Source organism: Equus caballus, chromosome 7 (genome assembly GCF_041296265.1).
Source record: "Equus caballus isolate H_3958 breed thoroughbred chromosome 7, TB-T2T, whole genome shotgun sequence".
Taxonomy (NCBI): domain Eukaryota; kingdom Metazoa; phylum Chordata; class Mammalia; order Perissodactyla; family Equidae; genus Equus; species Equus caballus.
In genome coordinates, this window is record NC_091690.1 from 78,896,412 (window position 1) to 78,947,223 (window position 50,812).

Below are 50,812 nucleotides of genomic sequence, written 5' to 3' on the forward strand. Positions count from 1 at the left end.
CCAGAGAGGGAGGCGGGAGCAAGACTTCGGATGTTTTGTTCGCTGCTGGAGTGGGCCCGAAAAACTGGCAGGCACGAAGTAGGTGCTCAATAATTACATGGATTATTGGATGGAGGAATAAAGGGCTGCTGCTAATTGGGAGTCAGCCAGTATGCGAAAGGTCACCTGGAGCCAGGTTCCAACTCCCAGACCCCCGCTTCCCCCAGGTTGAGTTCTCAGGAAAGGAAGGAGGCTGTGTCCCCGAGGTGCGCCGCACGCAGAGGATCTTATATTGCACCAGGTTATCTTCTCCTAGGAGCAGCGCTCGGTAGAGCGGGTCTAAGGCTCAGGCACCCAGCGCCAGCGTGGGAGCAGCGCCCCTTGCCCTGCCAGCCAATGGGAAGAGAGACTCGCTGGGCCGGGCCGAGAGGGTCCAACCGCACCCGGCGGCCCACGCAGCTCTCTTCGCGCGCGTTTGCTGGGCTCGCAGCGGAGGAGGAAGATTAGTCGTGAAAGGAAAAAGGGTAAGTTCCCCTTTCACATCAAACAGCAGGTACCTGTTGAGCTGTTCCTTTCACCTTTTCCTTTCCCTCTTCGTTTCCTCGCTTTCGGCGCTGGGATTTAACCTTCGCAACCGACGTCCGCTGTGACTCAAGGTATGGAATGATCCTCCTCTTCTCTGGGGGTGTTTTGCCCCCGCTAAAATAGGATTAGATACCCTGAGAGTCTTTCCAGCGCCCACATTCTTAGTGGAAGACAAAAAAGGGGATGCAGACCCCGGGCCGAGGCCCAAGAGGAGGAGCTGCCAGGACTCCCAGGGAGAAGAACTTGGTCCGCTAGCGGGCGCGGGCGAAGATCCGCGGGAGCGGTCACTCCCGGTGCGAGGCGAGTCCGCGGTCTCTTGGGGAGGCGGGGAGCCCAGGCTGCGGTGCGCACGTGGGTAAGTAGTCCACTTTCGGTGGAGACCTAGTGTGGCTTTTAGCTCGAGTGCAGTGCCTGCTTCCTAACTCGCTTGAGGTCAAGTGGTATGATTATCCCCACTTTCACCAATCCTAGGGAATTCCAGCACGCCTCTCTCCTCCCTGCCCGAGAGCAGGTGTTCGTCCTTCAGTCCGAGAATATTCCCTTCCTGTGCTCCATTTATTTAAGGAATGTGTTTTGATTAAAGAAAGTTGTCACAAATTGTCGTAAACCCAAAACACGACGAAGGTCAATATTTTGGTATATTTTCTTTGTCTTTTTTATGTAGAGGTTTTGTTTTAATTCTTTAGTACCAATCCTCATATTCTTACTCTACTTTTAACCCTGCACGTGTTGCATATTGCTGCGTGAAGAGGTCATTTTAAAGACTGTGCCATATTTTTATGCGTTTATTTCATTAATCATAATTGAGTTTTAGTTTGGCAATTATTTACTACTTGAAATAAACACCTGTGTGCACAAAACTTTCTTTTCTGTGCTTGGGATTCTTTCCATTGAGTAATTTCCCAGAGAGAGGTTACTGGTTGAAAAGTCATGCATGGTTTTCAAGTTCTTCATAGTTGTGGACATGCAGCTTTCCAAGAGTGTAGCAATTAACATTTATACTAACAATAGCTACTCCATTATGTGCTCATCGTCATGTGATATTGTTTTTTAAAGCTTATTTTTGCCATTTTGATAATTGTGAAGTGATATCACCTGGTTTGTGTTAGTTTATCTATATGCTTAAGTTTGAACATTTTCTGAAATACTTGTTAGCCGTTTACCTTTTTTTCCCTCTATGGATAGATTATTAGCAATAATTTGCTTTTAGTGCTTTTCTAATTTGTATTATGTCTTTCTGGTGATATGAACCTTTTAAAAACTATATTTTAGTGTGAACTATAATTCATATAGGAGAGTGCATTAAACATAACTGTGCAGCTTAGTGAATGATAACCAAGTGATCGTCCATGTAAACCATCACCAGGTCAAGGAATAGAACATTACCAGTGCCCAAGAGCCCCAGGGGCACCTCCCTGATCATAAATCCTCCCTGCCTGCAGAGGTAACACGAACTCACTTTTATGGTAGTTACTTCCTTACCCCTACCCCATTTTTTATACATGCATCCATAAACAATATATGGTTTATTTTTTTATTTTTGATCTTTTTATGAATGGAATTATACGATACATAATCTTTTGAGGTTTGGCTTCTTTCACTGATTATGTTTGTGAGATTCACCCTAGTAGCGTATAGTTGCAGATCATGTATTTTCATTACTGTATAGGATTTCATTGTATGAATTTACCACAATTTATTTGTTGGTTCTACTGTAGGTGGACTCTTGGATCTTTTCCAGTGCTTAGGAATTACAAGATTGCTGCTGTGGCTATTCTTGTGTGTCTCTTGGTATACCTGCACACACATCCCTGTTGGGTTGATTCTGAAGAATATGATTGTTAGGCCGTAGGGTATGCATATCTCCAATTAAAAAATAACTATTTTATTTTAGAATAGTTTTAGATTTACAGAAAAAGAATTGTCTTATACCCCTTACCCAATTTCCCCTATTTTTAACGTCTTGAGTTACCTTAGTATACTTGTCACGACTAAGGCAATTAAGACTGTTAATTAAGTGACACTTAGCTTAGGTTTCAGTAGTTTTTTCCTAGTTCTTTTCTATTCTTGGACCCTTTTCAGAATACCATATTACACTTAGTCATCTTGACTCCTTAGTCTCCTCTGGTCTGTGAAAGTTTCTCAGTCTTTCTTTGTTTTTGATGACTTTGACAGTTTTGAGAAGTACTGGTCAGGTATTTTGTAGCCTATCATTTTGGGTTTGTCTGATGTTTTCCTCTTGGTTAAACTGGAATTATGGGTGTTGGGGAGGAATATCACGGTGGTCATATGCCACTCTCATCACATGCTATCAAAGGTACATCCTATCAACAATGACATGACTGATGATGATAACCTTGAACACCAGGCTGAGGCAGTGTTTGTCAGGTTCTCCACTTAACAGATCACTAAGCCCCAATCACTAACAAATGGGTGGGGGTGGGTTGGGGCTAAGACCCACCTCCTGGAGAAGGGAATATCTACGTAAAGTATTTGGAGTTATTCTACGATAAAGATTTGTCTCTTTCCCCTCATTTATTAATTTATTCATTCATTTATCTATATCAGTATAGACTCATGGATATTTGCTTTATACTTTGGGTTGTAATCCAATACTGCATTATTTATTTTGGCCATTTGGGAGCTCTTTCAGGTTGGCTTTTGTGTCTTTTTGAAGTACTCTTTCCTTTTCTTTTCCTTACTTTCTAGCACTGCAAGAAGCTTAGGCTCATCTTGTATATTCCCAGCCCTAGTCCTAGAATCAGCCACTTCACCATAGAGCCCTGACTCCTCTTATGGGAGAATGGTATTAGAAACCAAATGTGGATCTGGGTGCGTATCTCCAATTTTAGTAGTTAAGGCCGACAGTTCTAAAGTGATTTTACTAATTTACACTTCAACTATTTATTTGTCAAGTTTCCTATAAACATTTTTGCTGTTTTTGGTTTCGTTTTGTGTTTGAATTCTTATGGAGAAGAGGTTTTAATTTCAACATAGTTAACAATATATCTCCTAATATTCATCCTGATTTTTGGTCATTTCCCTTAATGTGCCCAAACTGGTAAGTCCCTCCTCTCCTAAAGTGTGATAAATAGTCTCTGCTGTTTCTCCCCTCTGGTTTGAAGTATTAACGATTTACTGATTTACTGTATCTGAGATTTATTCTGTGAGAATACTAATTACTTTTTGTCTGAATGGTTTACAAGTTGTCCTAATACTCTGCACTGAGTGCTTCCCTTCCCAATTACAGTATTTCTTCTATTATATATTTGAATCTCATGGGAATGTCTTTCTCTGAGTTATGTAGTCTGTTTCTTTGATTTCTTCGTTATGGTCATATCATAGAGAAGGACTGATGAGTTGTACACTCAGCAGTAGAGGGTATGGCTTTGGAAGTGGTTTCAACTGCAGGCAATTTGCTGCCCTGGGACATTTGACAAAGTCTGGAGACATTTTGTTTGTCACAACTGTGGGAGATGGAGGAGGGTTCCAATGGCATCTAGTGGGTAGAGGCCAGGAAAGCTACTAAACATCATACACTGCCCATACAATGTGCCCCAAATAAAGAATTATCTGGCAAATAACTGCTATAGGAGGTTCCATTAGACCCATCAAGAAAGGAAATCAGGCAGGAGTATCGGAAAAGGGTGGGAATATCTTGTTTCCTAGATACAATGTCACTTCCCCAAGACTTTCTCATCTCTACCCTCTATAGAAAAGAATCCCTCCTTCCTTTGTGTTCTCCTAGAACTGCCATAGCTCAGAAGATTGCCATTATATATTTAGAGGTCTTCCTCTTCCCATAGCCCAGTGTTCAGCACAGGATCAGGTATCGTGGAACGTGGCCACACAGGTTTCATTTAACTGTGACTCGAAAAATGGAGTGAAATTGAAAGGCAGTGGTACCTAGTAGGAAGAGAATCAGCTTTGTAGTCTGATAGGCTACTTATCAACTGTGTAACCCCGGCAAGTTTCTTAATTTCCAAGTCCTCATATCTATAAAATGTGGATAAGACTAAATTTTCAGGAGTATTTTTAAGACTAGAGAAAATTTTCATAAAGAACCTATACACCGTAGATCCTCAACAAATATGGCTATTATTAACATGTGCTGAATGAAAAATTTATTTTGAACACGTGTGCTCTAATTATTATAAGTGGCAAAAGTTCACATAAATAAATTTGAAAATTGAAATGAATCTTCTCCAACCACAGGTTCCCATTTTAGTTTAGAACATTTTGGAATTTATGAATGCCTTCACGTAAGAGGAGCAACAACAGACGTCTGTTTTTTCCTTCCCAAAAATGTGAACAAAGGAAGACCACAAAACAAAGAACAGTTTCTTCAAAGAACAGCATAAAACTTTTGGGAAGGATACCAGAGTCTTTCTGTCAGAACTATAGCCCTCATGTAGTAGAGACCCAATAGGATTGAGAACCATATAGGTCTTGGCTCAAAGGGACACCCAGAAAGGCAAGAGGAAAATGAAGAAAGTATAGGATTATGAGAGCCAAGAAGAGAGAGAATATCAAGAATTAAGTTATTGTTACAATAGCAATTATACATATGGCACTCTGTAAGTTAGGTGCATGCATTAGCTTCTGATCTTCGCAGAGGTAGATACTGTTATTTTCCTGCTTACTGATAGAAAATTGAATCCAAAAATACCTATTGGGTTTTGCAACAGGGTGGTAATTGGTATGAGTTATCTCAGCAGAAGTGTGGTGGCAAAAGTTAGATTGCAGAGGATTGAGGAGGTATAGCATGTAAAGGAGAGAAGACTCTGAAGAGGTTTGACTGTGAAGATGAAGGGGACGTGGAGTTAAGGGAACATTTGTAAAAGACTATAGTAGATTTGGGTGTGTTTAAGTGTTAAAGAGGGACTTAGAGAACAGGGAGGGGTTGAAGATAGAGAAGAGAGATCACTAATGGATTAAGTCCTTTAACAACTGGGTACTCATGTGATTCAGATCACAGGTGGAGGGATGAACAATAGAGAAGGGGAGAGAGCCCCCTTTCTTTGTTACAGGAAAGAGGAGAAAAAAGATTGGCCCCCACAGAGTGATATCTGTACATTTCTAGGTGAAAAGTTGAGGGTGTTGTGTCCTACACCTCATTTTCCCTCACCTACCATAGTCTGGATGTCCTGGGGAAATTTCACTGTTCCTTTGAAGTTTCCTCAAATTTACTCCTTTTTGCTTCTTTTTAAAAAATTACTATGGAATCTGTTTTGGTCACATTCTAATCTGTAGTCTAGAATAATTCTGCAGTGCAGTTAAAACAAAAAACCCTAAAACAGCTGATAGCTCACCAATTGCTGTAGGATAAAAAGTCCTGATTTACTATGTAATTTTGAGATAATTCACTTTCTGTTTGAGAAGTGAAATCTCCCTTTGGTACATTTTTATTTCCCCCATCTATCTTTTCCAATCCCATTGGCAGGAATGGGGGGAGGCATTATGGGAGATTAGAAGGGGGAGGGTTTAGAGAAAGATCTAGGTCGAGTTTCAGCTGTACCACTTACTAGCTCTGTCTCTTGAAGCAAATCACTGAAGAGGAAATGAGGAACTTGAAGAAACGGTTTAAGTGATTAACTGGAGTACCCATGCTGAATAATAAATTAAATAAGGCTGTTAAGATGGCTGATAAATAAGAGGAAAACACAAGGCTCAAAGACTGGGATTTGATAAAACTTGAAGAACTGTCACAAAGGGATTGAGGGCACGAAACTGCTCAATTAGCTGGAAGGTATTAGTAGAGAATGGGTTATGGGACTTTGCAGTTTAAGAGTTTGGGTAGTCGTTGCTGATGAAGTCTGGATTGAGGACATCAGAGTGAAACATGGGAGTGAAATAAGGTCATGGGAGTTAAGGTCAAAGATGTGAGAGAATGCTGTTTTGGATGGGCTTTAATTTTAAACTCATCTAGAATAATGTGTGTTGGGGAGTGGATGCGAAAGGAGCTTGTGAGTTAGGAATGCAGACTTTCAGTGACTGCATATGGATTTGTGACAGAGATGACATGACAAGAAGAGGTAAATGGAGGCATATGCCAATTGCATGTGCTTCAAGAGTAATGGTTATTGGTGAGGGTACAATAATAACATTTTATAGGCTGAGATATATGTTGAGTGTTGGTGGGAGAGAGAAGGGATGAGGAAAGTTGCCAACACTTAGTAGGAACCTGTTCTGTCCCAGGTGATCTATGAACTCTACCTCATTCAATCCTTACCACCATCCTCGGAGGTTGGTTCTGATATCTTCACTTTGCAGAAGAGCAAACTGAGGTTCAGAAAGATGAATTGCCTTTCTTTATTTCTTACAGCTCATAAGTGGTGGGACTAGGAGTAACTCTTGGGAGGGTGGAAGAAATACACAGTGGTCTTTATTAGAGGAATGCTTTTATGATAGAAAAAGATAGAAAAGATAGATTACAGAGGACACTAGGTCAGTACTGAGCCTAATAAATTGGGCTTCAACACACGTTTGTTGAATTAATCTATATTTTTTATAGCTATTTCATTTTCTAATCTTACTTTTCCATAGGTCCCATTTATTCAACATTCTTTTGATTATTTTCCCCCACTGAAGCCTGACTATTGATCTGTGGACAAGATGACAGATTCATTGTCTTCTTCCTTCTTTCCTGATTTTGGCCTGCTATTGTATTTGGAGGAGCTAAACAAAGAGGAATTAAATAAATTCAAGTTACTCCTGAGGAATGCGACCATGGAACCCGAGCACTGCCAGATACCCTGGGCTGAAGTGAAGAAGGCCAAGCGGGAGGATCTGGCTAACTTGATGAACAGATATTATCCAGGAGAGCAGGCCTGGGATGTGGCTCTCAAAATCTTTGGCAAGATGAACCTGAAGGATCTGTGTGAGAGAGCAAAAGCAGAGATCAACTGTGAGTGATGCTAGGGACATATCTGGGGATAGGGAGAAGAAGGTGCTTCCTGGAGCCCATTGGAATGATTCTAAGAAAGGGATTTGGGGATTAAACCATTCTGTGGGACACAAGCTCCGTGGTGGTCAAGTACATTGGGAGCTTGTTGGATCATTTGAGGAACAGTGAAGAGGTAGGAGGGTTCTGAGTACTATTACTCAGCCTCGCTCCTTAATTGGGGGTAATTCACCCATCTTGTACTAATTAGAATGATAAAAGGAATTGAGCGATACAAATTGTCCCATCTAGTGTTCCTTTGCCTAAACTACAAACAAAGTCATAGGCCAGGCTAAATTTTAAGGACTCTCCAATATCATTTAAAATCTTTGCTGAAATATGAGGAATGGACAAAAAATTATTAAGGGATATAAGCCAGCATTTTTAGTCATTCCCAGTTATGGAATATTTATTATAGGCATCTTAAGTTCCTTATTCATATACAAGGCTTTACAGCTACTAAGTGTATATCCATTATTTCCTTTCAGCCTCACCATATCCCCATTAGGTCAGTACAGACAAGGAAACTTAGGCTTAGACTAGACCCCTTGCCCAAGAGTTACAGGGTTGGGGGCATGGCCAGAGGCCTCCTACTTCAGTGTTGTTCACACCACATCACTTCTTCCTCAGCTAAGTTGGTGGATTCTGAGGCTCTGTTGGCTCTTTTCTTAAACCGAGATGGTCATAGAATTGGACCTCTGAGAATAGTTCTGGCCATCACCAAAGCTCTCCTTGTTTTTGGTAAATCTCATGATCCTGTGGGAACCTCTTGCAGGGACCACCCAGAGTATGGGGCCAGAAGATGCCAGGGCCGGAGAGGCACAAGGTGATCAGGAGGCAGTGTTGGGTGAGTAGATGGACTTTTTGTCAGATTTGGGAAGAGTTTGAGCTTTTGAAGCATGATGGAGTTTTATCTCCCAGGGGACCTTTGTTCAATTCTTGATAACTTCTTCTAATATCCTACCTATTCCCTGTCTTTCATTCAAAAAGAATCAACAACACTGGCTCTCTGGCCAAAGTCAGAATCAAGGCCATGTTAATTCAGGGCCTCAAGAGAGCAATCTTTGGAAATGCCCAGTCAAAAGTTGACAGTCTAATGAACAAAGGTATATTCATGTCTGTGTTTTATGGACTAAAGAGTCCTTGACTTGGCAGGGACTATTTGGTTTCTCACATCCATTCCCATCCTTTAGAAACGATGCTGTAATTGAGTTCTAGGGGTAGTGACCAGCTAGTTCGTATAAAATGTAATTTCCAGAACCAGGGCTTTCAGTCTTAGTTCAATACCATTTCTATTCCCTTATTTTCTTTCAAATTCAACGTACTTGAATTCCAGTTTATATAAATGGAATTACGGTAGAAAGAAAACTGGACCAGGTGAGAAACCTTTATTCCTAACTCAGCTATGCTGCTTTCTAAGATGTTACATTATTTCATTCAAGAAATAATTGAGAACCCACTTCATTCCAAGCACTAATAAATAAATATTGTTTATTGTATGAAATGATCTGAAGCTAACTTCCCACTTTGACCTTAATTTCTGATTCAATATAAGGGAGTTTATTCTTGTGGTATAATGGGCCATAAATTTAGGAGACCAGGGTTCTACATCCATAGAAATTTACTGTTAGAAAATTTGGAAGATAGACAAAAGTATAATGAAGAAAGTAGAAATCATCCTTATAATCTCAATTTTCTTTTAAGTGCTGCCCTGTGCTATATATTATACCATAAAGAGAAAGAGTACCTGCCTTTAATACCATACCGTCTCCTGGGGGAGAACTAAGCTTAAGTTAGTGGGATATGAACTATGTTAGATGTTTGTACTGAATGCCCTAGTAGAACAAAGAAAAGAATTATTTGCTTTAAAAATTAAAGTAATTACAACTTGTGATACGTGTTGTGAATGAAAAATATACTGTTTTGAGAATATTTGGGAGAACTATTCTAGTGTTGGGGTTCAGAGAAGGCTTCTCTCAGATAAGGATGTTTAAATTGAGATCTAAAGAAGAAATCAGACTGAACTAGGTAAAGATGAAACTGTATTTTCATTATACTTGGACATGGGAATTTTTTTCTTTAAAATAGTCTTCAGGCTATGCTTCAATGTTCATTTCTATTAATGTTTTACCTGTATAAAGTGGATTAATTTGATCTGTAGATTCAGATCTGTCTTCAGATCTTCTCTGGCTCTTATTATTAATTGTTACCTGTGTTCTTTTTGTTTTTATCTAAATGATGACTCTATTCTCCACATATATCATCTTTTTTCTCTGTAGAGAAAAAGTACACAGAAGAGAAAATATTTCTAGAACAAATCAAATTTTTCTTTTATAAATTCATTTTTCTGCATTGTCAGTTCTGTTTTTCCACAGTTTCTAATGTAGGTTTTAAATCTACAGGAATATTTTTGCTTTATTTACATTCTTTTCTTACCCCTAAACCAACTGCACTTTGATTTTGGCCTGTATCACTTATTGTTCCTAACTCCAAGTCCAGTATTCTTAACATTGCAAATCATAGAATTTGTTTTGATCATGTGTCTCTTTGTGTTTTTCCTGCTCCATTCCAACTGACTTAGGTGATGGAACAGAATACAGAAGTCGAATAAAGGAAAAATTCTGCATCATGTGGGATAAGGAGTGTTTGCTTGGAGAACCTAAAGATTTCTGTCATGAAATTGCTCAGAAAGGTCAAGAACTGTTGGAACATTTGTTTGATGTGGATGTCAAAACCGGGGAACAGCCACAGACGGTGGTGCTTCAGGGGGCTGCTGGCGTTGGGAAAACAACCTTGGTGAGAAAGGCAATGTTAGATTGGGCACAGGGCAACCTCTATCAGCAGAGATTTGCCTATGTTTTTTATCTCAATGCCAGAGAAATTAACCAGTTGAGAGAGAGAAGCTTTGTTCAAATGATATCAAAGGACTGGCCCAGCACAGAAGGCCCCATTGAAAGAATTATGTCCCAGCCCAGTAGTCTCCTTTTTATCATTGATAGTTTTGATGAACTGAACTTCGCCTTTGAGGAACCTGAGTTTGCGTTGTGTGAAGACTGGACCCAGGTACACCCAGTGTCCTTCCTCATGAGTAGTTTGCTGAGGAAAGTGATGCTCCCTGAGTCATCCTTACTGGTGACAACGAGACTCACAGCATGTAAGAAACTAGAGCCTTTGTTGAAGAGTCAGCGTTCTGTAGAGCTACTGGGTATGTCTGAGGATGCAAGAGAGGAGTATATTTACCAGTTTTTTGAAGACAAGAAGTGGGCTTTGCAAGTATTTGGTTCACTAAGAAATAGTGAGATGCTTTTTAGCCTGTGCAAAGTCCCCCTAGTGTGCCGAGTCATTTGTACTTGTCTGGAGCAGCAAATGGAGAAGGGTGTCACATTGACCTGCAAAACCACCACGGCTCTGTTTACCTGCTATATCTCTAGCTTGTTCACACCAGCAGATGGAAGCTGTCCTAGTCTACCCAACCAAACCCAACTGAGGAGCCTGTGCCACTTAGCTGCCAAAGGAGTATGGACTATGACATATGTGTTTTACAGGGAAAATCTCAGAAAGCATGGATTAACTAAATGTGATGTCACAATTTTCCTGGACGTGAATATTCTTCAAAAGGACACAGAGTATGAAAACTGCTATGTGTTCACCCACCTACATATTCAGGAGTTTTTTGCAGCTATGTTCTATATATTGAAAGACAGTATGGAAACCAGGAACCTTTTTTTTCAGTCTTTTGAAGATGTGAAGCTGTTATTTGAAAGCAACAGTTATAAAGACCCCCATCTGATGCAGATGAAATGCTTTTTGTTTGGCCTTTTGAATGAAGGTCTAGTAAAACAACTCGAGGACACTTTTAACTGTAAAATGTCACTGGGGGTAAAATGGAAGATACTTCAGTGGATGGAAATATTAGGAAACAGTGACTGTTTTCCATCACAGCTAGGATTTCTGGAGTTGTTTCACTATCTGTATGAGACTCAAGATGAAGGATTTATAAGCCAGGCAATGAGATATTTCCGAAAGGTTGTCATTAATATTCATGGGAAAATCCATTTGCTTGTGTCTTCATTCTGCCTCAAGCATTGCCAAAGTTTACAGACCATTAAACTGTCTGTGACTGTGGAATCTGAGAGGAAGATGTTAAACTCAAGCCACTCAGCTGAAACTTGGTAAGTGTGCTAGGTCATTCCCTGAAAGTGCCCTGTGAAGGAGTGAAGGAAGCAGATTTTCTCAGAGGGAGGGAAGATGTTGTTTAGGTGAGGTCCTAGAGCCAGGATTACCTTTCAGAGTTGTCCCACCCTGAAGCAAGGAGGCCAGGCACAGAAACATCTTACTGACCAGTCACGGCTACTGGTGAGGAATGGGCAAAAACTTGCCTGAAGTGGCTCTCTTAGCCTGAGGGCAATCCCAAGAGAGGGACTTGGCTGAAAGCTCTCAGCTGTCAACTCTTCCAACAACTAGGGATGAGTGTTTCAGTCTTCAAGGAGGGATGTGGCATGGCACAAACTTACATCCGCTATAGTACGTATATTTAACTTTTAAAAGGCCCTCCGGGAGATTAGGGACCAGAAATTTCTTGCTGAATTTAGGTACATAGGTCATCTCTCTGGACTCTGTTCCACTGTACTCTGTTGACCTAGCTCAGCTTCTCTGTTGCCTAGACACAGGTCAGCATTTGCCTAAAAGTTCTCAGCCCTTTAACACCTAGCTAGAGAGAGTCAGATGTGAGTAAGAAATAGTAGGTGCTGAATGAATGTTTTGAAAGAATAAATGGACCTTCAGTATTTTATGCATATTATTTTTACCCTCTCCCCTTCCTCAAGTTGCCTTTTCTGAATACCCATCTAAGTCTGGGGGAAGAAATGAACTATGGAATTAGTTCCAGATTTAACTAAAATTGAGGGCTTACTATGTGGGATACAGCTGTATAGTACATGGGATATTTAACATGTTATCCAGTTTAACGCTCGTCAAAACCATATCTCAATTTATTTTTAAGATTAACAAAACTAAGATTCAGAGAAGTCCTCTTAGAAAGTAAGTTTACAATTATTGATTCAAGCACACGTCAAATAATAGCTAATATTTGCTTGACATACACCTGACAGTCTTCTAAGTCCCAACTCATGTAGTCTCCCAAGAATCCTAGGTGGATGCTATTATTTTCATTTTACTTATAAAAAAACTGAGATACCAGGAAAGTATATAACTTGGCTGAGGTCACACATCTGATTATATAAGTCCTTGGTTTTCCAACTTTACCCAAGCTGTCTCATTGCTATTACATAAACTGTAGAAGCATTCCTCTTAAGAACATATATTTCATTTCTCTCTGAACTGTGGGAATAGGAATTGTAGGCTGGGGTGCCATGACCTTTACTCACAAATCCCCAAGGACAGTAATCTCCTTCAGTCAGTGTTCTTAACTCTGACTCCATAGTTCTATTTATAGAAGACATGATTGAAATAGGGCATTAGAATGTATTTTTTTATTTTTATTTTTTTGAGGAAGATTAGCCCTGAACTAACATCTGCTGCAAATCCTCCTTTTTTTTATTCCTGAGAAAGATTGGCCCTGCGCTACCATCCATGCCCATCTTCCTCTACTTTATATGTGGGACACCTGCCACAGCATGGCTTGATAAGCAGTACATAGGTCTGCACCTGGGATCTGAACCGGCGAACCCCAGGCCACCAAAGTGTAACATATGAACTTAACTGCTTTGCCACCAGGCTGACCCCAGCATTAGAATGTATTTTATGCCTAATGGTAAATGTGAGGAAGGCATTCTAGGTACTACATTGCCAGTCTTCATGCTACCTTCCCCTTACTTTTAGTGTTATCTAACAGTAAAGTTGGCATTGTTGCTAAAATAAAAAAAGAATCTGAGGGGCCAGCCCCATGGCCAAGTGGTTAAGTTCGTGTGCTCCGCTTTGGTGGCCCAGGGCTTCTCTGGTTCAGATCCTGGGCATGGACATGGCACCGCTCATCAAGCCATGTTGAGGCAGCGTCCCACATGCCACAACTAGAAGGACCCACAACTAAAAGTATACAACTATCTACTGGGGGCATTTGGGGAGAAAAAAGAAAAAGAAAGATTGGCAAGTTGTTAGTTCAGGTGCCAATCTTTAAAACAAAATAAAAAGGATCTGAGAACCCAGTATTTTAAGAGAGACAGTATAGGTGATCTCAGTCTCTTCTACAACATAACTATACGTTGTAAACTTTACAAGTGCAGGATCTCTATCTGTCTTGTTCACTTTTTTTTTGGTGAGGAAGATTGGCCCTGAGCTAAAATCTATTGCCAATCTTCCTCTATTTTGTAGATGGTACACTGCCACAGCATGGCTTGATGAGTGGTGTGTAGATCTGCACCCAGGATCCAAACTCGCAAACCCTGGGCTGCTGAAGCAGAGCATGGGAACTCAACCACTACATCACTGGGCCAGCCCCTTGTTCTCTGTCTTATCAATTGTATTTGTATATAGTAATGTTTGAATGATTTATGACCTAGCTTTCTCAAATTTAAGACCACAAGTGATGTAGACCATCACTCTGCAATGTTACTAATTCCAATTTAAGTGTAAGGTATGGGGAAACTAATATTTGAGTAGTGAAGGGGATCAGGATATGCCACTCCAAAATATGCAGCTTTTATATAAAAACTACTTTTAGCTGAAGGCATTTGAGTTCCTGAAACCTCTTATCTGCCTGAAAGCAGAGCCTCCCAAAAGAACTCAACTCTCATAAATCCCCTCCCTGGGAGCAACTCTAATCTTCTCTTCTTGGAGACAGAAATTAGCACCACACCCAGACAGACATTGTCACAAACTCTCATATCTCTCATCTGTTCTTGTAGGGGCCCATTTATCTTTCCAAAAAGTCACTTGTTTTTCCCTAAGTGCCCTTTCTTCTCTTGCCTTTCCCCTACTAATTTAGGTATATAGACCCCAAATTCTAACCACTCCTTTGAGTTACTCATAACTGAGTTTCTCCCATATGTAGCCATCATGCACATGCTAATAAAATTTGTATCCTTTTCTCTTGTTAATCTGCCTTTTGTCAGTCTAATTTATAGGGTCACAGCCAGAGAAACTAGGAGAGCAGACAGAAAAAGATATTTTTTTCTCACCTATAGTAGCTATTATGTATAAGGCAACAAGCTAGACTTTTATATATTTTAATATAGATAATATCAGCTACCAATTGCTAGGAGCATTTACAATGTGAAACATTTGCTGAGCATTTTCTATAGATTGTCCTACTGAATCTTCATAGTAATCCTAAGAAATAGTTACTCATATCTCAATTTTTTAAGATGAAGAAGCTGAGACTCACATAGGTTAGTAACAGTGCCAGAATCACCCAGTTTAGCGAATGGCAGAGTTGGGACTCAGGACCGTTCCATTCTAGAATTTATGCTAATAATCACTAGGCTAACCTCTGTTTCATTCATTATTACCTTTTATTTGTTTATAATGAGTCCATTGATAATATGCCTGATAATTAAAATATACAGCATTTTAAAATTTACAAAGTGCTTTTGTATACCCACCAAAATTGACTATTAAATCCTCCCAACCCTGTGAAGGGAGACAGCGTTTCCACTTTATACATAAAGAAAACATGGCGCATGGAACTGATGTGACTTGCTTAAAGTAACATAGCAGGTAAGTGATAGACCTGGGGCTCAGGGCCTATGGTTCTCAATCTACACCACAGTTCCCTAATGTCTACCCACTATTCCTAATCTTACTCCTTGTGGTCATATATTATTTTTCTTCTTGATATTGGCTCTTTAGGTATTTGAAGACTCGTCTCTTGTCCTTCCTGAGTCTCTTCCTCCAAAGTGAATTCTTTCTAGCTTTTATTGTTTTTGTGTGATTTATTTTGTGTGTATTGAGGGGGCGGGGGAGCTACAGGGCAAATGAAACCTCTGGAGTGCCAAGAGAAAGGCTTCCCGGTGGACTGTGCCCAGCCAAGCCAGAGCTGCACTGGATGTTCTCGCCATTTCCAAAGTACACTTATTTTCAGCCTGTACCATCTTCTGAGAGTTGCCTGGGCTGAAATACATTGACTGGTCTTTTCTTTTTCCAATTATTTAGGCAAAGGGATTTTGGTCGCATTACTCATTATTGGCAAGATCTCTGTTCTGTGCTTCATACAAATGAACAGTTGAGAGAATTGGACCTGTGTCATAGCAACCTTGATAAGTTAGCAATGAAGACTTTTTATCAAGAACTAAGGCACCCAAACTGTAAACTACAAAAACTACGGTAAGTCTGGCATAAGAAAATTTAATGGAGTTATTCCAATTTCTTTCCTGATCCCACCTCCTACTCCTACTTATTGGGGGTAACCAATAGTAAACAAATACTTAAAATCCACTGTGTGAAATACTCTAAGAACACGCACTGTGGAAACCTGGGTACGTGGGAGGATAGCTAACTTGTTCTGGGAGAGGTTGCACAGAGCATAGAAGCTGTTGACATGGGTTTTTGAGGCTTGATTAGGAATTTTCCAAATGAAGAACACAGAACTAAGGCATTCTAGGAAGGTCAGCAAAGCATTTTCAAAGACATGTTCTGGAACATACTATTTTTTCTTCTCCTTGAGGAATAATTTACATTAAGTAAAATGCACACATACTAATATTCAGTTTGTTGAGTTTTGACAATTGCCAATACCCAAAACAAGATAGAAAATAACTCCATCACCTCAGAAAGTTTCCTCGTACCCCTTTATATTCAGTCCTCTCACCCCATCCACTCCCAAGGCCAGTCACTTTCTAACCTCTCTCACTGTAGATTAGCTTTGTCTTTTCTTGGAAACCATTTATATTGATTCATACAGTATGTATTTTTTGTGTCCATCTTCTTTTGCTCAACAAATGTTTTTAAAAATTTACCCATGTTGCATGTTTCAATACTTTCTTTTTACTGCTGATTAGCATTCCACTGTATGATATCCTACAATTTGTTTGTTCATTCTCTTGTTAATAGACCTCTGGGTTGGTTCCAATTTGAGGGTATTATTAATAAGGCTGCTGTGAATATTCTTGTACAAATCTTTTTTGTGATATATGTCTTCATGTCTTGGGCTAATACCTAGGAATGGAATAGCTAGTTCATAGATATATGTTTAACTTTTAAAGAAACTGCCAACCAGTTCTTCGGAGTGGTTGTACCATTTTATAGTCCCACCAGCAATATATGAAAGTTCCAGCTGCTCATCATCCTTGCCAACATTTGCTATTTTTTTTTGTTTTATTATTTTATTATTTCTTAATTTGATTCCAGGTACCCTATCACTTTTACATTTGCCTTTTTACATGTCTCTCTCCCTCTTGTGTATTGGCCCTACTAGGAGCTGGGACTAATCCTATTTTCTTCTGTATTCAGGGCTCATCAGTGTGCCCAAGGCCTAATTGGTGCTCAGTAATATGTACTGAATACTGAACAAATGATAGGTACTTTTTTGCATTAACACTGAAGATTAATGTTCTTTTTTGGGGGGAGCAGGCTTCCCTCTAAATATTTCCTGTAGAATCTCAGTGTTTTTAGTGAGATCTGGCCTTAGATTTCAAGTAAGTAGATAGGCTCTTGCATATAGATGTGGTAAGCAATTGCATTTGTTATGATTAAGGGTTCCTGGAAGTCCTTTTTGCTCACCCCCAAACATCTCCCCCACATTGTCCCTCCACTGAATGTCACCAGTCCAAATCCTAACAATAGTTAATGCCTTCTTTTGAGTTAAATGGCTTCCTCTTTTAGAATGCAAGGGTCCCTTGGAGGGATGACACCATGAAGATAGCTCTCAGTCTTTCCCACCTTAGCGTGGTCTTACTCAGGTCCCTTTTCCCTAACAAGTGAGATCGTACTTTCAATTTATATTTACTGAGAGCATTAGGCACTTTTACTAGATGATGATGGTTAGCATTCTAAATGGGTAAAAGTTTAATTTTCTTGAATGTGCTTGGCTGGAAGTGGGGTGAGGGTGAAGGGTGGGTGGTGGCAAAAGGGAGGAGAGGTAATATTACAGAGGGAGGTTTTGAACAGTTCATGAGCAGTGTGAACATAGGGCATTTGGGACTAGCAGAGGCACTACAGAAGAATCAGATATAGCTAACAGTGACTGAGTTAGGAGATGGAAAATAGGAAGAAAAATGGGCATATTTAACTTCATATTTTGCTTTGGGTGGTCTCCGTACACCTAACAAAGTCCATGAGATGACAGGGCGTAGTTTGCAATAATGAGTTTTGCTAATGATGCACATCGAATAGTTGATATTAACTATGAATTCACCTTGGGTTATTTAAAGGACTAAATCTTGTGAATTGATGGTGTAATTGCAGTATTTGGAACAGCCCCAATAATTTTTGGTAGTCATTCCTGGGATTAAGAGTTCACAAACTCTCTTCTGCTTTTCCTGATGTTATTCTTTTCCTTCAAGGTCAAAAAAAGTTGAGAGTATCAGTTATCAGGATATAAGGGACATCTAAGTTGTAACCCAGTTGTTTTCCTAAGCCACATCTTGAAACTTGAATTTATGACCTGACCTGGAATATGAGATACCCAGAGTAAGAGAAGAGATGGCAGGAGTATTTAGATAATATCTAAGAGTTGGTTTTGAAAAGAAAGGGATGCAGTAACCAGGGACAGAGATGATTTTGTAACTTCTCCTGCATATTTTTCTTGTGAAGGTTGAGGTTTCTTTCTTTCCCTGATGGTTGTCAAGATATCTCTCGTTCTTTGACTCACAATCAGAATCTGATGCAACTGAACCTGAAAGGGAGTGATATAGGGGATAATGGAGTAAAGTCATTGTGTGAAGCCTTGAAACGCCCAGAGTGTAAACTACAGAATCTGACGTAAGTCATGAGTTTTTTATTATAATTGGGACTTTCATTTGCCTAAGTATTCCCTTACAGCGTCGACTTGCTGTTCATCGGGCCAGCTCTATTTTCATGGTATGGAACAGCAGGGATCAGAAGATTCAGGCTTATTTCCTGCTGACAGGACTTCTAACTCTTCCCCTTCCCCCACTGAAGACACCTCATTGTACTGTTCTATGTGTCTCCATCTCCTAAATCTGAAAAAAAAAAAAAAGAGTAGACCCACAATTTATAAATATTTAAAAATTTTCATTTTTCAATGCAGGACTATGTATATTCATTGTATCTTTGAACTCATAGAAAAGAAGGCACTAATAGTAACTGGGGGCAGTGCGGAGGCAAGCTCACTTTTACTTAATTTTTGATAGTGAATCCCCCTCAGCCTATAATAGCAACTCAGTGACCAGTACAGAAAGTTGAAGAACAGTGTAGCAACTGTCGACTGTCAGGGTGCTCGCTCGCTGTCCCGCACTGTTGACCCGAGTGGTGGGCCTGATTCTCTTTCCCTGCAAAAGTGACAGGATCAGCAGTCATACTTCTTCTCCACATTGTGTGATGGGTTTTAAGAAAGATCTTATTTTTCCAATGAAAGATATTTAATTCAGTTTCTGACAAAATCAAACAAAAATCAAACAAAAGCAAAACAAAAAAATTACTGTAGTAAGTTGTGCCTTAGAAGTTTTTGTTATCCTTGAACTCAATTGGCAGTGGGGTGGGGGTGGGCAAGACTGAACCTTGACGCATGAAAGGTCAAGGTGGGTCTGTATTTGTGGGAACCAAATTATAATCTGTATGTAGAAAAAACAAAATCTGAAACAAGACCACCTTTTCTCCAATAGGCAGGTCAGTTTTGTTATCATTGGGATTTTTTTCTCTCACTTGCTTTTTTTTTTTTTTTTTTAAAGATTTTATTTTTTCCTTTTTCTCCCCAAAGCCCCCCGGTACATAGTTGTGTATTCTTCGTTGTGGGTTCCTCTAGTTGTGGCATGTGGGACGCTGCCTCAGCGTGGTCTGACGAGCAGTGCCATGTCCGCGCCCAGGATTCGAACCGACGAAACACTGGGCCGCCTGCAGCGGAGCGCGCGAACGTAACCACTCGGCCACGGGGCCAGCCCCTCTCTCACTTGCTTTTATACGATAAAATTCACTTACGGTACATCTTGAAAGTCGTTGGATAATTCTTGAACGTGTGTTGAGTTCAGTGGTTAGCAGGCGAGTTTGAAGTATTGGTTTTACCAGTTTATGAAGTAGTTTTAGGATATTTTGAGAAATTTTCTGTAACCTGCAGCCTCTCTCTGGTCTGGAACCCAGGTGAGAAATAGGTCATTGGTTTCTCTATCTAATAATAAAAAGTATTAGTAGCAAAAAGCTGTTAAATGGAGGGAAAGATGCTTACAGTGGGAGCCGTGAATCCAAGACAAAGTGCCTTACCACTTGACAGGTCAGCAGGACTTGATAAGATCCTTGTCACGAGTTGAGGTTTGAACAATGTCTTCCACTGATGAACTTTGATGTAGCTCCAAGTTACTAGGCTTTCAAATAGAAAATCATCTTTCTGGGTCAACTAGTAGGGCTCCTTGCACCAGTAAATAGAATGTTTTGATGGCAGAAGTCATCAGAGCTTTATAATAATCTAAGACTACATTATGCAGGACTGGATGTTCTCCCAAGGTGGGTAGCCACTGGGGAGTAATCAATAGTCTTGTAGGCCTCTTATTAATCTTTCATGTAGAAAGTTCCAGGTTTATGTTTGCTTTAGACCTCATGTTATAAGAGCTATGAACAGCTGACTGCCCATGTTAGTCTGGTGTGTGCTTAGATCATGCTGAGCTTAACACTGTTGAATTGCGTTTTGATGTCTTACTCTCCCTACTGATTCTAGACGATGTGGGCAATGAAAGTGTTGATAAATTAGTAGGTCTTTGCCCATCTCTCTTGCAAAATATGATCCCCAGGTAGTGTAGGAACTTTGCAAGTTTAGAAATAAAATATCTTTTTTAAGAAACCTTTAAATTGCTGAGAAATTCCCATCAGCCTTTGCACATGAGCATACTGGAAAGGTATACACAATCACTAATTTTCATGTGAATATTTCACTATAATATTTACTAAAGGCTCCCTCAAGAAGGAAAAAAGATCTACTCTCCTTGTCTTGATAACTTTTTCCACATTGTCAGCCTGTTAATAAGGTAGCTCTTGAAATATGTTGAGCAAATGGGGGGGAAAACAAAACAAAAACCTTGGGCATACTAGGAATGCCTCATTATACCCAGAATCTTTTCTTAGTTTGCCTATTGTCATCGGGGATTACAGGCAAGGTGAGGGAACAATCGTTGGTTCCACCAAACAGCCACCTGAAGAGTGCCGAAATGGTGTAAATGCAAAACACTCCCTACAGCATCAAAGATTTTGAGTTAGATGACTAATATCCCAGAAGGGAGCATCTAAAATAGTTGCCAGAAGAAACTGATTAGTTGTAAAGATAAGAAGAAGGTACCTGAGAATGACAGATATCCTCAGCCTTGGCTGTATTATTAACAATAATAAAAAAGTATACAACAGATAGCATACGGACCAGTAGAAATTTTTGCTCTTCCAGGAGTGAGGAACCCTTGTGGTTTATTACAATTGTTTACAATCATGAAGGGCTCAAGCATAAGAAGTCATCAAAATATGAATAACTTTGGAAAAGTGTGGGTACACACTCTGAAATCAGAAGTTCTGCCACCTGCATAGATTACTCACAGGCAGAGAGTTGTTAAAATGGAAATATCAGTCCTCTCTTCTCTATTACAAAACTGTCTCTTTTATTCATTAATGTTAATAAACTTTGATATGTATCTATCCACAATTCATTTAAACCAAATAAGGTTTAAATGAAATATCATTTAAAGGTTGCCCTAAGTTTTTAAACATAAATAATATGAAATATAAGACAATATATTGATTTGGCCATCTTAATTTAAATAGTATGAATAACAAATGGTAATAAATTGTGTGGGAAGAATGTGATTTGTTTTCTCTCTCTTTGAAGTTTAACTTCTTTAGAAATCTTTAAATACAAATTACTAATTTTTAAAATATTACTACAAGGTTCCAAAATCAGTAAGTTTGGAAACTATTTTAAGTTAACGTTATGGATAGTATAACCACTCTTAATAACTAAGAATATAGCAAAACAGTAAGAAACCTCAAAACTTCACCCAGATAGTATAATATTTGCAATATTGTCTGATTCCAACATTTACAAGATTCCAATTTATAAGGATGTTGATCATTTATTTAACTCATTTTAATTATATGCCCAGTATTATATGCTTTTCAATATTAATAGAAATAATAATCATTTGAGATTTAGGAAATTCTTTAATTTAGACTTCTTATTAAAGAAATACAAAGCCTTATGTGAGCTAAAAAACCATGTTTGCATTTTGATTTCTCATTGTAGTAAAATCAGGAACAAGTCCCCTAGCCATCTTTTAAGCCTCAAGTTGCAGAACAAATTAAATTATCTAATGATTTACCTTGATTTAGGCCCATGAAGCCTGTCCCATTAATCCAAAGGCTCTTGTGAGTGCCATTCATCTGTCACCTGTGGTACCTTCGTTAGACTATGCAAAGAACAGACAACTTCTGCAACATTATTGCTCTAGCAAGAACTCTCTTGCCATTTCTCAATTTCTAATTCATATCAGAAAAACAATCTCACGCTCAAATAACAACAACAAAAAATTACAAAATTCTTGGGCCACCTGGAAATTACACAGCAGACATTTTCAGAAAAGAAAAATACATTCACAGCTGTTCTGAGCTCTTGCAGAGCTCCTCCTCCGGGACCGCAGTTCCTCCCGACTGAGGAGTGGCAGCTTTCTCAGGGGGTGGCTTTTGAGCAGCAGTTTTCTGATCCTTGCCTGCTAGCAGCACAGGAAAGCTTACTCCACTGGGCCTCGACTCATAAAGAAAGCTCTGGCATCTTGCATCAGATGAAGTTCTACCCTGACCAACTCTCAAACCAAGAGATGCTTATTCTAGGAACGTGGATTGCTTCCTCTGAGTCAACTGCATCGAGGACCGCCTTATATACCCAATGACAGCTGGTCAGAGCCACAGATAGCAATTAATAAGAACAACAACAAAATTATAATTTGCTTACTTTTAAGAGGCTTTGGAAATTTTCAGTCAAGGGCCTCATTTTACTGACACGGTTGAGAGATAGTTGGGCCAGTTCCTCAGCAGGACCCAAATGTAAGTTAGTCTGTCTCCTCCATTTTGCTGGCTTATATTTCTAGGGGTCAGTTTGAAGCCACAAACCTCAGCTCTCAGCTTCCCTTTTGAGTGAATCACCAGTGATTGATGTTATACATTAATATAAACAAGACAAAACCTTCGGACTCTAGAAACACAAGAAACAGAGTTATATTTTTTATTACTTTATGCATGTGAGAGGAGAGGAGAGTGCTAATGATCCTTTTTCAGATTTGACAAAATATTTTCAATATTTGTAACATTTAAGAATTCAGAAATATCCATTTGACTATTACAAGAGTGACACATTATTAAATAAGACATTTGATCAAAATTACAGACTTAATAGTACTTAAGGATTGTTTTCACAAGACATGGTGATAATTTCTAAAGTCCAGGTATCTTATAAGATCCCCTTGTTATGATAAAACAAAAGTAAAACAAAGCAAAACTATTCTTATAAAATATTTTCTGATTTGTAATATCATCTGCTTTTCTTTGCAGCTGCAAGGAAAAGCGGAAATATTTTATGAGGCTGAGATTTCATTCATCAAGAATTAGGAGGTCCATAGCTGAAATTCTATTAATTAGCACTAAAAAAAAAAAAGAGGAAAGCCTGAGAAACTCAAATTTATAATATGGAGAGGATAAGAGCAAAACAGATTGTGAACAAAAGGACTTTAGGGCATGTAATATTTATATCTCCAGTTAAAAACATGTTTTAAATATTTTCAGTAACATTTCTCTTTTTTGCTTCACAAATGAGCTACATTTTGTTTCATTTTTGTTTTATGTACACATATATCTAGAAATTTTCAAGTTATATTGCCTGTTTTTAATTTAATTGGTGATTATTAGTTTTACTCTTCAGGTTTTTTTCACTCAAATATACGCTTAATCAAATTCAAAAGGATTAAAACATTTAAAGTACCCTTATGTAAATCAACATATTTAGTATATTTCTATCATATGATGTCCAGTATGTTAATTTAATCTAGGATTACAGGGACCAGATATTTTACACTTCAAACTCTTTCAAAACTTTTCTGACTTTTTATCATGGCAAGGAATACGAATACAATTATTTAGACTTAATTCTATATAGTTAATATTTATCAATATATAGTGCTAGCTTTTGTTTTCTTAAACTCGCTTTTCCCACTTACAAAATCTTAATTCTGATTCATTGCATTATCGGTTGGTACAATTTTAAACTAACGTTTTCATGAAATGTATGTGAATGCTATGTTTTATAACTTCCTTTATATCCTTCAATTGCATTCATAGATGAATGACAACTATCTGGGTCTTAGGCCCCCACTTTGTTCTTAGCTCTTCGACTTTGCTGTATTACTTTTTAACTTGTAGTGTTCTAAAGAGAAGTCTGAGGACAACCTGACACTTCAGCCCCTTAACTCCCGCTCACCTTCTCAGTTTGTGGGTCCCTTTTTCTCATTAGTGTTGTCAGGATTTTTTTTTTATTACTTTTGCATTGTATTATTTTTTATCTGCTGGCAATCTTTTTTTCTTTTCTGCTCAGAAATCATTTCTTTAAATTGGATTTTTAAAATGGTTTCAGGGCTCACTCTCTCGCTTTTTCTCTCTCTCTTTTTCAAGAGCATCTAATAGTCATTGGTTGTAGCTGTTTTCCTACATAACACTTATTTTTTGTCATTTTAATCTTTTTTCCCCCTTACTTCTTGGGGAGTTTCTTAAATTTATTCTCATTGGTTTTGCTCTTTATTCCTTCAAATGCAGATTTCAGTTTTCTACTGTTTTTAATTTCATTGCACTCTTTTATCTTAAACCTGCTCCCTTTCTCAATCTGATCTCCACTTATGACATGCTATTTTTGTTTCATAGTCTGCACCTTTCTATATGTACTTTTAAAATGTAAAGCAAGCTTCCTAAACATTTTCTTTTGTTTCCTAGTTTTCCTTTTTTATACATGTGCTTATTTTCTGTCCCTTGGTGTAATGTTCTCTTTCTCGTAAACTTTAATATTTTATCCACAGGTCTTTTAATATTGGAATCTTTTTTTGTTTAGAAGACCTCTATCCAAACACAATATATAAGATTTTCCTTGTTTCCCTAACTGTCAGGGCTGCCATAACAAAATATCACAGATTGGGTAGCTTAAAACAACAGAAGTTGGGGCCGGCTCCGTGGCCGAGTGGTTAAGGACGTGCACTCCGCTGCGGTGGCCCAGGGTTCGGATCCTGGGCTCAGACATGGCACCGCTCATCAGGCCACGTTGAGGCGGCATCCCACATCCCACAACTAGAAGGACCTACAACTAAGATATACAACTGTGTACGGGGTGGGTTGGGGAGATAAAGCAGAAAAAAAAAACAAAACAGAAGTTTATTTTTCACAGTTCTGGAAACTGGCAGTTCAAGATCAGGGTGCTGGCCGAGTTGGTTTTTGGTGAGGCTTTTCTCCTTGGCTTGTGGACGGCCACCTTGTCACTGTGTCCTCACATGACCTCTATTGTGTGTGCATGTATTCCTCATGTCTCTTCCTCTTCTTACAAGGATACCAGTCCTGTTGCATTAGGGGTCTGCTCTTGACTTCATTTAATCTTACTTACCTCCTTAAAGGCCCTGTCTCCAAATACAGTCACATTGGGAGTTAGGGCTTCAACATATGAATTTTAGGGAACACAGTTCAGTCCATAACACCTTTTCAGGGCAAGTTGATGTTTTCAGCCATAGGCTATATTCTAGGTCATCCACTTAGGTCTAATTCTGGACTAAGGAGGAAGCTTCTCCTGTTCCTACCTCTATATACCCTGATTTTGACGAAGAGAGCCAATTTCTAAGGAACTTGAGTTGCTAAGTCCTTGATTAAAAGGAATAACTAAAACAACTCCAGGTTCTAGGAATGCGGCTGCTCTATGACTTGTCTTACACAGCTGGCATCAGGCTCAGCCATGTCCAAAGCACAAGTTGTCTCTAAATATGAGTCTCTAAAAATATGGGCGCTAAATGCACTTCTTTTCTTCTGCTGCTTCCCTTCCTCTTTTACTTTACTTTTAGAAACCATTTTATTTATGATTTACTTCCTGTTTTCACTCTTAAGGACTGGGTTCCTCAGAAAACATGCGTTGACTCTTATGAATAAATGAGCTCTTGGCAAGACAGTTGTGGGAGTCACAGGTGTTGCCCCTGATTTCCTGCCATCTGTTTCAGAAGTCAGAGCAAGGATATAGGCATCCTTCAATCCACCTTCTTCCATGTTGTAGTTAAAGGAAATTCTTCCCAGATTAAAAAAAGGTTATTATTTAAAAATATTTTTGAATGTTTTCATACACATTTTCTTAGGGAACTGGGGATGTGGGGATGGAAGAGACAAGCTCCCCACCTTCCCCTTCCTAACTCTCTATCAGAGCCTGTGCTTTAGTTAAATAACTCACATTCTATGTAGAGAAGGTGGATTTTCAGAACAGGTCCCAAAGAATGGGAGACCACATCCTCTGGCCACCTGAGTGTTGGTTATAATTGTTCTCTGAGGAGTGGTCATTTTTATTTTTCTGTATTTTCCAGCTTGGAATCCTGTGATCTAACTACAGTTTGTTGTCTGGATATCTCTAAGGCTCTCGTCAGAAGCCAGAGCCTGATATTTCTGAATCTGTCGACCAATAATCTTTTGGATGATGGAGTAAAGCTGTTGTGCGAAGCCTTAAGACATCCAAAGTGTTACCTAGAGAGACTGTCGTGAGTCTTTGTTTTGTCTTCCATAGAGTCATTTTGTTCAGTCTTATGTAGGTTAATTATTATCTGAATGGAGAAACTGCTTGGGTTTTGACCCCAACTGGTTCATTTGTCAATCCTAGGTGAGCTCCTCCTTTTCTTCCTCTACTGCCCTTCCTCTTTTCTTGACTTTTAGACACTTCCTTTCTTCACGACTGGCTTCTTTTCATTCTTCTCACAGCTCCTCTCCCCTTCTATGTTTTGTTTCATCATACCCTGTACATAGCTGCAGTGGAATTTATAATTTAAGTAGGTTTTGGTGAGGTTGATTCTATAGTAGAAATGTAGGAGTTGTAAGTACCAGCCAACTTTCCTGGGAAGGAGAAGAGAAGCATGAACTTTGGGATTTGACTGAGCCTTCCCATCTGTTCCTCCTTCAGCTTAGAAAGCTGTGGCCTCACAGTAGCTGGCTGTGAGGATCTTTCTTCAGCTCTCATCAGCAATAAAAGGCTGACACATCTGTGCTTGGCAGACAACAACTTAGGAGATGGTGGAGTAAAGCTTATGAGTGATGCCTTGAAACATCCACAGTGCACTCTACAGAGCCTTGTGTAAGTGTCTCCTTGTTTTCAGCCTTCTAATATAATATACATTTTGAAATATATTTAAAATGGAAAAATATTATGAACATAGTCTGTCCCTTTCTTTTTCCCTGCTGTTATCCTTACTGATAGTAAAGATGATGAAGATGATGGTATTGATAATTGCCATTTATTGTGTCTTTACTCTGTACTGGGCCCTGTGCTAAATTTATTTAATCTGCACAAAAGTACCTGTTGGTGTCAAATTGGCCACCTGTGTTCTAAGTGCCTCATTGTACAGGTCAGGAATGTGAGATTTAGAAAGATTATGCAACTCGCCTGGTGTTCACAAAATAATGATGGATTCAGGACTAAATTCTGCCTATCCAATTCCATATTCTGAGTTCAGAACAGGTAAATACATATGAATATCATTAAACGGAAATACAGAATTCCATAGTATGGCTGGATCACAGTGTGATTATTCTGTTCATTGCTGTTAGATAATTTCCTAAATGTGGAATTGATGAGCCAAAATTTTTATTTTGTTGGATATGGTTAAGTTTCCTCCAAATAGATTGTTTATATTCCCTCAGCAGTCTAGAGGCCTGCATTTTAATACCCTCACTGAATATAATCGTTTTGATCAATATTAATTAGGTAGTTGAAAATAACTTTAAAAATGATTTGATGTTGAGCATGTTTTCAAATGTTTTCGGCCTTTAATATTCCAAGAATTGCCTCTTCACAGGCTCAGCTTTCCTCTGAATGTTTTCTATTATATATGTTATATATTATGGTTACTAATATTACATATATATTATTACTATTATTTTTATATATTGTAAATAATTTACCTAGCATGTTTCTGTATTTCTTTCTTTATGCTCATTTTTAGAATATAGAAGTTTAAAATTTTTGTGAAATCAAATTATCTTCCCCTTCATGACTTCTAGAAGTTTTGTCATAATTGGAAATACTTTTCTTTTAAAAAAATCCACTTATGTCATCTTTTTCATACTCTCTATGGTTTAATTTTTAACATTTAAATGTTAAATTATTCCAAATTAATTTTGTTATAAGGCTTAAACTTATTTTCCCCATATGTCAGGTCTGTTGTCCCAGAATCATTTATGGCATGTCTTTTCCCTACTGATCAGAAATGCCACTTTTATTATGTACAAAAAGTACTTACTTGATTATGATTACTACCATTCTACTCCATCTGCGTGCTCCTCTGCTCCATGTAGCTACTTCTGCAATAGAGTAATATATCTATGTACAATGTAAAGAGGTTAGCATTTTATTTATAAATGCCTGCCTAACAACAGGGATACATTCTGAGAAATGAGTTGCTAGGCAATTTTCTTGTTGTGCAAACATTGTAGAGTGTACTTACACAAACCTAAATGGTATATCCAACTACACACCTAGGCTATATGGTACTAATCTATGGAATCACCATTGTATATGCAGTCCATCATTGACTGAAATATTGTTATGTAGAGCATGACTGTAGTAAGTAAAATTCTGATGAACAAGTATCCAGTTTGTAGCCCAATTTAGTACAAACCTAAGTATCCCAGATGAGAGAGCCAAAGAGGCAAGGAGGGAAGTGGGTGTTTCACCTGAGATGGAGAGTTGGCAAGTAGACGGGATCATAACATGAAACCTTTTTAAAGATGTAAATCTCTGGCAGTAGAGCAATGATTCCATCTTTCCTTTCATTGTCCTTCCTATAGGCTGAGGCGTTGCCATTTCACTGCACTTAGCAGTGAACATCTGTCATCTTCTCTCCTACACAACAAGAGCTTGACGCATCTGGATCTGGGCTCAAACCAACTACAAGATGATGGAGTAAAGCTTCTATGTGATGTCTTTCGACATCCAAGCTGTAATCTTCAGGACCTGGAGTAGGTTTTCTGTGACCCTATTTTTCTGTACTTTTAACTACTTTGAGGGCAAGGAGATATGGAAAGAAAGGCTGAGAGCTGAGTATCTGTCAGAAAAAATATGCGGCTGATTTCCTCTCTCTCATTCTGCCTGAGACAAGCTAGGGAAGTCTGCTCATCAGATTTTTCTTAAACAATTACTACAGTAACTACAGTCAACTTCCCTCATGGAAGGAGGACCAGAGACATCTGACTGAACAGTAGCCATTTTGTTTTTCCTTGATTGTGCCCCCCTGAGGCTACTGTGTGTCCTCCACCTTACATCCATGAAGTTGAAATTGTGCTCTACTAGTTTTTTTTTCTTAAATTCGGGCTCACAATTTGGTCAACTTTAAAGAAACTAAGAAGGGAATTTTTAAAAACATCCTACAATCCAGTCATTCTTAAACAGCAACCGTTTTTATTCCTATTATGTTCTCTCTTACTCTATGTGTGGGTGGGTATACATACGCAGGCATGATATGTGATATATAATTGTGATTACTGTATAGACATGACTTTGAGGTTTCCTTTTCACACAACAGTATTTCAGAAACACATTCAAATACTTACATATAATCATCTTATTGATTATTTTAATGGCTGCATGATAGTTAACAGTTCATCATATAAATATTTGGGCTAGAATGAAGCAAGATAGAGGTGTCACTTTGCAATCTCATCTCACTTTCCCACGAGGGCCTCCCATGGGACTAGTAGGCGGGGTGAGTCATTAAGGTCTAATGCCAGCATTGTTTTTTTATAACTATAAACTCAAGATCATTGGTCTACCCAGAAGTGTTTGGCTTGAGTGGACTGACTCATAATAACCAAATTTCCAAATGAGTTTAATAGTTGATTGTCACATCTGTAAAAACTAAGGTGATTGAACTTTTGAATCCAATAAGCACCTGTACTTCCTTTAAGAAAACATGGGTTACAATGTGATTCTCTAAAGTTTCCTTGATTGTTAAATTGCAGAAGACAAAATTTTACTTAATGGAAATTATCATCAAATCCAATGCCTTCATTTCAGCGACAGAGATATAATTTCTAAGCAACCTACACACACACAAGATGTTTGCTTATCCCACTTTCTCTGCTTAGCATTGCTGTAAACATGTAGACACATTTGTGCTGTCTTAGCTACCTCATTGCCTCTATGCAGGCCATGCCAGTTCTCTCAACCAGAATCACAACAAATATGAGCTAGATTGCTGGATGCTGAGGAGCTAGATGCTGAGGAGACTAAAGGTTATGACTAAGGTGACACCCTTGTCCTAGGTAACTCACAAGGCAGGGAAATAAACAGAAAGCCAACTATAATATATTCCATATGTTGTTATAAGGATATGACAGAAGGCCCAAGGAGGAAGGAGTGGGACAAAGGAGACTGAGTTACTTTGGGTTTGAAAGATGAAGAGGACTTTGTTATGTACAGATACCCTAGGCAGAAGGAAAGAAGAGAGAAAAGAAGGGGAATGAGGATAGATGTGGTATATTTGGGGAAAAATGGATCTGTGTAGTTGGAGAATAGGGTGAGGACAAAGTATGGAAAGAAAGCCCTTGAAGCTAGATTGTGAATGCTCTTGAATTCCCTTTAAGGGACCTGTAAAAATTCTCATTTTATATGTAGCTGGTTTCTTTCTTCTTTCGAGATAATGCTTTAAGATAGATTCCTGGAAAACATTTTTATTTCAAAATATATTAGAAACAGAAAACATAGAGATCTGTGGGTTCCTTGGGAAAACTTAGACCTGTTTTTTCAGTATTGGTAGAAATAAGTGTTCATGCTCTTGATTTGGGAAGCTTGGTAGATACCAACCTGTTTATGGGAGAAAGCAGTTTCACCCTTTGGTTTTTTTGGCTCATTAAGAAACCCCATCTGTTTCTACTGGTGATGTTAGACTTTCCCGTGTGCATCCTGGATTGTAGACAAGAAGAGGTCAGAAAAAAGGCTCAAATATCTGGGCATCTGTCCTAGGAAGAAACTAAGCTTCGCAACTGAAGGCCTCGCTTCTCATTTGTATTTCTTCCAGATTGATGGGCTGTGTTCTCACTAGTGCATGTTGTCTGGATCTGTCTTCTGCTATTTTGAACAACCCAAATTTAAGAAGCCTCTACCTTGGGAATAATGATTTGCAGGATGATGGAGTAAAAATTCTGTTTGAAGCTTTGAGACATCCAAACTGTAACATACAGAGGCTTAGGTGAGTTCAGTTTCCATTAGGAAAATGATACCTATTTGATGACTAGTATAGCTAGAAGAAATTTAGTATATGGAGAGAGGATGAAAAATAAATGGGGCTAAAAGGTGAGTTACTCTCAGAATTAAGAATCTGAATCTCGAATATATGGGTCAATGTATTGCATGTTATTAATATAGAAGCCATATTTCACATTTCTTTGTGTCCTTCTTAGTGCCTTGGACAGGGTATGTATTAAGTAAATGGTACTTGATTTAGTTCTTCCATGTTCTCTCCTTCAGATATTCCCTCTATCCTTGAATGATTTTTTCTTATTAAATCAAATATTTTACTAATAATCCTCTATATGGAAAAATGATATTTATGCCCTCAAGGAGTTTGTAATCTAATGAAATCTTATCCTATATTCTGAGTACTTTTTATGTTGAATAATCTATTGTTTAGATTTCTATTTTCTTTTTAAATCTTGACCTGATATTGGCTAGGACATTTTTACTTATATAGTATGTATTATCGACCTCTGGGTCAAAAATTTTGCCCTACATGTGGGAATCCCAGACACTATGATATGTCTCATCCTTTAGAAATTTAACAGTCTCCAAGACTCTTCCAAGAAGGTGCTGCTTTTCCTATGTTTCCATCGACTGTTTATTATTTTTATCACAACAATGATGATGTTGTAACTGTTGGATCTGAAATTTCATTTTATCCTGCTTATAACCTAGTAAGTTAGCCTATTACTGTTTCACGGATGCTGACAGGAGACACAGAGTCCTATCAGGACAGAGGACTTTATTATTCATAGCATAGCAGCATAAGCATTAGCATGTTTGTGTCAGTTTCCCTTGTCCCCCAAATCCCACAGGGTCAGTGTGAAGGGCCCAGATGGATGTCTACACATACAGTGAGTTGCATCCCAGGAGAGGAACATTGAGCTTGAGGGACACACCATTTTATAACTAGCAGTGAACAAGCCTGCACTTTGTCCTGGAGGGAGACCACCTCATCCCTCAAGGTTGCTCACTGCATACACACCCTAGGAAATGCCCCAGGTAAAGAGTTGTCAGGACCTTGCATTTTTGTCAGCAAAACATATCGAAGAGCAAAAGACCCATGGAAGGATGTCTCCCAACAATATCCACCCCTTTTTGCTACACCCTACACTTATGTCTTCTGGTGAATTTTCACATCTATATGCCACTCCGATCAATCTGACCAGCAGAGGCTGGGACCAAATCTTCTCAGTTTTTCTCATACATCATTTAATTAAGGCCACCATCAACAAGACTGTAAGCACAGGATGAGGTCAGAATGCAGTACTGATTTCAACTATGCCCCAGGGTCCTGGGCTCAAGTCAACTGAGAAAGACTCAGGGACCAATAGGTCATGTTATCCGTTACAACTCATGAAAGGGAATTTAGAATGACCTGCTGATCTTGGTGTCACTGATAATAAATACAGGGGGTAAAAAATCAGCCGAACTAACCCCTTCCCCAATAAAGAGACATTCAATGGTCCACACTTGCCCACATACAAACATATAACCCAAAGGAGCACAGATCACTCCAGTGTGGGATTTGTTGTTATGTTTCATTTGGGTCACCATTACAGCAGTTTTGTTAAGTGGGGTGGGAAGTGTCACTGAGTAGTTACAGCTGCCTTGTTTGCCACATATGGCATAACCCAAGGCTGTTCCAGCATCAAGAGAAGCTTATGAATTTGTATCAGTCAGACTGAAACAAGGTTGTACCAGTTGTTATGTTTGTATACATGTGAGGGGGTCAACTTTTGGGGGCTGCCATTGATGGCCTCAGGCACAGCGGAATAGTTCCGAGCCTGCCCTGTCCACATGAGATTTTCTGTTTTCATAGCATTTGGAGAGGTAACAACTGGGCTGAGAGTCAGATTGCCAGCTGCAGCTGCTGCTTGACTCAAGAAGAACACATCATTATTTTGTCAGGCAGCAGTGTTGGATTAGGGGTAAAAAAGAGAGGCTTAATTGTTCTCCCCACTCCATGTACCTCCCAGGTTCTGAAGTGTTCTTTTCCCAAGTATTGGTGTTGCTACTCTCCACCCCCATTACCCAGGAGGTGGCCAAAACCAGATGAACCATTTCAGGGGATAGCCACATTTAGTGATCAAATTGCCCTACTAAAAGTATGTAGACCAGGAGCTGGTGAAGAAGAGAGTCAGAAATCCTTTTGATTTAATTTTGAGGAGCCACTCCAGAGCTCAGCAATACCAGATGCCTGTGGATGCTAGGAACTGTGGAATGTTCATTGAATACTTTGACTTTCATTGTTTCTTCAAAATGGAAGACATGGGTGCTATACTATTCCTTGATGTTTTGCGTATCTGCAAATGTCCTAGTTTTCTAAGAATGTGAATGACAGGTTGGCTGTGTTCATAATATTTTGGTCATTCTTCCTCTGAGAGTTCGACAGAGAGAGTCCATTGCCTGCTAGCATTGAATCTAGTAGAAAAGTCTGAAACCAGCTGATTCTTCCCCCTTAATGTCCTTATTGGTTAAAAATTCCTTTCATTTTTGCGGGGCGGGGGTGGGGGCGGTGCTGGATGTCCATACACTTGGTCCTGAGGCCCAAGAATTTGTCCTGTGTTGAATTTTCTTTATTAATATTTTTCTGGAGAAATGGTGTGCCATTTAATCTGTAATTGTTCTCTTTTTTGGTAAGGTTTCTTTTCTTTAATTTCTGCTCATCTATTTGTTGAATTTTTTTTCAGGGTCACTAATTTTGTTTAGGTTGGATCTCTTTTGTCTGTCTTTCTTATCTGTAATTTTCGTTAATCTTTTAAGACTTATTCTTTTTCTTGATTTTTTTCCTAACCCATCCTACCTATTCCTGAGTGTATTTTCAGCAGCTATGATCTCCTTTTTGCTTCTTCTAATGTGACCTTCATTTTATAATTTTTATTTTTCTCTTCTGTTATTTTTAAGCTCTGCCAAATCATATTTTAAACAGTTTCATTATGAAATATAAAATATATACAGAAAAGTGAATATTTTAAAAACCAAACATGTCTGTAACCACACCTGGGTCAGGAAATCGCATTTCCCCATAAACTAAATTACCCTCAAACATCTCTTCCAAATCAAAATTTCTTTATTCCTCCCCAAGAAATAACCATTATCCTGATCTTTATGGCAGTTATTTATTTGTTTTCTGGTACAGTGAATCATGAGTGTATGTAATCCTAAACAATATAGTTGAATTTTGCCTGACTTTGAACTTTATATACAGGGAATCATACCTTATGTATTCTTCTGTTATGACTTTTTTGCTTAATGTTATGATTGTAACAATCACCCAGTTGTTTCATGTGGCTGTAGTTAATTCATTTTTATTGCTGTGAAAAGTTTCAACAAATGACCATGCCACAAACTATATAACCATTCTATTGTAGGTGGACTTTTGCGTTGTTTTCGTTTCTTTTCTTTTATGTCTAGTGCTGCTATGAATATTTTAATACATGAATTCTGAGGCACATCTATATACATTTATCTAGGCTAAATAATTACGAGTGAAATTGTTATATCATGGGGAATATGTCTTCAAATTTACCAGACATTGTCAAAAAGGATTGTACCAATTTATTCTACCACTGGCAGCGTGTAAGAGTTCCTAGTGCTCTCTATTCTTGCCAATTTTGTCAGACTTAATTTTTAAAATTTTAGCCAATCATGCGTGTGTTTTGGCATATGATTGTGTAAGATTGGAATTATTTCTCCCTTGAACTTCATAGAAATTTCTGGTGAAGCTATATGATCTAGAGTTTCCTTTGTGTAAGACTTTTGACTTCTTATTCAATTTTTAAAATAATTATGCATTTATGTAGGTTTCTCTTATTGAATAATTTTTGGTAAGTAAGATTATTCCTATGATTTTATCCATTTCATCTAAATTTTAAAACTTATTGGCAGGTGTCTAATATTTTATTATCTGCTTAATTTCTAAATCATCTCTAGTGATTTAGATATCTAGTGATTTTTCAGTAATTATTGTTTTTATCTTATTTCTTTTCTTCTACTTTCATTGAGTTTACCATTCTTTTTCTAAGTTCTTGAGTTGGATGCTTAGCTCATAAATATTGCCTTTCTTCTTTTCCAACACAGACTTAAGGTTGATTTTCCTTCAAATCACTGCATTAACTTCATCCTACAAGTTTTGATATTATATGCTGTGTTCTTGTTATTTTTCAGTCTAAAATATTTTACTTCCCTTATGATTTTTTTCTTCAACTCATGGGTTATTTTAAAGTGTACTCCTTAATTTTCAAACATAAGAGGAATTTCTTATCTTTTTATATTTAATCTGTAGCATTGTGGTCTGAGAACATACTGTACATGATTTTAATTCTTTGAAATTTGTTGACATTTGCTTCATGGTCCAGTATAAGGTCAGTTTTGATGTGTGTTCCATATTGCACTTGAAAAGAGTATCAAGTGTTGTTGGTTGTAGTATAACAGTTAAGATTGTTAATTCTGTTGTTCAAATCCTCTATATTTTTATAGTTTTTTTCCCAGATAATTCAGTCAACTAGTGTGAAAAATACATTAAAATCTCCATTATAATTGGATTTTTGTCTTTCACTGTATAGTTCTGTTTTTGTTTTCTATATTCTGAGGCTGCAATTAGTGACTGCAAATTTAGAAAGATTATGTTTCCTGATGAATTCTTGATAACCTTTTATGTCTTATAATTCTTTTTACCCTAAGGTTTATTTTGTGTGATATTTGTTTACCTTGTGTCATATTAGTGGGATTATTGCTCCATCACAACATGTGAGTTCCATGTGGGCAGCAGCTTAAAAACGTTTTGTATACTCAGCACCTGTGTAGGCACTCAATTGTTGAATGACTAGGTAAACATAAGGTGAAACTTAAGTTAAAATTAGTTGATTGGGGGGTCATCTGGTGTAGAAGGTTGAGTGTAATATACTTCCTCAGCTCATGGTATTATATTATCATTGGTTTATGCAAGGGCCCTTGATTGACTCTTGGTTGGTTGGTTAGTTGGTTAATTTATCTCCATTAGCTATTCTCCTTCCCACTTATGGGCAACTGACCTAATGTGTTTGAAATATGCCATAGAATTGTGAGTGTTCTTGTAAAAGATGTAATGTTTTTTTGGTATATGAATTTTTATTTGCATAAATGGCATGAGTTAGAGACCTCATTATATACCTTGCTTTTTAAACACTCAATGCCATATTTCTAAAGTCTACATATTGTTGCTATATTTTTAATGCTGTTTAAGTATTCAGCTGTTTTCATAGTTTTCCTTAATGTGCTTTCTTATTTTATTTATTCCATGAAATATAATTATGAATTTGTAATACATAATATAGGAAGGGGTATATTAGCCTAGAAATATCTAGTAATGAATATTATAAGTACTTATATTCCTTGAATTTACCCTAATTGTGCTCATTTTTTTAAGCTTCTGGAGTTATCCTGTACTCCTAGCTCACAGATCTCTTGTGTGCTTGCTCTCTGTCATGGGATAGAGTTAATTTTATCTTGAGTCTCTCCTCCTTGCAGGTTGGAATACTGTGGTCTGACCTCTCTCTGTTGCCAGGATCTTTCCTCTACTCTGAGCAGCAACCAAAGACTGATAAAAATAAACTTGACACAGAATACCTTAGGGTGTGAAGGAATTATGAAGTTATGTGAAGTCTTGAAGTCTCCTGAATGTAAACTACAGGTTCTAGGGTAAGTCTTCATCGTCTTCTCAGGGTAAAGCTCCCTGTAATGAGGGACTTGGGGAGCACTCATTTATTGCAGGCCTTAGGATCAACCTGACTGTGGATTCTTGGGTATTTTCAAGGCCCTTATTTGATTTTTCTCCCAGAGAACACTGAATTTTGGGAGACATAATGTAGCATAGTGGTTAAGAGCTGAGAACCCTAGAGCCAGACTAGCTAAGTTTGAATTCTGGCCCTGCCACTTACTGGATATTTGAACTTGCACTAGTCCCCAGGCTGTGTTTCAGCTTCCTTATTTGTAAAATGGGTGAAATGATAATATCTACCCATAGTCTTATTGTGAGGATCGATCACCTGAGTTAATATAGGCAGTATTTAGAACAGTGCCTAGAATATAATAAACAATGTATGTGTTAGCTATTTTCATCATCATCATCATTAGCAGTACTATTTTGCTTGAATAGATAAAGGCTCTTAGAGGATCCCTTTTAAATTCTAATCCATTTCTCTCTTTCTCTTCTATATTCCATTTTCCTTCAACTGCTATATCTCCCTCAGTGTATCCCCCATACTTTGCTTTCCCACTCCCCAGCCATGTTAATAACATTGTCTCTCTACTTTAACAGAACAGAAATAAATTCTCTGGATAAAGTATTAGGGCTGTGGGAAAATTGAGTGCAAGCAGAGATGTTCCTTTGTTTCCTCAGGTTATGCAAAGAGGCACTTGATGAGGAAGCCCAGAAGCTGCTGGAAGCTGTGGGAGTTAGCAATCCACACCTAGTCATTAAGCACGATTGTAACGATCATAATGAAGAAGATGATTCCTGGTGGCGGTGTTTCTGATTTGAAGAACCTCTGATAGTCTTTAAAAAAGTAAAATAAAAGACTTCAGAGTGACAAGGCCTGGGGCTCTTAGCTTTAGATATTCTGTGCCCACACTTGTTTCATTCGATGTCTGTTAGATATAGGTTAGTCACTTCTCTTTAAAATGTCTCTTCTATTTCACAAGGGAGTTTAGAGGCTAAAATAAAATGAAAAACATAAAGCTCTCTGAATAGTGTAAGATGATATTTTTTAATTGAATGCAGAGCTTAAGAATTCTGATGTGAGAAGCCTAGAAACGAGACGAGGGGATGGGGCTAGGGAAGATTATGTAAAGCACCTTGTTTTCCTCTCTCTCCACTCCCACTGCCATGGCGTGGTTCACAGCCTCGCCATCTCTGGTATGTTTTATTGAATGCTTCTTTGTGTCTGCTCTTGGGACCACTAGTGTAGAAATTATTGGGTATTTCTTAAAATGAAGATTCCTGGGACCAGCCTGGTGGCACAGCGGTTAACTTTGCATGTTCTGCTTCAGCGGCCCGGGGTTCGCGGGTTCGAATCCCGGGTACAGACCTACGCACCGCTTGGCAAGCCATGCTGTGACAGGCGTCCCACATATAAAGTAGAGGAAGATGGGCATGGATGTTAGCTCAGGGCAAGTCTTCCTCAGCAAAAAGAGGAGGATTGGCAGCCGAGGTTAGCTCAGGGCTAATCTTCCCCCCCAAAAAAAAACAAGATTCCTGAGCCGCATATCAGACTTACTGAATCAGAATATCTGGGTGAGGGTACTAGGAACTGGTATTTTTAATAATTTCCCAGGCAATTCTTAGGTATATTAATATTTGAGAATCCCTAGTCTCAACAGAAATGGGAGTCCACTTCTGCAGTGAACATTTTCTGTAGCTTATTATGAAGAAATGAAATATAAGATTATTGAGATTAGAACTGAAAAAAGCTTCCTCCATTTGACGGACACATGACACGGACACATGACACAACATTTTCTGTGAGATTGTTTTATTTATTGCTATATAACAAACCATCCCAAAATTTAGTGGCTTAAAACAACAACCACTTTGTTATGTCTTATGACTTGGTAGATTACAATTCAGAAAAGGCTCAGCTAAGCATTTCTTATGCCCTACATGACATCACTTGGAGTCCCTTGATGGTATTCAGCTGGCAGCCAAGTTGCTCTGGAGGCTCCAAATGATTTTACTCACATGCCTGGTGCCTTGGCAAGGAAGGCTGGAAGGCTGGGTTGAGCTGGGCCCCTCCTCCCTCTAGTCTTAGGGCCTCTCCACGTGCTCTCTCCAGCTGGGAAGATGGAGTTCTTCAGTGGGGGTTTAGGACTTGAGGAGGCTAAATGGAAGTTGCCATTTCTCTTAAAAGCTGGCCCAGAACTGGCATAAAATCACTTCTGTCATCCTCCATTGGTCAAAACAGTTCAGGTCAGCCCAGATTCAAGATCAGTCACTTCTTGATGGGAGCAGTGTCAAAGAATTTGTGGCCTTGCTTAGTCCACCATAAACTCTATCAATACTAGAAGCAATGCCATTTAAATTTTGAAAACATGCCTGCTATCACTACTATCAGATAATCCATGGGCCAGAATTAAGGTGCGGCCAGTGAGGTACTTATTCCAGGGGTTGTGCTAGTGTAGGGTTGGATGCTAATTTTTTGATTTTTGGTTATCATGGATATTTTTGCATTAATTTTGATTTTTAAAAATATTCCTCTAAAATATTACTCATCTTGACTACTGAGTTTTTTGGCATCTCCTTAAATTTTATGCATCAGGCAAATCACCAACCTCACCCTAAACCCAGCCTTGGGTTGGGAAGGGATTGCAATTTCAAATAGTGTAGTTAAGTCAAACAGGATAGTCAAAGACTCAAATAGGGTGGTATTTCTGTTATTCATTTCTAATTCTTACATTCAGCTCCACCTCTTGACCCCAAAACACCGTGTAAACCATTGACAATTAACATTACTTTCAAACAGAATAACACTGTCTTCAGCTTGACATTTTGTCCATTTTCCTTTGAACATATTGTTCTGTCTGTAATGTTTTTTTCTTCCTTCTTTAGTCTTCATTCCTTTATTTTTTAGATTATCATAGACCCTCTCCCAGCAAATAAGTAAACTTTTTTAAGACTAGAGAAAAGGGTGAAAACTAGCAGGTTCCTTTATAGCAACAGGAGGAAGGAGAAAGACTATGCACTCACACATTGTTAGAATTTTTGTCTCTTTCAGATGTAATTGTTTATTTATAAAACAGCCCCCTTTCCTGTTTTCACCTTATAATCTCCAACATTTACTATAGTGCCTCCCATGTAATAGATGCTCAATAAATATTTGTTGAGTGAATGAAAGAGTAAGTGAAAATTCTCCTTATTCAGAAGGCTGCATAATTTGGTTCCCCTTTACAATACGTCATTCTCCCCTATCACTAAACAACACAATGATTTCTTCTCAATTCCTTGAGTGCTCCAGGTTTTTCGCCACAGATGCGTTGCATAGGTGATCCTCTCTGTCCACTTTGCTCTTCCAGTCTTCACAGAGCTGGCTCTGGACCATCCTTTAGACTGCAGCCTAAATGTCACCTCCTTCCAGAGGTTGAGCGCTCTGTCTTAAGTACTACCCTCCCCCTTTTCCTAACAAAGCATCCTTTTTCTTTCTTTTATCACAAAGATTTACTTATTTTATTTCCTAATCGTCTATCTCCCTCACCACAGTGTAAGCACAGTGAGAACAGGGACCATGGCTCTTTCCTTCATTGTTCTATTTCCAGCTCACAGCACAGCGTATTGCATGTTGTGGTTTCTCAATGAATAAATGAATGAAAGCAAAAATATCCTACTCTTCCTAGGAACCTCTGTATTACTTTCCATCTTCCTAACAACTCCATGAAGTAGGTGTCTTGTTATCATGGGAAAACCTGGTGACTCTCACAGCTTGGGAACACACTGCGCTGGGAACGCCCAGCTCTCGGAGGCTTCTGAAATCGCAGCCTCCGCATACAGCGGCAGCCCCTGGATTCTATTCTTGGGGCAAGCGCGCGTGCTGCATTTCTAGTTGGCTTGTGAAAATTATTACTTTAAGTGTGGCGAATCTGGCCTCAGGTCCTTGGATGAAGCCTGAAGGGAGGCGGGTGTCGGGAGAGTCGGGGCGTCTGCAGTTCTGCCATGGTAGGAGGGGAGAAAACGAGCTCAACGGCCTCCGCAAGTGTGCCCGGTGCGCGGCGCCGCTTGCGAGCCTGACCTTTGACTGGCGGGGAGCAGGGGCCGGTATTCTGTGTCCTTAAGCCAGGCGCCCTCAGAACTTGGCATGAGGCCCCTGGTAGGGGCGTCGACATGCCTGGAAAGGACGCGCCCCCACCCCTGGCCTCCATAACTACAGAAATCAGGACCCTGGACAGCGCTTAGAGGCAGCAACCCCTTGCATTACCCCAGAACTTTTCCAGCTTTGCAGTTTCGCCACTCATAAGGGAGCCGAGGTCCTAATCTGTAAAACCACTTTCCTAAATACAGGCAGAAACCAATTCCCCAAAAGTGGACTTCACTAAAATTCACTGAATTAATATAAACTCACTGAAGTGATATAAATATGTGTGAATAAGAGGAACGTTAACAGACAAAAGTCTTTTGGTTCATAATATTGTTTGAATAAATGCCGGGGTACAGGTAATCAGATTCATAGACACAGAACGTATAATGGTGGTTGCAAGGGGTTGGAGGGAATGGAGAGGTGTTTAATGGGTATAGTTTCAGTTTTGCAAGATGAAAAGACTTCTTGAGATTGCTTCACAACAATGTGAATGTATTTAAAACTACCTGTAAAGAAATGTAATGTAAATGTTTTCATTGAAACAAAATTCTGACATAAAGGTTTAAAATATAGTTTCTTGCTTAGGAATCATCCCTGCTTCTGGGATTTGTAGTTGTAACCCCGGTCCTGTGACCATTAGGTAAGAAAAAGAAAGTTGATGTGGGGAAGACAGAAAAAATTATACTCATCAGACATCTTCCCCATGGCAAGAATTGCATAGACAAAGTAGCATCCTCCTCCACCCCTTTTCCCCAGATCTACCAGAAATAAATTTAGTTAGGACATGCCCTTAGCCCCCCTCATGCTGAGTGTGAGCACGCAGTCATGAAAGTATGTAAGCCAGCCCTTCATGGCTATATCTCTCCCTGTTTTAGACAGCCAATGTTTTTTGGGGTTTTTTTGGCAAGGAAGATTGGCCCTGAGCTAACATCTGTTGCCAATCTTCCTCTTTTTGCTTGAGGAAGATTGTCCCTGAGCTAACATCCATGCCGGTCTTCCTCTATTTTGTATGTGGGATGCCACCACAGCATGGCTTGATGAGAAGTGTGTAGGTCTCAGCCCAGGATCTGAACTGGCGAGCCCAGGGCCACTGAAGTGGAGTGCAGGAACTTAACCACTATGCTACTGGGCTGGCTCCGACAACCAATGTTTTAATTGCCCATTCCAATTCTCTATCAAATTACTACCCTGAGGAGGCTATCTCTCTGCCCATTGTTGGACATTATGAGCCATAAAGTATGTTCCTCGGTCTGAAGAAATGTGACTTGGTGATCCTAATTGGTGCAATATCTTCTGTTATGGTTCTTTTATAGTGCTCTGAGCATTCGTATTTATCACTAGGTAAGCAAAGTTTACTCCAGATTCAGTATCTATTCTTATGAAGACCAACTGGCTATCCACTTCAGTCTCACTTGCCAGCTATGTTCAGGGTCTTTCCCTCGGAGAATGTACCACATAGATATCTGCAGTCTCTCTCCTTTCTTGGCAGACAGACAGTTCTTAGTGGCATTCTGTGCTACAGAGGTACAAAAGGAGTATGTCTAGATTCAGTCCATTTCTGTGTTGCTGTTGTCCTCCAATCTACACTCATTTTATGCACCCAGGGGACCTCCTCAAACGAGTGCACCAGAGTATCCACTGGTCAATTCCAATCACCTGTGAACCTCCAAGTTGCTTTTTCTTTATGAACATCATGTGTTACTATAATGCATCCCTGAAATTCTCATAGTGATTTCAATAGGGCCATGCCTCATGTGGGCATCCCTTTAATAGGCCAGTTTTCCATTGCCCTTCTGCCCAACCATATGGCCAGGCTATTGGACACCACCCATAAGTCAGTAAAAGCTCAAAAATAGGGGCTTTTATCATTGTTCAATTCTTCAATCGCTGCTAGGAAAATAGCATGTAATTCAGCCCACCAAGGTGATTTATTTTTACCTTCTTCAAATAACAGTGGCAGCCTTCCAAACAGGATGCTGACCATTCACCTTGGAACCGCCATTCATAAACCAAGCAGTTTTTTGTTGGTCACCTGAGAGACTGTTTATAGGCACTGTCTGTAGAATACAATCTAGTACTCCTCACGCAGTTCCAAAGTCATTCCTAGGGGAAGAGAGCCTACCTACTTGTGAATCCACTGAATAACTCTCTGCATCCCTCTGATAGCGTATTCCTATGGAACCCATTTCCATTTTAGTATGGAATTCTTCTGGGCACTGCTCTCCCCATTGGCGTGTTTCTCTGACCTCATCCAAGATGTTACAGGTATTTCAGGTTTTAAGATGTACTATTTTTTTTAAATGTAATTGTGCTCAAATACACATAACCTGAAGTTTATCATCTGAGCCATTTTTAAGTGTAAATTTCAGTAGTGTTAGATACATTTATACTATTGTGCAGCCAATCCCTGGGGCTTTTTCATCTTGCAGAACTGAAACTATACCAATTAAACAACAGCTCTTCATTTCTCCCTCCCTCTAGCCCCTGGCAACCACTACTCTATTTTTTGTTTCTATGAACTTGATGATTCTAGATACCTCATATAACTGGAACCATCATACAATGTTTGTCTTTTTTGTGACTAGCTTATTTCACTTAGCATAATGTCTTCAAAGTTCATCCATGTTGTAGCATATGTCAGAATTTCCTTTCTTTTTAAGGTGGAATAATGTTCCATTGTACAATGTAATACATTTTGTTTATTGATGTCAGTGAACACTTGAGTTGCTTCCACCTCTTGGCAGTTGTGCACAATGCTGCTAGGAACATGAGTGTATAAATATCTGAGACTCTGCCTTCAGTTCTTTTGGATATATACCCAGAAGTGGATTGCTGGATGTTAAAAGATGAACTGAGGCATATTAAAAATTTTAAGAGTTTGAGCAAAAATCAATCTGATTCAGGCAGCACCAAACCTGAAGTGGTTGGGAGTGCTCCACCTACAGAAGCTAGAGGAAAGTCTTTTATTTTTTATTTTTTTGAGGAAGATTAGCCCTGAGCTAACAGCTGCTGCCAATCTTCCTCTTTTTGCTGAGGAAGATCGGCCCTGAGCTAAAATCCATGCCCATCTTCCCCTACTTTATATGTGGGACACCTACCACAGCATGGCTTGATAAGCAGTGCATAGGTCCACACTGAGGACGGAACCAGTGAACCCTGGGCTGCCAAAGTGGAACATGAAAACTTAACCACTGAGCCACTGGGCTGGCCTCGAGGAAAGACTTTTATACACAGAAGCAAAGTAAGGAACTTATTTGACTGGCTATAGCTTAAGCATTTGCCTTATTTGGGAAAACCTATTTGGCTGTTTGTGATTGGTTGTCCTTAGGTTTTTGTTTTTTCCCCCCCAGTTTTATTGACATATAATTGACATATGACATTGTATTAGTTCTAGCTGTACATCATAATGATTTGATACATGTATATAATTGTGAAGTGATTACTACAATAGGTTAACATTCATCACCTCACATAGTTCAACAATTTTCTTTCTTGCAATAAGAACTTTTAAGATCTACTCTCTTAGCAACTTTCAAATATACAATACAGTATTAACTATAGTCACTATACTGTACATTTCATCCCAAGGACTTGACTTATAACTGGAAGTTTGTACCTTTTGACTACTTCACCCATTTCGCCGGCCTAAGGCAGTCTTTGGGTCTTGATCTTTTAACCATGAGGTATTTACAAGCTTAGGTTTTGGTTTGCTTACACAGGCCGCCCAGGCATTAGAGCCATCCCAGTCTAATGGCCTTCTTGTTTAATTAACTTAACATGGGTCTTATGGTAATTCTATTTTTAATTTTTTGAAGAACCACTGTATTATTTTTCCTAGTGGCTGTACCATTTTACATTCCTACCAATAGTGCAGTGTTCTGATTGCTCCACATCCTTGCCAATGTTTGTTATTTTCTGTTTTGTTTTCTTTTGTTTTTTAATAGAAACCATCCTGATGGGTGTGAGGTGATAAGATTATTTTATGTCCTTCCATCATAGGGGCAGTTTCAATTAATGTCCTATAGCAAGCTAGCAATTGCTCTTCAAACGGAAATTCTGTAGTTCAAAGTCCCAGTAGTTATTACTGGGAGGTGTTCACGGGTTTTTGCCATAAGCCCCAGTTTATGCTTCACCTAGGTCTGCGGTACAGAGAATTCACCCATACCAGCACTCCAGGTTTTATTCTGTACTGTGTAGGCTCAGGCAATCTCATTTGTTCCCATTTAGCATGTACAATTAATATTATTTGAAGGGTGGATTTACATGCCTTGTGTTTCACAATACAGAAGGTCCCTGACTTACGATGTTTTGATTTAGGATGTTTTGACTTTATGATGGTGTGAGAGCAATACACTTTCAATAGAAACCAAACTTTGAGTTTTGAATTTTTATCTTTTCCTGGGCTAGCAATATACGGTATGATACTCTCTTGTGACGCTACGGAGCTGCAGCAAGTGCGACTCCCAGTCAGCCACGTGATCATGAGGGTAAAGGACCCATACACTTAGAACCATTCTGTACCCATCCAACCATCTGTTTTTCACTTTCAGTATAGTATTCAATAAAATACATGAGATAGTCAACATTTTATTATAAAATAGGATTTGTGTTAGATGATTTTGCCCAACTGTAGGCTATTATAAGTGTCCTGAGCACCATTAAGGTAGGCTAGACTAAGCTATGATGTTTAGTAGGTTAGGTGTATTAAATGCATTTTTGACTTATGATATTTTCAATTTACGATGGGTTTATCAGGACATAACCCCATTGTAAGTTGAGGAAGATTTGTACTAGGCAGAGGAAACATTTCCCAGTCAGACACAATGTCCATCCACATAATACATTCAGGTAAATGAGACAAAGAGACACAATCATTTCACGTAGAGCCTGTTTAAACATTCCATTTGTCATCCTAACCTCCACTCTAATCCCATCAACCCTTATACTTCTATATTCTCTCAGTCTAATTGCCGCTCCCTTTAGGGCCTCACCAGTGGGTTTTGATGCCCACAGTGTATGAGGGTCACTTGTCAAGGAGTCCCAGAAACTTCTCTTTTCCACTCCCTGGCCATTCTGCCCACTCATTCCATGCATAACACCTTGTGTCCTCAGCTGGTGTCCAGCCAAGAGACCTAGGCCCTTTTGTCAGTCTTCATCTTGATTAATCTGACTATTGCCTCAGGGGATCCCAGGTCAGGTGTTTCATTGTAATCTCTGCCTTTGGGCTTTTAAAATCCTTCCAAACTGGGGTAAATAGAGTAGACTTGTTTGAAACTCTTTAATATGGAGAGACTAGCAGGGGGTTCCTTTGGTCCACCCAACCTTTGATAGTGCTGTATTAAGACCTTTGTTACAACTCCATCTAATTTATTCATCCCATTTCTTAATAACCATCTAAAGATTTCTACCTTGCTGGGACAATGACCTTGACTCCCCCTCTACTTTTCCTCATTTTATTATTCATTGATTTAATATTTGTATTAGCACCTGTAAGACCCCTGGGGAGAAGCTGAGACAACAAATTCTATAAGGCTATTCAGACTGTTGCTCAATTTTGTAGCATGGGATCCCACACAAAAGGGCCCCCTTAACCACAGCATTTACAACGAGCTCTCGGGTAACAGGCATACCTTGTGGGTGATAATAATCTTGATTATCATAAAGCCAGTCCCACATAGCTTGCATACGAAGCATATCAGCTGCTTCATGTGGAATGTTCCACTTGGCATTTATGGGGGAGTTGGACTGTCCCCCTGTGGGTAAACAAACTTTACAGTGTTATCCAATCCAGCAGGCTGGCCGTTTCCTCAAGGATAACCTGCTGTTTGTCTGGATCATGAACATCTGTGATTGTTCAGTAGTAAGCTGTGGGTCCTGTACCAACCCAAACTGCTCTTCCACTCTACAACATTCAAAACCAAAGATACCACCCTAATTTAGTCACTCTGTGAACTGTGAACTTCCATGTGACACAAGGGACTTTCCTGAACACTGTGCTAAGAGACTTGACCAAACTTTAACCTGGTTTCCACCTGCACTAGGCCGTGTCCCTAAAGGTGACCCCAGCCCCTGTGCTGACTCTTTTGTACAAGAACATGCAATGCTGCCAAACTGAAAAATGTATTTTGTCCTAACACTGTTCCCAAACCATTTTCAGTAATTTTCCACTTAACCTCCTTCTGTAATTTTTCTGTTTCCCTATACCTCCTTGGTCCCTTAATTTGTTCCCATTTTTTTACTTCCTCATTACCCCTTTTTGTTCCCTCTCTGTTCTCCCTTTAAAAATCTGTCATCTTTGTCTTAGCTGGAGTTGAGCTCAGTTTACACACTGTAAGTTTAGACTTAAGTCTATCTTGTGACCTTGAACAAGTATCCAGTGCTGTTTCCCTCTGACAGTTCTATGGTGCCCCTACTCAGATCTCGATCAGAACCACTATCAGACCCTGCGACAACTGGACTCAGAAAGCATAGAGAACTTTTGTCTCCAGTCTGTGCTTGTTTGGGTAACCGGTGGTGAGTCCGACTCCGGATCCAGTGCTCCAGAAGCACAGTGAAGGCCGATTTTGATGATTAAGATGCTGAGTATATTCTGGAGGATGGGATAAAGTCCCAGGCCTCTTTGTTTATAAGGTACCATTAGTTAAGGATATGGGAGCTTCTCAGTTGACTGAACACGATCACTCTCCAACCCTTGCAGACTATATGCTTTGCAACTATCCTAATACAGAGTCCCCCATTATCCATGATTTTGCTTTCTATACTTTCAGTTACTCATGATCAACTGTGGTCTAAAAATATTAAATGGAAAACTCCAGAAATAAACAATTCATAAGTTTCAAATTGCACTCTTTTCTGAATAGCATAATGAAATCTCGAGCCATCCCACTTGCTCAGGACGTGAATCATCCCTTTATCCAGCGTATCCATGCTGTATAAGCTACTTGTACTTTAGTCACTTAGTAGCCATCTTGCTTATCAGATTGACTGTCATGGTATAGCACTGCTTGTATTCAAGTAACCCTTATTTTACTTAATTATGGCCCCAAAGCACAAGAGTAGTGATGCTGGCAATTCACATATGCCAAAGAGAAGCCATAAAGTGCTTCCTTTAAGTTAAAATGTGAAAGTTCTTGGCATAGTAAGAAAAAGAATCGTATACTGAGGTTGCTAAGATCAACTGTAAGAATGAATCTTCCACCCATGAAATTATGAAGGAAAAAGAAGTCTGTGCTTGTTTTGCTGTTGCACCTCAAATATGTATGTATAGGAAAAAGCATAGTATATATAGGGCTCGGTACTATCCTCAGTTTTAGGCATCCACTGAGGGTCTTGGAATATATCCCTCAAGGATGAGAGGGGACTACTGTACTATTCGCTTTCTTCCTTGCTGGCAAAACTTTACTAAAGAATCTATTTTATTGGCCTCTTTGGGGTTCCTGGGACATTCCCAAACTAGTTTACCTGAGAGGAACCCTGGAACAAAAGGGAGCAAAAATTTCAGACACACAGTAGTCCCCTTACTTTGCCTGGAAAGAGGAAGCCCAGAAATGACTCAATCTCCAGCCTCTCTTCCCTCCTGGGACGTGTGTGTGTGTGTTTGTGTTCGTGTAGGCAGGAGAGCTGAAAGTTTTAACCCTCTAATCACAGGGTTGTTCTTCAGGCTACCAGTCCCCATCCTGAAACTATCTAGGAGCCCCACTAGGCGTCGTCTCAGCATAAATTCAGGTGTGGTCCATCACAGGAAAATGGAAATAATAAATTGTGGTAGAGGTCTATTCATCCAAAGAATAGAAACAGAAGGCATAACTTCTTCCATACTTTTAGAGGAAAAAGAAAGGAATAAAGACAAATCGTGTGATACAAGAGAAGGGAGAAAGATGGAAAAAAAGAGGTGAGAAAGGCACGGTTAACAGCACGCAATCAGCTGGCAGAAAGAAACCTGAAAAATATAGAGCTATATGAGTATCACACAAAACAGATTAAGGTAAAAAATGTTATTATGAATAATAAGGATCATTGTATAGTAAAGACATTCACCAGAAATACATAATAATTCTCAATTTTTATATATCTAACAATTTAATCTTAAATTACACGAACCAAAATGAGATGTAAAAATACAGAGAAATTGACAAATCCATGATTATGAGAAATTTTCTTTTCTTCTCCCCAAAGCCCCCGAGTACATAGTTGTGTATTCTAGTTGTAGGTCCTTCTAGTTCTGCTATATGGGATGCCACCTCAGCATGGCCTGATGAGATGGTGCTAGGTCCGCACCCAGGATCCAAACCAGTAGAACCCTGGGCCGCCGAAGCTGGAGTGCGAATTTAACCACTCGGCCATGGGGCTGGCCCAAACACAATTATAGGAAATTTTAAAACAGTTCTCAGTGATTGACAATTCTATCAAATAAAAGCTAAGTTAGGATAAGGAAGATCTGACCATCACAATATAAGGAAAATTCTACCTCAATATTTAGAGAATACACTTTCTCCTCAAGCATATATAGAACATTAGAGACACACACACACAGACACACATTAGGTCACAAAGCAAATCTCAACAAAACCCAAAGAATGGCTATCATACAGAGCATGTTAAAAAATAACTGAAAATATCCATATGTTCGAAAATTTAAAAACATACTTTATAATTCATGAGTCAAGAAAGAAAAAATGAAAATGAGAAAATGTTAGGAATTGAACAACAGCTCAGGACATGCTGTTAACTAGTACACAGAGAATAAGTTAGATACAACAATTAGAAGAAATGTTTTTTAAAACTCTTAATGCACTAAGTGTCTTACCTAAAAATTTAGAACAAAAATAATACAAACTGTAAATCAAAGAATGTGGAAAGAAGGAAAGAAAGACAATAATAGGAAATTAAATCAAAACAGGATCAGCAAAGAAAAAGGCTGGTTCTCTGAAAAGATTTAAAAAAACCTCTGGCAAGAGAAAGGGAAACAGGACACAGCTATCAATAAAATAAAATTTCAAATTAAACAAATATGAGTAAGTCTTAGAAAAGTATATCCTACAAAAACGAAGTCAAGAAGAAATTTTTAAAAATCCAAATAGACTTAAAACTAAAAGAAATTTAGGCAAAAATCTCCCCAGCTCAGTATGGGCAAGAAAATTGTAGGCCAATACCCTTTATGCTCAGAAATGTAAAATTTCTAAGTACAAGTGAACAAAAGTCCTCAGTATTTTTAAAAAGGAGTACATCTCAAACGGGTAGGTTTACCTTAGAAATAGAATAATGACTTAACAAAAATATGCTACTGCAATTCATCACATAAACTGACGTGATGCATTTAACTTCCATTCATGTATGCTAAAAAATCTTAAAACCTTAAAAAATCCACATTAGTCAGAAACATCATAAAAATGCCTGTTTTCACTACCTCCTTCAACATTATATTAGCTATCGCAATAAACCAATGTAACACATATGTGTACATATATATGTACAGACACACATAGAAACTTCTCATGACCATTCAGTTAACTTTTCATCATAGCAGCCTTTGAAAAATTTCTACCACTCTTTGAAAAACACTATAGTTAAAAAGAAAAGTGGTTTTAGACATTACAGTCTCAAGCAAAGATACATTCACCAATTTACTCTTCACACATTTCCATTCAGAGAATATCATGAGGAGCAAATCTGAATTGTATAACTTGAACGAATGAACCCAAAATGTTTTGTTTTTCTGAGGCGTGTCCTTGTCGAGAGGAAGAGGCGAAGGTTTCCGTGTGTTATGCTCGCTCAGGTTCAACTTTAACAAGCGTCCAAGGGCTCTCACGTTTTGCCTTTATTTTGTCCTAAAGGTGACTTTCTGTGCAATATCTTTATTTTAAAGGGAAGCTA

At 38.9% G+C, this 50,812-nt stretch overlaps 1 protein-coding gene across 4 annotated transcripts; it reads left to right on the forward strand.

Moving 5' to 3' along the window:
- Positions 1 to 420: 420 nt before the first annotated feature.
- On the forward strand, positions 421 to 37,842 carry NLRP14 (NLR family pyrin domain containing 14). Of its 4 annotated transcripts, none has more exons than XM_014741622.3 (12): positions 421 to 503; positions 7,111 to 7,471; positions 8,283 to 8,354; positions 10,089 to 11,679; positions 15,617 to 15,787; positions 18,215 to 18,382; positions 26,197 to 26,367; positions 26,784 to 26,954; positions 28,667 to 28,837; positions 30,895 to 31,065; positions 36,624 to 36,794; positions 37,495 to 37,842. In XM_014741622.3, exons 2-12 carry the CDS (start codon positions 7,180 to 7,182, stop codon positions 37,628 to 37,630), a joined length of 3,285 nt encoding a protein of 1,094 aa, XP_014597108.1. In that variant the 5' UTR covers positions 421 to 503; positions 7,111 to 7,179; the 3' UTR covers positions 37,631 to 37,842. The 4 variants fall into 4 exon arrangements, with proteins under 4 accessions (XP_014597108.1, XP_070130707.1, XP_070130706.1 ...); XM_070274605.1 differs by having other exon boundaries at positions 491 to 919; XM_070274606.1 differs by lacking the exon at positions 18,215 to 18,382 and having other exon boundaries at positions 425 to 635.
- The last annotated feature ends 12,970 nt before the right edge of the window (positions 37,843 to 50,812 follow it).

Excerpts from the sequence above, each read along its gene's own strand:
- NLRP14 (XM_014741622.3), top strand. The coding sequence starts at position 7,180 with ATGACAGATTCATTGTCTTCTTCCTTCTTTCCTGATTTTGGCCTGCTA. Across the intron at positions 8,355-10,088 it reads TGATCAGGAGGCAGTGTTGG|GTGATGGAACAGAATACAGA; the intron begins GTGAGTAGATGG and ends CAACTGACTTAG. Across the intron at positions 11,680-15,616 it reads AGCCACTCAGCTGAAACTTG|GCAAAGGGATTTTGGTCGCA; the intron begins GTAAGTGTGCTA and ends CCAATTATTTAG.